This window comes from Simochromis diagramma, unplaced genomic scaffold (genome assembly GCF_900408965.1).
Source record: "Simochromis diagramma unplaced genomic scaffold, fSimDia1.1 OVJJ01000341.1, whole genome shotgun sequence".
NCBI lineage: Eukaryota > Metazoa > Chordata > Actinopteri > Cichliformes > Cichlidae > Simochromis > Simochromis diagramma.
The window spans coordinates 236,724-308,812 of NW_024386788.1; the positions used below are offsets into that span (position 1 = coordinate 236,724).

Consider the following 72,089-nt stretch of genomic DNA (forward strand, 5'->3'; position numbering starts at 1 on the left):
GTTTTATTTAATTGTGTTAGAGAAAATCTCATATGCTCTTCATGCAGCTGAGTACATCATGTGTTGAAAACGGAAGCTGTGCAGGTCTGAGATCAGCAGCTCTCTGAAACACCAAACTGAGGTCCTGTTAATGCTGATATATAGTGACACAGTTACAGGGGTGATTAATGCTTTTAGTTTTTTGTCTTTAACTTTATCAATAAAGCTGCAGCTTTCATTACAGCACATGTGGTACTTTAACCTTTGTACTGTTTTCATCAGTTCATTTTGCAGTTAACATGTTGGATGATCTGTCTGCTGTCACTGGGTGGTGCTGAGGTCTGAATCTGAGGGCAGCTCCTGTAATCACAAAGACAACAGAACCATCAAACTCAAATATAAATTTTATCCCTCAAAATTGAAATAAAGCTGATTCTTCTGTCCTCACACACTCAGGATCTGAAGTTCTTCTCTTACATTTTTTTCAGTATTACAGTACACTACAGTACTTTAATCCATAGTTCCTGATTAATGAGGAGTTGCTGAAGTACAAGCTTTTAAAGAAAATGTTACTGTCTTTACAGATGTGGCAAGAGACTGAAAACATGCTGTCGTTTGCACATATTTAATAATCAGCTCTGCACAGGAGCTGAAGCAGGATGCAGCCTGTTGCTTTTACAGTATAATACTTGTAATAAAAGTACAGTAACAGTAATTAGTGACTGAGCAGCCCGGGGCGTTACTCTTGATTTCTTTAGTCGGTGTAAATTCATTCACCTGCACGGGTTAGCTAAACGAACCCTGGCAGCCGAGTCCTCATTTTAGCTAGCTAGGTCTCAGGACCGAGCTAAGGACGGTAGTTACGGATTAGCTTACAAACACGTTTAACTTACCTAAAAAGTGCAGCGGGTCCTTCTGTCGGGTAGTCCAGTTTACTGAAGAACACCTCAGGCTGTCAGGTTAAAACACTCGGTCGTGTTTTCGTAGCGTAAACGCTGGGCGTCCTCTCAGAGCCTTCGCTCTATCTGCTATTCCCGAGCAGAGATACGCAAGTTTCTCCGTGACTGCAGCTGCCAGTCAAAGCTGTTACGATGACGTTTCACCCCAATTTAACATCACCGCGGTAGGAATTAGAATCAAACTTATGGGAGAGGAGACCCCTTGGACATAAATCAGCGTGATGAGAACTATTGAAAACAAAAGAAAGAATCTTTGGAAAAAAAAATTTCTGAGGAGAATAAATTAATTTTAGTCTGACCCCAGTCCCATCCGCTAACATGGAGGAGGCGGGGTTTATGACCTATACTGCAGCCAGACACCAGGGGGCGATAGAGACGTTTTGGGGTGCTGTCGCGTTGTCCATGTTTTCTACAGTCAATGGTCAAGACACTGTATTCCGGTAGGCATACACTCACAGACCTTAACTGAGCCAAGACTGACGTGAAGTCTCACGCAATGATTCCACATCAGTGGCAGCTCCAAGATTCTCCTAAGTAGCTCCCCCGACGAGCCCTGATCAGGAGCAGGTGTGTGGTTTCGGGTGTGGCCAGTCCCCTAGCAGGGCCACACCCACCAGGCCTGAAGGTGCTTGTAAACGAGCGTTCAGACACACACCGCCATACACACACATATGTACAAGCATAGAGAAGAGGGGTAGCAACACCAAAAATACATATGATGTAACATAAGTCTATAACTGCTCAGGGATCCTGGGTCACTCAGAACACATGTTCACCCATATGTGAACATGTGTTTTTGAAAGCTGGGGAAGCTGTCAAAAAGAAAAGGAACTGGCTCAGTCCAAACACAGTGGAAAAAATGTTTGTCATTGTGAGTACGACCAGTAGCACCTAGGTTCAAATAATGAGACGAGATGGAGACCAACCACTTGTTTATTCATCAACAGTAAAAATATGAAAACATAAATGGTAAAAACAAAACAAAACAATGTAGCCAAGTGAGACTTGGTTTCACTAACTGCCTCAGATGTTAACTGGCTGCCCTTTATAGACTGCGGCTAACTGGCCCTAAAGCCATACCATTACCTCAGGTTACATGGTAATATGGTCAACTACACCACACAAACATATTTTCTAAGAACCCTCATTGACAATAAATCAACACTGTTGACATAAAATAATTAAATATTTCCCACTTGGCCTACCGACTACAGTGCACCATAGCTGGACTGGCCATTGGGCATACTAGGTATTTGCCTGGTGTGCAGATGGGGGTTTTTCATTTTTATGGTCCATTGCTTTTTGTTTTGTTCTGTTTTGTAACAGTGGTGAATTGGCCAGTTGGTCATGATCGACTCTGGGCTGAACCAATTACAGCCGAGGAGGTCGGATTCAGCCTCCCCCATGCTTGGGCAACGGCTCTGAAAGCAATCTTATCACAGACAAAAGAAGAAAATTGTATTGAGATGTAAAGAAACACAATTCGTACCATACTTCAGCTAGAATGAAAAAAAGACCCAAAGCTGGAGTTATTCTTTGTCTTTATGCTGTGCAGCTGTCTCTTCTTCTCATTCCCTCCCTTTCCCTCTCTTGTTGCTACTTCAACAATGAAACTGATCAATGATCAGCTAATCGGTTTTTGTGATGCAAGTCACTCTTGTTTACGCCAGAAAAATGAAACCAGCAGATGTTGCGCTAAACAACAGCAGCAGGTTTAAGCATGATAAGCTGTTGTTACAATTTATTTAATATAACTTTCTATTATTATTTTATTTAATATCAGCTGATGATAGCTGGAGCCACAGCCATAAAAGCTGCTAAAATGTCTAGCTTTTAATAAATAATTATCTGAATCTTACAACCAAAGTAGTCATCTGATGTAAAATGTATAGAAATCATACAATCTTCCTTACATCTGCTTAGTTTGTCCTCTGGAAGGTTTGTGTCCCAATCTGAACTTTCTGAGACATGTTAAGAAGGTAATTTATCCATTTAAATCAGCTGTGATGGATCAAGGACACATCTAAAACCTACGGGGACACCGGCCCTCGTGAACCCCTGATCCAGGTACACGAAGATAAAAGGCAATACAGTCTATCAATCACTGAAAAGTCATGGCAACACTTTTCAGGCAAAACAACATGTGCAAAAACTCGAGAAGGCCAAAGGGAGTAATTACTGTGGTTTCAGGAACGTCTTTGGTGAGAACCTATGCAATTCAATTCAATTCAATTTTATTTATATAGCGCCAAATCACAACAGCAGTCACCGCAAGGTGCTTTATATTGAGCAGTAAATTGTACAATAATAGATACAGAGAAAAACCCAACAATCATATGACCCCCTATGAGCAAGCACTTTGGCGATAGTGGGAAGGAAAAACCCAGTTTTGACAGGAAGAAACCTCCGGCAGAACCAGGCTCAGGGAGGGGCGGCCATCTGCTGCGACCGGTTGGGGTGAGAGAAGGAAGACAGGATAAAGGCATGCTGTGGAAGAGAGACAGAGGTTAATAACAGATATGATTCAATGCAGAGAGGTCTATTAACACATAGTGAGTGAGAAAGGTGACTGGAAAGGAAAAACTCAATGCATCATGGGAATCCCCAGCAGCCTACGTCTATTGCAGCATAACTAAGGGAGGATTCAGGGTCACCTGGTCCAGCCCTAACTATATGCTTGAGCAAAAAGGAAGGTTTTAAGCCTAATCTTGAAAGTAGAGATAGTGTCTGTCTCCCGAATCCAAACTGGAAGCTGGTTCCACAGAAGAGGGGCCTGAAAACTGAAGGCTCTGCCTCCCATTCTACTTTTAAATACTCTAGGAACAACAAGTAGGCCTGCAGAGCGAGAGCGAAGCGCTCTAATAGGGTGATATGGTACAACAACCTCTGGTCTTGCCGGAGTCATCTGCTAGCCTGTCAGCTCAGTGTCTGGTGTCCTACTAACTCAATAGCAGCCGGGCAACTGTTGTTAAACCATGTTTCGATGAAAAACACGCCATTTGAGTCCATAATCTGTCTGTTGTTGGTGAGGGAGCTCTATATCTCATCCATTTTGTTTGTCAGAGAATGGACACTGGCGAGGAAAATGTTGAACAAAGGGAGCAAGGTGGTGTTAGCTTTAGCTTAGCCCACAGCCCTCTACAGCAACCCAACCTTTGTTTACATTCTTGGCGCCACCTGCATGCACATCCGCCCGGCCGGGAATAGTGGGCAGCCTCCGGCGTTCTGGAGATCTCTGGGATGAGTCGAGATTGGCGACAAAACTACTGGAGTAATTTCCAGAAGCTCTTGTCTGCTGTAGGTCAGCAACACACAGCAATTCAGGCTGAACAATCCAGTCAAGAGAAAATGAAAAACCCTGCTACACAGCAGATTCTGGAGAGACAATGAGCCTGTTTTACTGTTGGATGCTTTCATCTGTGAAAACACATATTAAACAGATTCAAGAAAAACTGTCAGACCTTAGCTGATACAACATATTGAAGAAAATCACCTCCATTATAAAGAGGAAGTGTAATCGCTTACTGCTCGTCTGTTTCTGCTGTTTCTTTGTCCCTCACTGTAAACAGCCTCACTGGTTCTCCATGAAGAACAAAGATTTGCTCTCTGTGGCTCCAACACCACTTAAAGACAATCAGAGTTGGACGAAGTTCTCCAGAACAGCTGCACAGGAGGTCATGACCTTTACTCATTAGACCAAGTTCATTTTATTTCACTGACAGACACTGTGGAGGGTTGTCTCTATACACCGACCTGTTTTCTTTGAAACAAGGTCATTTCCTGTTACAGTAATACATTGCAAATGAGGCTGACTGTGGGTTAAATGGTTTACAGATATCTAAGATGCATCTGTAAAAACAGGATGTCAAAGTGAAACAGGAGTAATTTGAATCAGCTTTGTTCATCTGAGGTCAGTTCACCTACAGATTAACTTGTTACATTTCTTTTAATTGTTCACATTTAAAAATGCTTGTGTTGAATAAATCTAAAAAGGAGCCAGTGAGTCATATTTCATCCATCAGTGAGTGTGGCACAATGTTGTGTTTAACATGTTACAGAAAAAAACAGCATTATAAAGAATTTTTAAGTTGTTTTGGTTTTTTTTTTTTGTCATTTTACAAAAAATCTTGTAATATAAGAGTTAAACTCTAATTTCAACCAGTTGTCAGACACCAAACAAAGTTTGTATGCAGCTTTGCAAGCACAATTTGTGCCCCCATGTTGTTTTCAGAAAGAAGAGGCTTTCTCGTGTTAACAGTCAACACTGCTTCAGTCTTTATTTAATTGTGTCATGAACTTAAACATTTTGTGCTGCTGTGCTGCTGCTTTGCCTTTTCTTTTGGGGTTTCCTTTCTTTTTGTCTTTCCTTTCTACTTTCTGCTGCCAGCTTCCTAGAAGTTAACATTCTAGAGCACAGTGGCGCCGTACATGCCAGATATAGTAGGCATTAATGGACTGAATCATCCAATTAGAGGACTTGGATACATGCTCTAGATTGAAGGATTAATTTACAGTGTTGGGAAGGTTACTTTTAAAATGTATTCCACTACAGATTACAGAATACATGTATGGAGTGCCAGGACTGCCATAATGCATTAATTAAATACACCATTAAATAATTAATTAAATGTGGCAATAATTAATTAAAATTGGAATTAATTAATTAAATAAATAGTTATGACACATGTAATTAATTAATTATTGACACATTTAATTAATTATTTATGTATTTCACATTTTAATTAATTATTGACACATTTAATTAATTAATTATTGACACATTTAATTAATTATTTATGTATTTCACATTTTAATTAATTATTGACACATTTAATTAATTATTGACACATTTAATTAATTATTTAATGATATATTTATTTATTTCATTTTGGCAGTCATGGCGCCTGGCTCTCATCATGAAATAATTTTATCTGTCAGCCTCACCCATCAAACTCAGGGGGCGGGGTTAACGCTGATCGAGTCAAAACCATTGCTTTGGCCTGGTGGCCATTGTTTCTAGCACACAAACAACCGGCATGTGGAAGCTAACAGAACTGAACTTTGAAAAACCCTGTTTGTGTGTCACCAAATACCGTTTTAATATTTTTTTAGCCGAGAATGTAGTGGTTTAATCTTCATGTGTCTGGTCGGTTTTCTCAAGATACAGCCTCTTTGCAAAAGTGCTTCGATGATTTCGGAGATGTCTGCCCAGTCTCACGGCAAAGCGTGGGATAGACCCGCTCGCCTCGCAAGCAATCCCACCGACAAAGCGCAGGCCCCGGTACACAGCTGTAGTAACCCCCGCTGACTTCTTTTACTGAGGTTATATTTATCGGTGTTTTATTTCCTGATGTTCTTATGTGTCCTACGTGTTTCAGTATAATTCTGAATTATAACTAACATTAAAAACATGTTTAAGGAGGAGAGAGAGCAAATAAATCTGTTTAACATCTGATCTTTGGGTTTTTGTTCAGTAATCAGCGTGACCTGTGTATAGACGCATAAAAGAGATAACGTTGGTGTTTCTGTCATGTAGTAACTGCTGGCTTTAACTGTACAAAGGTTGTTCGACACTATGAAACACATACAGACTTCATGATGTTCGGCTAATATTTTTATAGTGAATATTAATCATGAGGGTAAACGGCCCTGTACACCACGGAGCGAGGTCAGCATATCCACGATATCAGCTCCATGAGTTAACACAAAGTTTCCCAGCTGACTATCTAACTGCCAACTATTCCAGAGACGTGAAAATATACAGCATAAAGAAAAGTGTAAGAGACTCAGCAGCAGATTAGAATAACAGTTATACATTTAATAAATCACCAAATGAATCCAAGAAACGAGCCAACCTGTTCCGACAATTTGAGTTTGTATTCCCTCAGCTGCAGACTCGCTGCTGTTTAAATGTTTGAAAAGGAAGATTAGATATAAAAAACGTCAAACATAGACTCAGTCTGCCTTCACATTTGATATGAGGCCAGCACGTATAGTGGCTGTGTCCTGTTTTAAGATCATACATGTAAAATTGTTGTCTGACCTCCGTCGATCCAGCCGCTCAGAGTCCGTGGTTACCATGGTTACTGCATAAGCAGCTGTAATGTTAACAGCTGGCACTGAGGAACCTACACCAGCATGGGTATTTATGTTTTTCATTGCAAAAGAACTGTCTGAATGGTTAACTGAAGTTAACTTGGATAAATTATAGTTAAGGAGTTTCACAGATAACGCCTACGTGAGCGACTGTTCACCTGAAATCAGCAGGCTATTACTGAAATACACGTGCTATATCATAAACTATGATATAAATAGGGAGGTCCTATTAACATGTTTAGTTTTAAAGGACACCTTCCTGCCTTTAGTCTCCTTCATGAGCAGTGTTAGTTTTCTTCTAACATCCAGAAGTCTGCACCATGTGTTTCATAGTTTGTAACAAGCCTTTGACAGGTAAACATAACATGACCGAAAAAGAAAAAAAAAAAGAAAAAAAAAAAGAGAGAGAGTGTTGACATAAGAAGAGAAAATGCTCTCAATTATGGAGACAGGCAAATGGTTCATTTATGTTTGATGTGTGTTTATTCCTCCCTAAATATCGTCGGTGAAGTTTGCCATGCACGTCAGATTTTCCTGCGCATTTTTATACCTCTGCCAACAGAGAGAGAAAAAAATCACATTCTAACAGACAGCTGGTGCTTAGAATACAGTTGAATAACTATTAAAAAACAGATGATATTTAGATGATAGTTCAGTCTAACACATGTGCCAGTGAACCATTAAACGTCTGTGAAACTATGCAGTTATGAAACGTAACTTTAACCTCAGCCAAACCGATTTGCTCAGTTGTAAATAAAACAGCGAAGTAAACGTGACCCGACAGACAGAACCTGAGTGAATGAAGTCCAGCGTTTAACCACTGAGAGCTAAAACTCAGCTGAGGTTTCAAAGCTGTGTGCCGGTGATTGGACATCAGCCGCTGATGAAGCTGCTTCGCCTATAAAGTGCTCTGTAAGGAAACAAGCTCCAGCAGCTCTGCGCTCGGGGAAAACACTATATTTACTTATCTTGTGCAGAAAAATGCGCTGACATTGCTTTATATCGAGCACCGGTGCCCAGTTAAACTGTGACTATCACCAGGTAACGTAGGCGTGTTTCTTGAATTAGCAGCAGGTGTTAAACAGCTGACAGATGAGGAGGAGGATGCATGCAGGTAAACTGAGGGTCTGTTGAGCTGATCGCTGGTTTCGTGAGGAAAATGTCAGCTCGTTCTTTATGTTACAGAAGCACAGAGACACAAGACCAGGCGGAAAGAGACGATCGTTCGGTGAAAATGAGAATCTGCGAATGCAACATGTGGAACACGGAGAGTGGAATATGTAAACAAACCGGTTAACGTAACCCCCTGGGTGCACTCTGCATGCTAATTGTTAGCAGAGCTAGTGAAATCTCTGAAAACATCTGAGCACTTTTGCAAACATGTTCTATGTTGACAACCTGACCAGACATACGTCGCGACATTCGCGGCTAAAACACTGTTAAAAGTGTAGCTGGTGACAGAAAAACGGGGTATTTTAAAACTACACCACCACCATTGCTGCCTGTGATTTGATCTGCATTCTGGGATACCTGGCTGCCCCAAGTCTACACAAGCAATCGATTATCTAGGATCGACCTGTTTTGACTTACTTTGCACGGCAACCAATCAAATGTTAGAGAAGCTGCATGGGCAGCGTTAACCCCGCCCCCTGAGTTTGATGGGTGAGGCTGACAGATAAAATTATTTCATGATGAGAGCCAGGCGCCATGACTGCCAAAATGAAATAAATAAATATATCATTAAATAATTAATTAAATGTGTCAATAATTAATTAAATGTGTCAATAATTAATTAAAATGTGAAATACATAAATAATTAATTAAATGTGTCAATAATTAATTAATTAAATGTGTCAATAATTAATTAAAATGTGAAATACATAAATAATTAATTAAATGTGTCAATACTTAATTAATTACATGTGTCATAACTATTTATTTAATTAATTAATTCCAATTTTAATTAATTATTGCCACATTTAATTAATTATTTAATGGTGTATTTAATTAATGCATTATGGCAGTCCTGGCACTCCATATACATGCCCCAAAATGTATTCTGTAACATATTCCGTTACGTTACTCAATGAGAGTAACGTATTCTGAATACTTTGGATTACTTAATATATTATCATGCTGTTTACAACTACGTTAATGTACTAATGCTGTGATATTTATTACTATTACTGAAGGTCCGCGGCTCTGAATCATAGCAAAGGGACCTCTGGCTAATACATCGAGTTCCATGTTGGGCTCGTAGCTGAAAACTAGCTTTACTTTGTTGTCTGGGTCAAGTTTGGTAGCGAGAGACAGAGAGAGGAGTTGAAAGGCTGCTGAAACGGAACTTATTGTTTCGGAGGAAAACACGAACACGGTGTACAGTCGAGTCTTAATAGCTTACTTACAACTGGGCTCGTCAGGCACTCTTCTTGGCTGCAGTGGTTATTATTATATTTACATGCTTCCAGCTCCCGTTTTTCCACGATGACAGCTCGGACTTTTCCACTCCCCTTTTTCTCCCTCCCTCGCTCACAGACCCATAACGTGTATGGCAGTCCATTCTCCCTGCAGCACGGACTACACTGCCTATGATGCTACGTTCTTTAGGGCTATGTCTGTAGCATTCTGCCTATTAGCTTAGCACAACAACAACAACAAAAAGGCGCTCTCTCACCCAGGAAACACGAAGAGAGAGAGCGTCACCCTGTAACCATGGCAACCTTAGTGCTGCCGCCTGGAACAACAGAACGTAGCTGTCAAACAAAACCCAAACAGTCCTGACCCGCGACAATATGAAACAGGAAAGTACCGCCGTGTAATCCATTTATTTCAACAAAGTAACTGTATTCTAAATACCACCTTTTTAAACGGTAACTGTAACGGAATACAGTTACTCATATTTTGTATTTTAAATACGTAACGGCGGTACATGTATTCCGTTACTCCCCAACACTGTTCATTTATTTTAATGTATATTTTGTTTTTGTTTTACACCACTCGGAGGAGGCCCTTTGTCTAGCTGCGGATCACCAGTGTGTTTCTGCAGTTGGTCTAGCCAAGGGGGTGTATATTAGGTTTATTTTTAAATACATTATAATTTTGTTTGGGTTTTTTTCATTCAGATGAAAGTGTGTGTGTTTCTGCTGCTTTTTTCTCCCTCACTGTAAACAGATGTACTGAGAGACTCCTGCACTGATGTTTCATAGGAAAGTCCAAACAGCCTCACTGGTTCTCCATGAAGAACAAAGATTTGCTCTCTGTGGCTCCAACACAACTTAAAATGGTAAGTGTATTTGTATAGGGCTTTACTTAGTCCCTATCGACCCCAAAGCGCTTTACACTACATTCAGTCTGTAACAGTTGCTATCGTAATGCAGTGTATCACCACATGGCGGCGCCTCCTGTCTCACGACTGGTGTCACCCCTTTTTTGTTCTTCTTCGCACTCCTCCTGTAATGGATGCTCCCGTGTGTACGCGGACTAGTGTGCTCTTTAGTAATGTGTGGTAGAGGTAGCACTTTTATTTTTGATATTGTAAATAAATGAGTACTTTTTGGAAAGCCAGAAGCTGTTGCTCATTCGCTATCCACCTGCACACCTCCGCGGCTGGCTTCACCTCCACTGCACGTTACAAGTCATCCACCCATTCACAGACATTCACACACAGGTGATGGCAAGCTACATTGTTGTCACAGTTGCCCTGAGGCGCACTGACAGAGGCGAGGCTGCCAGACACTGGCGCCACCGGGCCCTCTGAGGTTGCCAGTAGGCAAAGGGTGAAGTGTCTTGCCCAAGGACACCACGACCGAGACTGGACGAGCTGGGGCTCGAACCGGCAACCTTCAGATTACAAGACCCAACTCTTGAGACAAAAGACAATCAAAGTTGCTTAAGAACAGCTCTAAAGGAGGTATAAATAAATATGTAGCCCAATAAGTATAAAATCCAGAAAGCTACACAACACGGGGCCGTTCATTTACAAACACAAGTCTAACTTAAGTTTCACACTGGTTTTTTTGTTTCATTTTATTTTTTCCCCTTGCCTTGTTTGGTATCTTTTCAGCTCTACTGAGTTTAGTTATTCACTGAAATACTGCATTAGTATTACTGATCTGAAATCACACAAAGAACTTAAAATCCTAGTAGTATTTTTTAATGTAAAAAAACCCACAGACATGTTGAGTAAATATAAATTGTACATTTTGTAAACATATACAACTATTTATCTAAAAATGCAGCCAATACACCTGCCGTTTTTTTTCATTTTGTACAACCATTTAAAAATATTACTAAAACTAAAATAAGAGAACAATCAGGTGTCGCAATAAGATGCCCCACAAATGATGTGTGCCAGTAAAAAACATGTTTTTCCACCAAAAGACAGAACAGCACAGGGATAAACCTGCAGGCCTGACAACAGGAGGTGTATCACTCCGCTGGTTTTCTACTTAGTGACAGTGTTTACATTGCAAATGTGCCTTTGTGACATAAATTAGTGCCCCCACTGACACACAAAACAAAACAACTACACAACAGAACAGTTCCACAAGACAACACAACACACTAAGTATACACTCCACACTAAACGTCACAAATCTCCCACAGCTCCAACACAACTTAAAGACAATCAAAGGTGGACAAAGTTCTCATGAACAGATGGTTGTCTCTACAGGTTCATTTCCTGTTATTGTAATACGTCTGTCACTTTGCAGTCGTCGACTGTGGGTTGAGTGGTTTTGCTAAGCAGACATGTCTGAGATGCGTCTATAAAATAGGATGTCGAACGAAACAAGAGTCAGGTTAGTTCAGCTGCTTTGTACACAGTTGATTTCACACACAGAGTATTTTAATTTACTATTTTCAGTAGGTTCCTTTTGACTTACAGAGAAAGCAGATGGATTATACCAACCTCACATTGTTTTTTATATTCATCTTTATATCAATCTTCGTTTTCCATTTTGATGATCAGAAGAGTTTTGGACGATTAACAAGATCTCTTGGGAGCAACAGTAAGGGTTTGCTGTCTTTTTCTAACATCATTTTCAGTCTTTTAGGTAAAAAGTTTCAGTTGCCATGGTTACAATTCAGTTAACATCCACCCACAAAAATGAGTGAGACTTAATTTCAAATGTCATTTCCTTTCTAGTGGATGCTAACCCCGTAAATCCTGAACCATGAAATAATTTCTAAAGAAATTCACATTTTATTGATCCAACATATCAAACATCACTTTAATGCAACTTCTCTTTCATATCAAGACTGTCGTTCTGCTACTTCTGGGCATCGTTCAGGCATCGTAGTCTAAGGAGCTTGGAAAGAAAAGCATCTGAACTTCTTTCAATTGCTTGAAGATCTTTCACCTCTCATCCAAGAAACTTCTTCAGTTCTAAGGGTCAAATGGTGGAGAGTCCCAGATTTAAGCCCTGTAGGAATATCCCCACCCAAGAGGGACAAAGGACCCCCTAATGTTCCTCTACACAATCACATGAGCCAAGGTGTGAAAACAGGTGTAGGTCACTGCGCCCCTTTGTTTTGATCATGCAGTATGGCAGCCCCTACATCTCAAAATTGTTTAGTGTGGCATTTCCATACCTTTAGAGGATTGGAGTGATCAGTGTCTGCTCTGCTTGGGCTCTCAACTTGCTTTATTAGGCAGTGAAACCCCTGCTTATCACGTACAGTGGGGCAAAAAAGTATTTAGTCAGCCACCGATTGTGCAAGTTCCCCCACTTAAAATGATGACAGAGGTCAGTAATTTGCACCAGAGGTACACTTCAACTGTGAGAGACAGAATGTGAAAAAAAAATCCATGAATCCACATGGTAGGATTTGTAAAGAATTTATTCGTAAATTAGGGTGGAAAATAAGTATTTGGTCACCTCAAACAAGGAAAATCTCTGGCTCTCACAGACCTGTAACGTCTTCTGTAAGAAGCTTTTCTGTCCCCCACTCGTTACCTGTATGAATGGCACCTGTTTGAACTCATCACCTGTATAAAAGACACCTGTCCACAGCCTCAAACAGTCAGACTCCAAACTCCTCCATGGCCAAGACCAAAGAGCTTTCGAAGGACACCAGGAAAAGTATTGTAGACCTGCACCAGACTGGGAAGAGTGAATCTACAATAGGCAAGCAGCTTGGTGTGAAAAAATCAACTGTGGGAGCAATCATCAGAAAATGGAAGACATACAAGACCACTGATAATCTCCCTCGATCTGGGGCTCCACGCAAGATCTCATCCCGTGGGGTCAAAATGATCATGAGAACGGTGAGCAAAGATCCCAGAACCACACGGGGGGACCTGGTGAATGACCTACAGAGAGCTGGGACCAAAGTAACAAAGGTCACCATCAGTAACACACTACAACGGCAGGGAATCAAATCCCGCAGTGCCAGACGTGTTCCGCTGCTGAAGCCAGTGCATGTCCAGGCCCGTCTGAAGTTTGCCAGAGAGCACATGGATGATACAGCAGAGGATTGGGAGAATGTCATGTGGTCAGATGAAACCAAAGTAGAACTTTTTGGTATAAACTCAACTCGTCGTGTTTGGAGGAAGGAGAATACTGAGTTGCATCCCAAGAACACCATACCTACTGTGAAGCATGGGGGTGGAAACATCATGCTATGGGGCTGTTTTTCTGCCAAGGGGACAGGACGACTGATCCGTGTTAAGGACAGAATGAATGGGGCCATGTATCGTGAGATTTTGAGCCAAAACCTCCTTCCATCAGTGAGAACTTTGAAGATGAAACGAGGCTGGGTCTTCCAACATGACAATGATCCAAAACACACCGCCCGGGCAACAAAGGAGTGGCTCCGTAAGAAGCATTTGAAAGTCCTGGAGTGGCCTAGCCAGTCTCCAGACCTCAACCCCATAGAAAATCTGTGGTGGGAGTTGAAAGTCCGTGTTGCTCGGCGACAGCCCCAAAACATCACTGCTCTCGAGAAGATCTGCATGGAGGAATGGGCCAAAATACCAGCTACTGTGTGTGCAAACCTGGTAAAGACCTATAGTAAACGTTTGACCTCTGTTATTGCCAACAAAGGTTATGTTACAAAGTATTGAGTTGTATTTTTGTTATTGACCAAATACTTATTTTCCACCCTGATTTACGAATAAATTCTTTACAAATCCTACCATGTGAATTCATGGATTTTTTTTCACATTCTGTCTCTCACAGTTGAAGTGTACCTCTGGTGCAAATTACTGACCTCTGTCATCATTTTAGGTGGGGGAACTTGCACAATCGGTGGCTGACTAAATACTTTTTTGCCCCACTGTATACTGTTACACAGAGTGGAGTAGGCCCGTGCTCGATGTTTTGGCTCTACACGTGCCCTCTCCACTCCTCATGTTCCTACTCCCAAACCGCCTAGCCTCGCTCATGAAGGAGCAAGCCATAGCTCCTTCTTAGCCTCATTTTGGGTGGCACGTCGCCACCTCTGGCTGCCACAGTCCCGGCTCTGGTCGGACAACCGGGACTGCCTGATGAGGCTGCTGGTTGACAGTGCAACCCTTTTTGACCTGGAACCTGCAGCAACCTGGAGGGAATTGCTGTGTTCAGGAGATGTCATGTGGCCTGTGTGGGCATTTGGCAAAAGTGGGGAGACATGTCTACTGTAACTGTGGCACTCTGCTCCACTTTCATGTTTGTTTCTGCAGGTGAGATTTAACTGTTAGAAACTGAGTATTACTCTGAGAAATATTATTAATAATTTAACCAAAGGATTTCATATTGATTCAGTTTGTCAAATTTTTCAGAATCAGAATCTTTATTGTCATTGAGCTTTAAGAAAAACGAAAATTGTATGCAAACCCGTTCAGTGTAAGGAAAAAGACACACTATTAAGACAAAAAAAAAAAAGATATATAATATACATATATATATATATATATATATTAGGGGTGCAACGATACACAAAATTCACGGTTCGGTTCGATACTTTGGTGTCACGGTTCGATATTTTTTCGATACAAAAAAAATGTTCATGCCTTTTTAATTTGTCATTTATTAAAATTATAAATATATATTTTAACTCAAAAGTACAGTTTTTAAATTTAACCCTAACCCTTGTAAGTGTTTTTTATTTTGACAGCGAATGTGCACCACTTATGTGCACCCCTGGTTATTTAGCACAGCTTAACTTTCTGTCTCGCTAGCTTGCCCTGCGCTCTTCCTTCTGATGATGCTGTCTGTGTTGAGCGCTCAGTGGATCTGCGCTGGACAGTGCAGCCTAGGCGGAGTAGTTGAACGCAGATTCACTGAGCGCTCAACACAGACAGCATCGTCAGAAGGAAAGTTGATAAAAAAAATTACAAATTTTGTATTGTTCTTTTTTTTTCTCCCCTTTGGTTTTCTTTCTTTCGCTCCCCTCTTTCTTTCATTCTTTCCCCCTGTCCTATCCCACAGTCATGTCTGTCCCGTTTGCAACTGAAAATAAAATAAATTCATAATTATAATAAAGGTCAATCAAATGGACCAATATGATGATCCACTTGGTAAAATAAATCCGCTTGGCATCTTTCTAGGCCTCAAGACAACAATTCTGATGGCTATAGATCCAAACGGGACAAAAAAAAAAAAAAAAAAAAAATTAAATTTTTTTTAAAAAATTGTATTGTTCGATACATATGCGTACCGAACCGAAAGCACTGTATCGAACGGTTCAATATCGATACGAATATCGTTGCACCCCTAATAAATATAAATAATATATATATATATATATATATATATATATATATATATATATATATATATATATATATATATATATATATATATATATATATATATATATACACACACACATATACAATAAATTAAAGAACAAATGAATAAATAGAAATCGTATATAGTATATACACAGAAATGGATATAAGTCAAAGGTTTTTTTTCCCACTTTTGCAATATACAGTACAGTGTGTATAGAGATCCACTGAGTGCAAAAAACAACAATAAATATAAGAAGAGAATTTATATGCCATTAAGACTAAGGTAAAAGGATCAATAACAAATTAAAATTTACATTTTACAATTTACAGGTTGAATGATTGAAAGTGACCAGAAAACGTAGCAGCTTGTAAACATGAGCTGGACATGTGAGTAGGATTGCTCATAGAGCAGCATCTGCATTACAAAGGCAGTGCTATGTGGAGGGTTATACAGTCAATTAGTAAATGGTTTGTTTGGGTGTGTGTGGTGGTTTTGGGTGGGGGGAGACACAATAGTAAGACAACAAAAGAATATATATACACAAGAGTCTGATGGATTGTGGGAAAAGCTTTCTAAGAGCTATAAAAGAGTGAACAGTGAAAAATGTGGTTGTCGCAATTAGAAATATTGTAGTGTCAGGAGTCAGTATGCAGCTACAACGCTTTTAGTTCAGTGTACACAAACAGCTGTAGCTACATAAAGGCAGCATGCAGAGACCCACAGTGTCTTATAATGAGAGGCTGCTTTCTCTCACACATTCTGTTGGTTTTAGAAAAGAGTCCCATAATAATCAGTAGTATAACAGGCCCTAACCTACCAGTGACCACATCCATCACTGCAAACTGCTGAGTTTAACCTGCACTTACCGTCATTTTTATTTATTTTTTTTCCATTTGCTGTCACACACCCACTAACACACATCAACAACCAGGAAGCAGCTTCACCTCTGATCACACACACACACTCAACTCTACTCACTCACCTGGAGGAACAACAACACTGTGGCCTGTATTTGTATAGTTTACCAGTCCCTAAGGACCCCAAAGCGCTTCACACACCGAGTCATACACACATTCACACACTGGTCATGGCAAGCTACATTGGGGCGCACTGACAGAGGCGAGGCTGCCGGACACTGGCGCCACCAGGCCCTCTAACCACCACAGAGTGAAGTGTCTTGCCCAAGGACACAACGACTGTCCAAGCCGGGGCTCGAACCGGCAACCTTCTGATTACAAGGCGAACTCCCAACTCTTGGGCCATGAACGCCCAGTTGTCTTGGATGTAAGTGAATTCAGTAGCTAGGGATCTGGCTGACAGTCTCCGCCCCTGTTGTCTGTTCAGATCCAACTTTGCATTTTTCAGCCTTTTTCTACTTGTACTGAACTTCAACCTATATTGTGCTGATGAGGCTTGTAGAGTTTGAGACTTTAAAGAAAAAGATTACTCCAGTCATTTATGAATAATTCCCCATGATGTTGGATACTTGGTAGAGTCCGCTCAATAGGTGTTTTGGTCAAACAGTTGTACTTTGACCTTTAACCTCTCTGCTCTGTGTTGTTTCCTCTTTCAGTCCAGACAACCATCACAGCTGAGTCTGGACAGGACGTCACTCTGACATGTCGATCTCCGAACAACAACATCAGAACTGCAGAGTGGAACAGAGCTGACCTGGGAGATGAATATGTGTTTTTGTACCGGGATGGGCACGTTCACTCAGATGGTCAGCATCCATCTTTTAAGAACCGGGTGGATCTGCAGGACAGACAGATGAAGGATGGAGACGTGTCTTTGATTCTGAAGGATGTGACGATTAATGATAATGGAACATACGAGTGTCGTGTTGTCCAGGAAGTGGGAGGACCTATGACTCTAATCAACAGCACCGACCTGGTTGTCGTTCCTCCAGGTGAGTGAGTAGAGTTGAGTGTGTGTGTGATCAGAGGTGAAGCTGCTTCCTGGTTGTTGATGTTTGTTTGTAAAGATGTTGTTGATGAGACTTTGTAGAAAGCAGCTGGTCTGAGTGATGTGATCAGAGTGCAGTAGATAATGTCTGACAGCAGTTTGAAGAGGAAATGGATTCTGTTCTGTTCTTCACTCATCACCTACCTGACAGCTGACACCTCACACCTGTTTCTCACCTGCAGGTCCGACAGGAGGAGACACAGAGGATGGATCTGTTGGACTGAAAGTTGGTCTGTTAGTTTCTGCTGTTCTTCTTGTTGCTGCTGTTGTTGGATTTTTGATCTACAGAAAACATAAACCACCACCGAATCGGGAGTCATACTAGCCTCCTGTTGACCTGCAGCCTGTTTCAAATTTGTTTTTTTTCCACATAAACTCTGAGTCTCCTGCTGCTGTTCAGACTCTCAGTGTTGTCAGTGAACATTCAGGTACAGACAGATGATCTGATCATCCAGCAGACAGACATCAAACACATCCAGAGTTGGTTTAGGAACCATTAAGACGAACCTTTAAACACACAACTTTAAACTGGCTGTTATTGTTATTATTTATAATAATTTATTTAAGGTCAATGGTCAACAACTGTAAGACAGAGATAAAGTCAGGACATTTCAATAAGATATTAAATTAAAAGATTCTGAGGTTTTTTTCTTTAATTTCAAATACATCCAGCATTATCTTATCTTATCAATTGCACATCAGGTTGTTTGTTCTCCAGTTGTTTCCGTCTTACTCTGAGCCACAGTGAGGAAGATGTTCGCTGCAGCAAAGATATCAGTCATCACTCCAGTGCAAAGATTGCAGAAAGCTCTGCGTTTTCTGGCTTCCTCCTCAGACAGTTCAGTTAATTTTACCTTAGAGGTGCAGATTTCTCTGTCACGGCATCATGCTGCTTTCTCCACTTCAGCCTTCAGTCTCTCTGCAGCAGACTGAGAGATCAAACTGACATCTGAGTCTGTTCCTGTAAGCAGAAACAACAAAGTCTACAATGATGCATAAAATAAAATAAAGGTGTTTTTCTCTCAGTGTAATGTTTATATGAAAAAGTCTCCACTTCAAACTAACTGAGATCAACATGTTCTGTAAAATTAGATGTAGAGTTGCTGAAATGTCCTGATTCTGTATAATCCGTTCATCTAAATGAGTTTGTCAAGTTCTTAAATACAAAATTCTGACACTTAAATTTCTCCAGCTGTTCCTCATTTGTTTAAATCCCACCAGCCCTCAGTCTTTCTGGCCTGCATGCTGCTTTGTTCACACTGCAGCCATCTTTACACTGAAAGGTCACCAGGTCAGAGGAAGTATGGCTGCTGAGGAGCTGCAGATCCCACTGGTGGATGACAGAGGAAGTGCAGGTTTGAGTTCATGCACAGCCTCTAACAGCCACCAGGGGTGCTGCTGCAGCCTCAGCACCTCTACTTCTCACAGCCCGACTGCAAATGAGTAAAAGAAATTCCAGAATCCAACCGTTTTCCTTCTTTCCTTTAATTCCTTTGACTGATTCTAGTGTTTGCTGACTGTTTGATGACCATAGACATGTCTTGTGCACACCTAAATAAAGGGAACATTTGATGGTTCCTCTTGGTCACACTTTGCTCCTCCTCTCTTCCCTTCTGATGTGTTTCTTCACATTTGTCCTGCTGACATATTATACACCAGGCCATGGTGGATTTGGGCAGCAAGCGGACTCTGCTCCACAAAAACCTGGTTGGGCTGGGCGCAGTTCTCGAGGCAGAGTGGGTGGAGGTCAGATGTGTGCAAGGAGACATTTATAAATATCCCATAGTGCTGCAAATGCAAATTTGTATTAATGAAAGATAGGCTTCATCAACTGAGTTGTGACACGTGCACAGAAGAGTAGCACACACAATTCTTGGTGCCTAAAAGCTGCCGGACAACGATTTTCCTCATGATAACCCCTTGGAAAGGCATACGGGATATGATAAAACTCTGGAGTGAGTAAAGACCTGATTTATTGACCGGGCAATCGAGCGGATGCACACTGTTGGCGTGCGTCCTGCCCGGAGTGTCTTTCTAAAAGCGAAATTTTGCACCCCTGCAAAAAAATGGAGGTTTGAACATGTTGGGATGGACCTCATCGGGCCGTTTCACTGGAATGCACACGTATCTTGAAGCAGTGCCCGTATGCACCATTTCAGCAAAGAGTCTGGTGCAGGCGCTGTTTCAGGTCATCTTCCAAGTTGTCAGCCTGAAACACACTGACTGACCAGGGCCCATCATTCATGTCTCGCACACATTAAAAAAAGTCTGCTTAAGGAAAGAGGTGAGTTGGAGCCAGAGGTGCCGAATTCTACCATTCCCACCTCCCTCCATTACAATAATGATCTGACATGGCGTAGACATTGCATTTGTTTGGCCAGAGTCACGTGACCAGTGACTTCTGAGGCTTCGTTTAGAACGTAACTGATTCAGTGGTTTTTAGGGAAGTGAACCATTTGTGGGATTTCTGGAGTGTTTTGATGGTGAGAGATAGCAAACCACTGATCATTTTACTGAGAGATATGGAGACAGCGAGGAAGAGAGGAGGTTCTGTCATGTGGGAGTATTTTGAGTTGATGTTGGTCAGTGTTTCAGTTCAGTTCTTGTTGTTTACTTTTGTTTTGTGTTTATTTTATCTAAAAACATGAAAAACTTAAAATATTAAAAATCTGCTTTTCACATTAGAAACACTTCCACTTGACAAAACAATAACATAATAAAAACATGTGTATTTTGTGTGTGTATATTCTTTTTAGCTGATAGTCTGTGGGACCCAGAACGACTGTATAACTGCACTTCTACCACCTTGCATTTCTGTGCACTCCAGCCTCTTCTGTCCCGTGTGAGAGGATTTTCTTTAAAGCTGGAGAAATTATCTCCATGAAAAGAAACCGAGTCGGCCATCGCACAGTGAAACAAATCCTCTTCTTAAAAGAAATGAAACAGGCTTACCTTAAATGCATCGTGTTTTTACTTTGCAAGTTCAGAAGCATTTTCCCTTTACAGTTTACAATCAATTCTACCTCCAGGTCAAAAATATGTATAAGAAAATTGGCCTAATATACATTATTTATAAACATACCTGTCCAGTGATTAATTGCATAAATTCCTGGAGGCGGGACCTCAGAGCAGAAGCATGCTCCATGTGTTGTACATTATTATCTGTATGTTTCAATGATTGTATTTACTGAACTCAAGAAGTTAAGAAAGAGCACACCATGGTGAATGTTTAAACAAGGAAAGTTTATTCATCAAAATTATTTATTAAAGAAATGAACAACAATCTTTTTCACACACCCCAAAAATACATGTTCAAAGCAACACAATGGTGGCCCAATATCAAACAGAACTCCACTCTGAAGAGTCATAGTGAAGCAGTTCGTTTTTGTTTTGGTGTTTTTGTTGTAGATTCAAGCTGCTCTTCATATTTTTGGCCACCAGATGTCACCAGAGAGGGCTGTGTTTTTTAAAGCTTCTAGTAATGATCCCTTTTTCAACACAAGCTTCGTGCTTCAGGAAGCTTTATTTGGCCATCACTAGGTCAAAATAACAGAACTCTACTCAAAGCTGACAACAAACAATGCTGATAACTCAAACAAACGGACCTAACTGAGACAAAGGGGAACCTTAAATAGTGGCTGATCAGCCCACAAAAACACAAAAAGGGATAAAGCACACAAAACCTGATTTTACCACTGTGTGGCTGTAACTGCAGCCATCACAGGAGGGCTGCTGGAAACACTTTGGTAATTTAGTAGCTGCTGCTGAATTTTCTGTCCATCGTTTCATTTTCTTAGTTTGGAACAATCATCATAATTTAGCTCTTCAGACGTTTATTTTGTAAAAAAAACATCATAAAAAACACTCGAGTAAAAAAAAAAAGAATACATTGAAACTGAACTGGGAATAATGGTGTGTTCATCTTTGAATTACCATGGTAACTCAAAGATGAACTGCGTACAGCATCACTGGCTGCAGACTCTTTGTCTCTGATTGCTTCTGTTGTCTTCCTTAGCAAAGTTCAGCTGAAGTCATTGTCGGCATTTAGAGGTGCATGCAGATCAGATCAACATTTTAAATGATTTCCCTGAGATTATCCATCCACAGGAAAAAAGACTCAGTGAGTCTCATTTTCTGCACCAGTGAGTGTAGCACAATATTGTGTTTAACATGTTATAGAAAGAAAAAACAGCACTATAAAGAATATTTAAGTTGTTTTAATATTTTGTTATTTTACAAAAAAAAGCTTGTAATAACATTGAATGATTTAGTAGGCTAGACCTCACAATGTGACTGTGTAACCAGATTTGTGTCCCCACAACTAGGGATGGGTATTGACAGTGGCGGCTCCTGAAAAAAATCTCAGGGGGGGCAATTTTTATGATATCGACTAAAATGACCCATTTAATGAGTACATCAAACAACACAATTTTAATTTGTTGCTAGGTGATTAACTCATACAGTGATACCTCATGCCCACTAGATGGCAACACACAACAGAAAGCTTGGCTTGACCTAGTGTGGTCTGTGCATCTTGGCTTTACACAAACCAGAATGATGAAGTTTAATTCTGATATACAAATTTAATTACTTACTTACTTTAATTAGAGGTGCTTTAAGTCGGTTTGTCCAGATTGTGTCCACGTCAAATCACACTTGTCACTTTTGAACAGTATGCACGGGAAACAAAAAAGTGCATTAGCTGTTCCACAGCCTGTCAGCCACGACTTGCGCTGGAACCAACTCCGACAAAAAGTCCTGTTGTATGCTTTTGACTTCTCCTTCGTTGCCTGGGTTAGTTGAATTTCGGGCTTGTCAGGTCCCAACTCTTTAACTTGCAGTTTTTCTGCCATTGTCCTTCTGGCAAAAGGGTAGGTTAGAAGCGATCTAACCGAATTTGGGGGAGGCTGTGCCTCAACCGTTAACAATACCGCTGCCATCGTCTCTCTCTGACCTTATAGCTCACTTAGGCTACTGACTGAGGTAAAATTCTAGAACAGCAAATCTTCGCGCGTTTTCTGCAGGGGCGCAATTTTAAGCGCCCCCAAACCATTTAATTCAGCGACGCTGATAGGTCAAATATTTATTATTTTCCCCTGGCAACCATTTAATGATAGGCTATTTCGCTGCATATCAAGGGCGCTTTGACGAGCGCCCCAGAAGAAGAAAAACACCGTTTGTTGGTTGAACTTTAATGAGTCAGCTGGTGAAAATGTTAAAATACGCCTGGCTGTATATGGGCACACACATAGTAAAACTATCATTGATGAATTTTTTAAAAATATATATTTTTACTCCTCCACATTTGGGGGGGCGGAGCCCGAGCGCCCCCTATGGGCCAGCCGCCACTGGGTATTGATAAGATTTTCACGATTCGATTCGATTTTCGATTCTGTTTAACGATTCGATTCTTCATCGATTCTCTTATCAATTCTTATTAAAAAAGGAGAACACTAAGGTCGATTAGCTTAGAACTTTGTTTTATATCTTCTCTCTTTGAACAAGATAGAAATTAAGAGTAACATGGCCTTACAAACCCAACAGTGAGATCTTAAGAGATCCACAGCTCTTCGATGGGTGCTGCTCGGTGACATTCGTCTATCCTGAAAGGAGACGCTAGCGATAGACTGCAGCGAGAACTGCTGGCATCTGAGCCAGACTCTGTCCGTCTCTCTCATAACGGTCACCTAAATGCACAGTAATGGCAGGTTTTGTAATAAGGCAGATCGCACTTAATATACACTGTTATATACACTATAATATGCACTGTTAGTTGATTATTTACCTGCCGCATTAACGGGAGAGGACGTGCAAACGTTAGCGCTGCTGCTGGGTTGAGATTCACGAGGCCGGAGCGGAATTAGAAACATGACATTCATTTAAGGTCATCGTGTGTTTTGTGAGCAAATGCTTTTGCATGTACGTAGTGTTTCCTCCCTTAAATGAAATATCTGCTTTGCAAGTATTGCAAGTTGCCCTGTTGTGATCCGTTCTCATAAAGTATAACCAAACTTTTGAGCCTTTGAGCCGCTTAGGCGCCAAGTTTCCTGCCAGGGAAATGACACTCCGCAACGTGGTGACGTCATTCGGGGCGACTGGAATCGATAAGGGAATCTTTTTACAAAAAAGGCAAACAATTCCAAAGAATTGAAACAGTGGGAACCGGTAGATTGTGAAGTAAAAAACATTGACTTTGATCATATAAATGCACACAAACACATCTCTACACACATATGCAAATGCATTATATCGCCTGAAAAAAATTAAGCTAACTGCACAGTGTGGCCTTGAGGCAACAAATGAAAATTAACAGTTTTACTGTATAAATAAATTTTAAAAAGTAGAACAAACAATCGAATATACTTCTTAACATATTCGTGCACTTACAAGTATTGTTTATATTCTTTTTTTCACTATAAAGATGTAAAATAGTGATCTTTATCTTACCTACCAATGGAGATTTCTCTCATGTAGTGCAGCTTGCAGTCTTTTTCTAATTGTGTCATGAACTTCAAGATTTTCCCTGATCACTGAGGCCTGTAGAGTCTTGTCCTTTATTCTGTTTTGTGTTTGTACAGGAGGTCACGACCTTTTATTAATCAGACCAAGATGATCTAAATTCACAAACAGAGTGGGGCGTTGTCTCTGCACATCTGTTCAACCTGTTTTATGGAAACAAGTTCACTTCCTGTTGCTTTGTGTATCTACTCTGGTCAAAAGAATCCACGCTTCACGTCCACAATTCCTTTTTATTCTTCTCACAATCACGGCGCACCGTGAAAACTAGAAACAGGTAAGATGCTATCAATATGACATCCATCCCAGCCACTTACTTCTTTTCACAAAGTGCACAAGTATATAACACATAAACATGAGTACCAAATAAAGAAAACAAATAGAAAAACTATAACGATCTCAGACGCTCTTCTACTGTTGTCATGGCAACCCACACACATATTTCAGCGTCAGCTACATTCATCAAGATTTCTTACTCAGACATGTGATGGGCACTGCAGATATAAGACGTGTCTGTATAGACATAACGTCAAAGGGAGATAACAGGAAGTTGGTCTGTGCTTACTTGGGGCACAGTGCAGTTTACCCACAGATTTGAACTTGTTGCTTTCTAAAGAACTGTTTTCATTTTTCAAAAAACGTTTCTTTGTGTGGAATAAAACTTCCAAAACTGTTTTCCCATCCTGATGATCAGAAGAGTGTTTGAGGGTCTCAGAGACCCTTCAGAACAACATTAAGTGTTAATGACCTCTTTTAGCTGTTTAGTGATTACAATCATGTGATTTCCAGGAAGTGCTGCACCTGATGCATGTCCTCTCTCCCTGCGGACTATTTGCTGCTGCCTGTCTCTACACGTTTCCTCTGTGTGTGTGTCTGCTGCTTCTTTGTCCTCACTGTAAACAGATGTACTGAGAGACTCCTGCTCTGATGTTTCATAGGAAAGTCCAAACAGCCTCACTGGTTCTCCATGAAGAACAAAGATTTGCTCTCTGTGGCTCCAACACAACTTAAAGACAATCAAACTGGACAAAGTTCTTCAGAACAGCTGTGCAGGAGGTCATGACCTTTGACTTTATTCATTAGAACAAGTTTATTTCAATTAACTGACAGACAGAGTGAAAGGTTTTCTCTCCAGGTTCATTTCCTGTTACTTTAATTCGTCTGTCACTTTGCAATTGTGGTCGACTGTGGGTTGAATGGTTTTGCTAAGCAGATGTCTGCAAAACAGGAAGTCAAAGCAAAACGATAGACAGGTTAGTTCAGCTGGTTGTACACAGTCGAGTTCACCCACGCAGTATTTTAATTTACTATTTTTTCTAATTGCTTGTGTTGAATAAGCCTTCAGTAGGTTCCTTTTGACCTACAGAGAAAGCAGATGGATTATACCAACCTCACACTTTTTATCTTTATATGGATTTTTGTTGCATCCTGATGATTAGAAGAGTGTTTGAGGGTTTAACAGATTTCCTGAGAACAACAGTAAGTGTTTGCTGTCTTTTTCTAACATCATTTTCAGTGTTTTAGGTAAAAAGTTTCAGTTGTCATGGTTACAGTTTGGTTAACATCCACCCACAAAAATGTTTTAAACAGAAAAACTGTTTCAAAAACGAGTGAGACTTCATTTAAAATGTCATTTCCTTTCTAGCGGACGTTAAACATGTAAATCCTGAACCATGAAATCATTGCTCGATAATTTTATTGGTCGACGTCACTTCAACGTCACTTCAACGTCACTTCCGTACGAGACGTTACACCGTTGAAGTGTGGAGTTTGACCGAGCGGCTGAACGACAGATCTGTTCTAACAGTCAGTGACTTTCAGCTTTATTTTAAACCTTAAATTTAAACTTGTGTCGTCAGATTTAAACTCAGGTTCAGTTATTCGGTGAAAATACCGACAGACTCAGACATTTAGGACAAACTAAGAGTCAGATCAGCAGCAGCAGAGAACACGGACATGTCTGCTGTAACTGCGTCACTCTGCTCCACGTTGCTGATGTTCGATGAGGCTTCATGTTTGTCTCTGCGGGTGAGATTTAACTGTTATAAAACAAACTGAGTGTCACTCTGGTTAAATTTGTTATGTTTGTCAAATAATTGTTTTTATATTGATTTAGTTTGTCTGTGTGTGTGAAGGAGACGCGAGGCTGGGTGGGTCTGTGTGGACGTCCGTGTCTGTGTGACAGAGACAAAGAAATCTAATGTGTGTGTTTTATTTTCTTTCAGATTTTCCACCCTGGTGACCACAGAGGCCTTCGAGGGTTCCAGACGTCCTTCAGAACAACAGTAAGTGTTTTCTTTCTTTTTCTAAAACTCACTTTCACTCTTTTAAGTTAAAAGAAAAGCTAAAAAAATCAGTTTGAAGGTTTCACTTTACAATTCACCTCCATAGAAAAGGAGGAAACTTAGCAGAAAACCTCAAATTCTAAAACTGATGAGTCTTTGTTCTTTAATTGGACAGCACTGGATGGACTGGTGATTTACAGGCTACTGGTTTTGTAAACTGGTGCAGGCTGCTGTTGGTTCTCAGGTTAGTCAGAGTTGTTTCGCGGTGTTGTTTGATAAGCTGCTCGGCAGACCTCCAACCTCGGAGCTGAAGCCTAAATCGCAGCAGGAAGAGGTGCAGCAGGATGTGAGCTCGAAACTTGCTGTGGGAAACAAACTCTGTGCAGAGACAAAACAAACTTCTGCTTCAAAGACAAAAACGGTTCATACATGACGACTGACACGTGAAGCAGGTTCAGATTTTTCCTGCGAGGATGGTTCAAGAACAGAAAGAATAAAACTTTCTTTCGACTTCACCTCTTCTGGTGTGACGCGCTTGTTTCTACTCGACCCCGCAGTGCAGCGTACCAATCGTCACAACGACACAACTTCCTTAAAACAAACGTTCCTGATCCAATTGCTTTCTTTCAGCCTAAATTTTAATCTCAGGACAGACTGAGACATTTAGAACAAACTAAGAGTCAGATCGAGAACCCGGAAATGTCCGCTGTAATTACGTCATTCACTTTGATGTTTGCCGTGTTCGTCTCTGCAGGTGAGATTTAACTTTGACATAAAACAGGAAGCATTGGCTGCATATTAAAAATATTTCCCTGAGAGCAATTTCCATACTATTCATATTATCAGCACGCTTCACTGTATAAGTGTTTATACAAAACACAGCTACTGTCATGCACAGTAATCTCCTCATTTACTGTAGATACTGTTATGAATAATAAGGGTCAAATTTGGAGTTTTAGGTGGAGGAAGCTGAAGTTCAGGTGTAGTTGTGCAGTGTGGGGAAAGAGTGTCCTCTAAAAGAGTCCCATAATAACCAGTGTTGTGAGCTCCAGTAGATTTGTTTTCTTTGTGTTCAGGCTGTGATCAGCTGACCTGCTGCTGCTTCTGATGCTTTTCTGCTCTTTGTGGATTAAAGCAGCTACAATCTACAACATATAAGCAGGAGTGAAATAATCCTAAAGAACAACATCTGCTTGAACTGGTGACTCTAACATCCTTCTAGAAACAAGTCCTGCATTTGGGCACTTATTATGAAGCCTAACCTAAACTGAGAAACCAAATTCAAATTCAAATTTTATTTGTCACGTACACAGTCATACACAGTACGATATGTAGTGAAATGCTTGGACAACTGCTCGTGACCTAAAGAAAACAAAAAAGGAAAAGGCTATGAATAAGATAGGAAATAAATATGAAAAATTAAAAAGGGTAAATTTAACTAGGAAGGAATAAAATATAAATTAAGGTTAAAAATGAAATAACTGTACAACCATCCACCACTGTCAAATCCAAATGAGGATGTTGTCCCAGCTCATCAAATGTTTAAATTAAAAGTGATGTGTTGGTGTGTTTTTGTTTGTTTGGCTGCTGTAGAAGTGAACCGTTGTAATTTGACCTTTAACCTTTCTCCTGTGTTGTTTCCTCTTTCAGACCAGAAAACCATCACAGCTGAGTGTGGACAGGACGTGACTCTGACATGTCGAGCTCCAAACAGCATCAACAACATCATAGTTGTAGAGTGGAGCCGAGCTGACCTGGAGCCACAACATGTTCTTTTGCAACAAAATGGGCAGTTTGATTCAGAGGGTGAGCATCCATCTTTTAAGAACAGAGTGGATCTACGGGACAGACAGATGAAGGATGGAGACGTGTCTTTGATTCTGAAGGATGTGATGATTAATGACACTGGAACATACGACTGTCGTGTTCAGAGACAGAGAGAAAGTTTAAGTCTCATCACCAGTGTCTACCTGCATGTTGATCCTCCAGGTGAGTGAGTAGAGTTCAGTGTGTGTGTGATCAGAGGTGAAGCTGCTTCCTGGTTGCTGTTTACTGATTATAAGTTGGAAGTGATTATGTTGTTATCGCAGCTGGATATGATAGCCAGCTCTGCATCCTGCTTTTATTTTCTCTCCCTGTGCCGTCTGTTCCCAAACTCACCCACACAGCACATGGTGATTTTACAATCTCGGGTAGGATACTGTCCGTCCAAAGTCCAAGTTCCGGTGGTGGGCAATTTCTATTAGTTCCTAATGACTGAAAGTGATCAGTGTGTTGCAGGAAAATGTAAGAAAAAGGTATCAAATATACAAAAAAGGTGCGCAGTAGTCTGGAGTTCTGTGCCGCTGCATACTACCATACGAACTGCCATCTTGTCCCACTAGTTTGCTTACAGAGCAAGTAGGTCCACGGAGGATGCCGGCATCAACACCTTTCACAGAGCACTGAGCCAAATGGAGATCAGGAAGAGTTATGTTAGGATTCAGATCCCCTCTGCCACCTGCTCTTTGATCACAGACTTTCTAAGCACCCTCAGTCAGTCTGACCGACCATCTGTAGGGGATCACACTCCTCAGCCTGTGTCATTTTTATCTTGAAAGGTGCTGTACAAATAAACTTTTATTTACTTATTACTGAGGTGTTTCAGGCAACTGACTAGGATGCCTTGTGGGCGCCTCCTGGGTGAGGTGTTTTGGGCATGTCCCACAGGGAGGACGCCCCAGGGTAGAAATAGGACACGCTGGCGAGATAATATCCACCGGCTGGCGTGGGAATGCATTGGTGCTCTTCTGGAAAGGCTGGAGGAGGTGGCTGGGTCGGGGCTTTCCTGCTTAAGCTGCTGCCCCCGCACCCCAGCCCAGGATAAGTGGAAGAAAATGGATGGATTCTTGGAATCTGTCACCACCTTCAGGTTTCTGGGCACCCATAACTCCACTGATCTCACCTGGACACCAACTCCCAAAACCCAGCAGCAACTGCACTTGCTCTTGGTCCTGAGAAAGAATAAGCTGGACCAGAAGCTGCTGCTGGCCTTCTGCTGCTCCTCAGTGGAGAGTGTGTTCTCCTGCTGCCTGGGTGTTTGCTACACAGGGTCACAACTGAGAACAAGGCTGCACTGAGGGTAATCACCACTGCCCAAAAAGTCATTGTCTGCCCTCTGAAACCCCTGGGGATAATCACTCGATCCTCCTGTCTCAGGAAGACCAGGACCACCACAGGTGACCCTTTGTTCCCCGCCCACCACCTGTTTGACCCGCTGCCCTCTGGTTGACCCCTCAGGTCTATCAAGTCCCAAACCTCCAGACTCACTAACAGCTTCTTCCTCTCGGCCATTTGCACTGTTAACCAACACTGTCCCTCCACATCCCACTCTTGCAGACCCGTATCACCGATCTGAGCCATGGTCTGAGTACCTCCATCATCACTCAGGCAAACACACATGAACTCTATTCAGACAAAGTCTTTTCTTTGCACTACTTTAAAGCACTTTGCTGCAACTATGTTGTTCTCTAATATGTGCCTTTATCTTGTTGTTATAGATATTTCTCCCGTTTGCTATTTATTCCTGCTCTCAGCTATTTATATTTTATTCCAGCACATTTGGTGTGGAGCACGCACAATTTGGTTTTACGTGTTCAACCACTAAAAAGAGCTATTCTGTTCTGTTCTATTCCTGTTTGTTTCTTATGCTTGTTTTTTCTGAACACCTCCCATCTGTTTCTTACCTGCAGGTCAATCAGGATGGAAAGTCGGTCTGTCAGTGTCTGCTGTGCTTCTTGTTGTTGCTGTTGTTGGATTTTTGATCTACAGAAAACATAAACAGCAGCAGAGGCAGCGTCCTGATGAACTGCAGCCTTTTTGAAATGTCTCAGAGTTTTTCTCCTGCTGCTGTTCAGACTCTGTGTTGTCAGTGAACATTGAGGTACAGACAGAGGATCTGATCATCCAGCAGACAGACATCAAACACGCCCAGAGTTGGTTTGATGTTAAATTCCTCTGATTATCATCAAAGCTGTTCAGACTGTGTTAGTGTGTCTCTGTCTGTCAGACACTCTGTGAACTACAGAGACTCAAAAACTGTAAGGCAGAGATAAAGTCAGTACATAACAATAAGATATTCAATGAAATGATTCAGAGTTTGTTATAAAATTGTATTTCAAACACATCTTATCTGTTTGCCATGTCGATTGCACATCAGGTTCAGTTTGTTCTCCAGCTGTTTCCTTCTTACTTTGAGCCACAGTGAGTCTCACAGGATGAAGTAATGATATCAGTCATCACTCAAACATTTCAGAAAGCTGTGCTTTTTCCTTGTCCTCAGACACTTTGGTTTATTTACCTTAGAGGTGCAGATTTCTCTCTCACAACACCGCTCACACATCACTTCAGCCTGTGAAGTGATTTGTCTTATGTGGCAAATGTGTTTGTTCATTGTTTTACAAACAGTATTACTGAATGTTTTTCTTAATTCAGTCTTGATTCATTTGTTTTCTGTCTGTGGAGCTTTATGTACATTTGAAGTTTTCTGACTTGTTGAACCAGGTGTATGGCCTCAAATTGTGGTCATAAATATTTTGTACTTGTAAATCAGGATTTGTATGTGTAAAAAGAATTTGTGTGTGTGTGTGTGTAAAAAAATATTTGTGTGTGGATTTAGTCAAAAAATACGTGTGAAACTCTTCACTCAAGTTTCAAGTTACAAGTACGAATATTGACCCTGTTTTTCTTCCTTTCATCTCATTGGCCAATGTCATGTCAATCACAAATTTAACTATCCAATCAAAGAACAGGTGGGTTTGGCTATTGGAGGGGTGCTTTATGGAGCTTCAGGTCCTAGAAGGGAATAAATGCCCTTGTACATGCCAGCCCAGCGTTTTCCTTCATCACCACGAAGGAAAACAGTCTGTGGTGGTCTCAGTTTGGTGATTTATGTGTCACAGGTTTACATGCTTAATACAGGGACCTCCAGAGCCTTTTCAACAGCGCTGCGGACCTAGGGTGGGGGGGGTGGGGCAGTATTGTGGAAATGACAGTCTTCACTATTGGGATGGTTACAAATCTTTCTTCGTTATGAATTAGCATACATGTTTTTATTGAACATTTGAAGAACCAGCAAAAAAACAAACTCTTGTAGAGGACATAAAGTCAGAGATAGAAAAGACAAGGAGCAGGTGCATCTAGTACAGGTAGAGCTGCTGCAAAAACCCACAGAGCCCAGCAGCCAGCAACAAATTCTGGATCCTTGGCTTTTAGTTAGCATTAGCATTAGCAGCACATCCTGCGTCCGATGTGAAAGGACCTTTATGCTGCGCACTGTGACTCACAGCAATGGTCCCGGGTCAGCCCTGACTTTGTGTTAAACTAATCCTAAAGTAATAATGTATTTCTAACCACTGATATACCACAACTTTATCCTTTCAACAGCTGCTGAAAGTTAGGGGACTAGCTTCTATCGGATATTTATATAGAGATCCTCCAGCTTCAAACTGTATCACCCTTCAAGGACCTGAAGCTCCATAAAGCGCCCCTCCGACAGCCAAACCCGTCTGTTCTCTGATTGGATAGTTAATTTTGTGATTGACATTGGCCAATCAGATGAAAGGAAGAAAAACAGGGTCAAAATTTATACTTGTTACATGAAACTTGAGTGAAGAGTTTCACACGTATTTTTTGGCTAAGTCCACACACAAATCTTTTTTTACACACACAAATTGTTTTTACACATACAAATTGTTTTTACACATACAAATCCTGATTTACAAGTGCAAAATATTTATGACCACAATTTGAGCCCATACAGGTGATGCAGAGCTGATCTGACCTGGAATCAGTGCAAACAAACCACTGAGCAGGTCTGATCCAACCTCCTGCAGACTATGTGAACTACAGTGTTTGTTCATCTACATCTTCATCCAATGTTGTCAGGGAAACAAACAAACGTTTCCTGTTTTAGCATCTTAATCAACCAAAAAGTAATGTGACTTAGTTTTGTTAAAATTTCTGCTTTTGTTGTAAAGCAGTAAATTTGACGTTTCATGGATAACAACAATAATTATACTTTAGCATTAAAAATATAATCTAATCCACACATTAATAAAAGTTGCTGTTATGCTGCTAACCTGGGTCAAATGTATCCCGAGGTTTTAGGGTGTTTCAACCAAACAGTATCAAGTACGTGAGTTATGAGGATCCTTTTGTTACAACAAGCAAAGCTGTTTATTTGTTTTGAAATGTGCCCACACATTTGAAATGATTGGCACTGTTTTGCTTTTGAAAGAATGATGTATGAAACTCCATTTTTGTTTGTGGAATGTTTTGGTTTATATGAGTTTTCTTGTGAATTTCTCGATTATTGAGTGAATGGATTAGTTGCTAAGTGCTAGAAAAGTGTTACAGTTATGCAACACTCTGAAAATAGAGCTACGCAGCGCTCTTTACAGCAAGCTGAATGCATCTCTCTCTCTTTGCCTCTAATCTCTTCCTCTCAGGTCTTGTGGTCCCTGTGCTATCTGTCATCCAAAGCACAGTTAGACTCGTGGACACTGTGTAACTGCTTTCTATGAGAGTGTCACATCTGTTCCCAGGATAACTTTGTAAGAAGCGCATAAATAAAACTCAGCTGTCTTTCACTGTGAATCCTTTTGCTTCCTTGCAAGTAAATAAATGCGTTGAAGCTCATTACTCTGAGTGTCTCACTTTATAAGATAATTCTTCTAACAGTACCTTAATAACTTTGGTCTCACTGTTTAGCCATTTTATTTTATACTTTCACAGAACTGGCTCTTGAGCCTGTGGGCTGCTTGCTGTCTGTAGCATCATCATGACACCTGTCCAGACTGTGTTAGTGTCACTCTGGGAGCTGCTGTGTCTGTTCATCGGCAGGATTTTCATGAAATTAGTTTAAAGGAAGAACAAAACTGTTGTTCATGAAGTTCAGTGTTCTCACTGATTCATGATATCCTAATCAGTGAGTGCGTTTGTTACAGAATAATTACAGATACTGAGCCAACTGACAACAGAAACACTTTGTGATGATGAACGTATAAAATACTATGAATTATAGCTCAGCAGTACTCTATGTGATACTCATTGAGTTACAACAGACAAATGGATCATGAACACTGAGTGTTAGAGTGCAGTGTCATAAAACCAAACACACAAATGTGTTAAATGTAGCTGCAGAGTCAGACGTTTTCTTTCTTGCATCAATGAAGCTTTATTTGAGTCTCCAATCCCCCCTCTTTTGTTTATCCTTGTCGTCGTTGCATACTTTGTATGCAATTACCTAATACTTAAGATTTGCATATACTGGCACTCAATGTTTTAATCATTATTCGGCTGATTAACGTGGCTATAAACGTTTTTGTTTAACCAGCTGATCTTGATGCTATGTGATGTAGAATCAGTCCAAAGCAACTTATGGACAGGCAGGAAGATAAGTAACAAAACATTCAAATAACTTTGAGACTGTCCCCGTGGGATGAGAATTAGAGTGTGAGAGTGCTAACTTATCAGCTAATGGTGATTATCTTTGTGTGTCATCCTCCACCCACAGACTGTACATAGACTCTGTACAAGACAGATAAACTCCATTTCTCAGTTTGTATGTCAGCACCTTTTTTTTACTACACAAAATCTCCTTCTAACTAAAAATGGGAAATATATGCAAGCTGTATTTCATGAGCATCACTTTGATCTGTATTGTATGTCTTAAACTATGTAAAAAAAATTCTGTATGAATACATTTGCTGGTTGACAGCTTTTGCAAGAGCAAGAGACTCTGGAAACCTAAAACTTGGCTGGTCTGTGGATCAGCAAAGTACAGACTGTAATCAAACTGTACTTTTACTGCTGACTGTGTTTATGAAATATATTCATTGTCTCTAGAATAAACAGCTTATAGTAGAAATATTACAGCCTGATCAGAAAGTAGAATGAACTCTGCAGTCAAAGAGTCCAGATCTCATTGTAACTCTGACTATATCTGAAATAAAGTAAACAACCATTTTAGCATGAACAGTACATGCACAGCATGCCAAAAGAAACTGAAAGCATCACTGTTGATCTGCTTGTATCCATGTTAGTGTTTAAAGTCCAACACCTCCCTCTAGTGGCCACATATAAACATGTGTGAGGATGGTGTGAATGTAAAATGTGAATCATAGTGTTCCAGTCAGTCATCAGTGTGTCTCTGCACAGCTGTAATTAAAATGTGTTCAGAGGGCCTCAGTGTCTGAATGGTTCCAGTTCAGCTCCATAACAGCAGCGTCCCTGGTTTGATTCCTGTGTTTCAGCTCATATCTGCCTCTCTCACTGAGGGGACGTCCACTACATGGACATGGATTTGTTCATCAACCAAACTACAGATCACTGAGTGCAGAGGACATCTGATTTATGCAATGAAGTTGAATATGATGCTTTTGGGCATCATAGACATGAATTGTAATCTCACTGGTCAAATTTAGATTATGTCACAACAGTGCACAACTTAAACTTTTTTACATGTCCAAGTCCTTGTACATAAGTTTAAAAGAACAGAATTGTGATTCATTCATTTTTGTTTCTGAAATAAAATTGAAGTGTTACCTTTAGATGTATGTTTACATTATTTTATAACTTCTATTGTTAAAAAAGGAAAAAAGTCAGTTACCCACCTCTGTGTTTGAACCAATAGAAAAGCTAATGCTCAGAGGAAGAGGGCGGGCTTTACTTGGTGTCAGTGACAGAAATGAAAAAAAGCTCAAATGAGTGAGAAGGACGATGAAGGAAACATCTGTGCTGTGTCTGCTCTGTAAGTAGAATCTCTGTGTTTGTTTGAATTCTTGTACTTTGACTGTCTGCTCTCCTGATAACTGATGATGGAGGAGAAGACATGAAAAACAAATCAGGCTGAATTCAAGTTCAAACACCACGAGGACCAACTGCAGGTCTGAACTGACTCTTTATCTTTGCTCAGGAGTCGAGGAAACACTGTAACTTAGCAGCGTCATTAATATCAAGTTAGTGGTGAAAAAAAACTTATATGTGTTAAGTAATGTTAAAGAACACAGAATGAAAAGCATTAGCAGATATGTTTAATAGAGCACACATAGAGGTTTTTTGCGGTTTGTGTGGAGTTGTTCTTTATGTTCAGCTCAAATCAACCTGAGTGTCGTTTCTCTTTAGTTCTGATCTCACTGCTGAGCTGCTCAACAAACCAAGGTCAGTAAAAAAATGAAACAACCTTTTATGAAGCACTGACATTGCAGACCAAAATTGTGCACATCACTATCCCCTTTGCTGTCACTGGGTCATGCTCTTGGTGCATGCATGCCTAATGGCACAACTCATTCAGCCAAACAGGGTGTGAGTGTGGTAATGTTGCTGACATGGGCATCCTGTGGCTGAGAGAACAGAGCCGCCGACTGAAGTCGGAATGACTTTTTCAGTCACTGGAGAATTTGAGTGTGATTAAGCAGGTCAAGAAAGGTCACTAGAAATGGCATCATACAGCACTTGACCTCACCCCCAGTGCTATCCCAGTCTGTTTTATTAAGGACATCAGCGGGTGCTAGTCTCCCTTTACTTTATCATAATGGTGGCAATCCATCAGTACACCATTTAGTGAGGCTGAAAAAGAGATGAATAACATGATGAGCTCTCTGATTACATAGAGAGTATCAGCAAGAGACCTGAGCGAGCTCTAGTAGCCACACCGGAGTACTCCAAAGCAGCTGCTGGCACTGACTGTAATCCAGTATTCGGCACGCATAACATGAAGACCTGTTCTCTCTTAGGACAACAGCTTGTTGTCCAAATTAAATTTAAATATCTGCGTCTCATCACCCCGACGCTTTATGGCTCCAGCGTAAATCCACTGTGGTCCTGCCGGAGTCCGCTTGAGTTGTTATTACAAAGTGACATGGCAGCATCAAGCTCCAAGTGAGACCAGGAATATATAGGTCTGCTCCAGCTTTCCTGAGCTAGGAAAGAAGGTGACTGGACTTCTTTAACTTAGATGAAGACATTTTGCCTCTCATCCAAGAGGCTTCTTAAGTTATAAAAACCAGCAGGTGAAGAGTCTCAGATATTTAAACCCTGTTAGTTGTTTTTTTTTTATTAACATTTTTGATATGAAGAAAAAGACAAAAAACAACAACAACCCACAAATAGACAACAATACAGCAAGGGCAAAAACACAAAAGACAAAAGATTACACTTGAACAACAAAAACACTACTTCAACACTGGTAATAAACAGAAATACAACGCTTAGGTGGTGGACTAAGTTATTCAAGTTGTTTACAATCAATCAAAAATAAATGTGTTTTACCTAAAAAAGTTTGCCACACATCAAAGATCTTATTAAGTTTATCCTCTAATACAGGGGTGTTGAACTCAAGGCCTCGAGGGCTGGTTTCCTGCAGGTTTTAGATCTCACACTGGGTCAACACACCTGAATCAAATGATTAGTTCATTACCAGGCCTCTGGAGAACTTCAAGAGATGTTGAGGAGGTCATTTAGCCATTTGAATCAGCTGTGTTGGATCAAGGACACATTTAAAACCTGCAGGACACCGGCCCTCGAGGCCTGGAGTTCGACACCTGCTCTAATATATAGCTGATCCTCTCCATGTGCAGCAGAGCAGTCAGTTCTCTTAGCCACATTTTAATTGAGGTACAATGTCAGACTTCCAGAGTTATTATATAAGTTTCATAGCAATTACCATTCTGAACAAAACTGTAGTTTGTGCAGCAGAGCTATAGAAGAGAAGAGGAAGAGCCAAACAACGCAGTTACTGGGCCCGGCTCTGATGTGCAGTTGTACATATCAGAGAACAATTTAAAGATATCCAGCCAGTAATTGTACAATTTGGGGCATGTCCAAAATTGATGCATAAGACAGCCTTCTTCAAGTTTACAACGATCACGTATCGGACCAATAGAAGGAAAAATCCTCTGCAATTTCGTTTTTGGATATTGAAGACTGTGAAGCATTTTGAATTGAATTTACTGGTGTTTATAGAGCAAGAGTGGATCCTACACAGATTCCTCTCTCACACCTCATCTCCAATTTACAAACCCAACTCTTCCTCCCATGCCGTCTTCAAACAGTCAGATTTAAAATTCAAATATCCTGAAAAAGCGTTCACAAAGCCAGAAACCAACTTTTTAGAACCCGGGAAACCAAAGAAATGAAAAAATTGGTCCCTCTTCCTGAAAAGATAATTTACGGATGTTGAACATAGTTTCTCATCTGTAAATAATGAAGAAAAAATGTGACGCAGGGAGAGAGCTTGTTCTGCAACTGGGGAAATGACACAAATTTCCTGTTAATATCTCTCTTTATCTGATCTAAACACGAGGGTGGAAATGCATTATTACAATATATTGGAGTATGGATCAAGTTTCTGGTAGAGCGCAGCCTTTTTTTTGATCTGACTAAAGATTTTAGCGAAGTTCGAAGCTATAAAATTATTGACCTCGTATTTGAAGATGAAAAGAGAAGAGCTGGAATGGAACTATTATCAACCCCACCACTCTCTATGACCACCCAAGGGAGGGTATTAGCAGACATGACCTTTTTGTACCATTCCTGCCAATAAGCAAACGTTTTGGCATTTGATTTGATATACCTTTATTAGTCCCACAAGGGGAAATTTCATAAGGCTGCCGACCTATTGCACGCAATGGCGGCGCCATCTTACCCTCCGACCATACATACATTACACAAACATCACATGGGGAAGACAGGTCAGAGAGGTATAACAATGGAAAATGCACCACATGAAGAAAGATAAGGAGAAAAAATAACTCCCCCCAGACTGAGCTCCAACAGGGAGATCAGTTTGAGAACAGAAAAAAACACCTCTGCACATAGCACACGAAAAAACTCTTAATACACCAAAGAAACACATGACAAGCAACAGGTGTGGGTAAAGGGTGCAGCATCAGAAGGGAATAAGCGTCGAAGGCGTTTGGAAAGGGAGGGGGGATGAGTGTGTGCACATCAGTGTATGTGTGTGTGTCCATAGTTCAGCTGAGACAGTGTCCTTCGCCCTGCCAGGCTAAGTAAACAGTCTTGCAGCCAACCCAGGTGGCCTTGCATAGAATGGGAAGGAACAGACTAAACACAGTCGTTATCAGGGTGTTGTTGTTCAGCTCCAGCCTCGAGACCGCAGCTGGCGCCAAAGGGGTATCCGCATAAGTGATGGTATTTTTCACTTTAGTGCGAACAGCTCATATGAATTTCAAAGCAGTTCTACAGTCCAACTCTGGTCTCTCAATCTCCCGTTGGAGAGCCGCGAGCTTCACCATACTTCTGTGATGTTGTCATTTCTTGTGCTCAAGGAGCCAATTTCTGAGAACTCACGGCAGTGTGCCTCCCCGAGATGTCATCCAATTTGCGCCCAGAGATGTTATTCCGGGCTAGCCCTTCTGAGATGTATCCAGTCTGCAGTCAGAGATCTTATTCTGAGTATTCACAGCAGCCGTAGCCTCTCCAAGATCTTATCCGTGCTGACTCAATGAGCCCATTTTGAGAAACTCACGCCTCTTCCCATCGTTTGAATCCCAGCGGGCAGCCTTGTGGGGGTTTGAACAGCCGGTTCCACTTTCTTAATTCTTCGATAAGTCAGGTCCAAGCCAGCTCCGATCAGCAATCATGGTTCCGAATAGGTAGATATCTTCAGCACTCAGGCTCACCCAAGCCCAAACTTCTTGTTGAGAGAGGGGTGTCAATTGCATTTAGGGACCAGTTGATCAAATCCACAATTCCTCTTTTAGGTTTTAGAGAACAGACTGTGAGAGAATGTTCCAGAGAAAAGTGCGACCACCTTCATCAAGAGCAAGAGCAGTGCAAATTTGCAACCCAATAATAAAATAATAATAAATATAAAATAAAAATATAAAAAAAATAACAAAAATAACAAAACTGAAAATGTGGCAGACCAAATCCACCCTCATCTTTAGACTTACATAGATGAGCTTTTGATATTCTATGAGTTTTCAAGCCCCAGACAAATGATAATACCACTGAGATGATCAATTTGAAAAACTGTTTATTCAAAAAGATTTAGGGAGAGAAACCATTTTAATTGCATTGATGCGTCCCACCAAGGAACTAATAACTAATTAGAAGCATAATAACACCCAGGTATTTCACACTGTCTATAATTTTAAAAGTTAAAGTTTTCAAAAAGTCAACATCCAGGTTTGCAGTTAAAGTCACAAATTCACTCTTCTGCCAGTTAATTGTATAACCTGAGATTTCCCCAAATGACCTCACCAGGTCTAAAAGTACAGGAACAGATCGCTCAGGATTCGACAGGAACAAAATAACATCATCACCGACCTAAGACCCCGTTAGTCTTTAACAGGGTCTTAGGTCAGTGCATGTCAAAGTAAAATTCACAGGGATGGGATAACCCAAGGTTTCCCAGGATAAACTTGCCCTAAGCATCACTGCCTTCTTCTGATAGTGCATCCTGGAGTGCTATTATCCTTCTGGGAATATTTTATTTTCATAAATAAAGGCAAACAGATCTGCCTCTACCTGCATCTATGAGTTGGAGGTTCTTCCATTTGGTATCACCAATAGCAAGGCCCAAAGCAAAGTGTTGAATTCAGTGGATGGACTCTGCCACTCAGACACTTTTGGATACAAATACTGCCCAAATGATCCCCTTGTACCTACATGCACTAAATAATATCTATACAGGTCTTTCACATCTCTGGGCTTCATCCTTCCCTTCATCCCTGTGGCCAAGATCTCAGTGGAAGACATGTGGAGGAGACCCAGAACGTGGGATTGTCCAGTGCTGTCAGAAGCAGACCTGCAGATGTGGACTTGAAGGCAGTTAGAACACCTAAAGCAGATATCCCTCCCTGACTGCTATATCAGCTCAGTTGCTTTTATGTGTAGAGAAGACCAATGCGAGACAAGTAGATGCCTCATATCTAACTGCATGATTAAGAGTGGCTCCAAAGAATCAGAAATCCATGCCAAGCCAAAGTTTTGCAGCACTTACTCTCTCCCCTCTATTGAATATTGGGCAACAGAGATCCTATAACAAGCCCAGTGGGCCTCTGAGGAAACATAGTGGAAATCGTAGGTGTATGATGATTCAGGGCAGAAGGACACTGCAACTCGGTAACATTGTTATGATGGTAGACTCTGTCTAGCCATGAGCACTTTGGCCAGTGAGCCATGTCACCACCTTGCACCTTGGTGGCAGGCAAAATTTTTATCAGGACTGATAATTCACCCCAAAACCTCAAATACACACACACATACACATTATGTAATCGTTCTCATGTCTCAAGTATTTAGTTGTTTACTTTTAGTAAATAACTAAATACAAACTAATTTTAATGCAACATTATTTTCACTGTTGTTTCATCATAAGACAAACATAACAGATCATACAACTTTCATTTTAACCCTCACAGCTCGTCTGACTGTGAGTCCCAGCAGCTCTCAGTTCTTTAAAAGAGACTTTGTGTCTCTGAGCTGTGAGGAGGACGACAGCTCTGCTGGATGGACTCCGAGGAGAAACACAAGCAAACAACAGAGGACTCAGTGTGGAAGAGATGGGTGGGGAGAAGGAAATGGTTCTTCATGTAACATCACTGTTTACCTACTGGACAGTGGAGTTTACTGGTGTGAGTCCAATCAGAGTACCATCAGTAACATGGTTAACCTGACAGTCACTGGTAAGCTGAGTGTGTGGAGTTAGTGTTGATGAAGCTGTGTGTAAATGGATGAAATGCTGTAGTTTGTGTCTGTGTTGAGGTGGATCAGTGATCCTGCAGAGTCCTGTCCTCCCTGTGATGGAGGGAGATGACGTCACTCTGCTCTGTAAAACAAAGACCACTCCCTCCAACCTCCCAGCTGCTTTCTATAAAGATGGCTCCCTCATCAGGAAGCAGCCTACAGGTCACATGACCATCCAGCATGTTTCCAGGTCTGATGAAGGCCTCTACAAGTGTGACATCAGCGGTCATGGAGAGTCTCCATCCAGCTGGATCACTGTCACAGGTGACACACTCACCTGTCTGTGTTTCTGCAGCTTTCAACATTCACAATGTGACGACAACTTAATGACTGTGTTTGCTTTATTTTAGGGGAACACACCACCACACCTCCACCTACATCCACACCTCCTCTTGGTTCCACCTCCATCACTCTTCCTCCATCACTCTCTCCTCCTGTTCTCTCTGTGTTGTCATCTGTTGGATCAGCCTGTGTTGCGGTTCTACTGGTGTTACTGGTTCTGCTGGTAAGACGATGTGTTCACAATAAACCTGCAGGTGAGTCTCAGACTAATAGAATAAAGTTCACATTCATTATGATTACACAGAGACAGCACAGCAATGTACTGTAGGTACTTCCTGATCTTACATCCATGGTTTTCTTTTGCTGAATAATGTACACAGTCATTATTTCTGGACATTGTAAAATGTAAAAATGATTTTTCTAAATAATTTCCTTACATTTTTAACAATTAAATTCTGTACAGTACATTAAATACAGTAAATTGTTCTTTTTTTTAAATAATTTCAGAAGGACAAGAAAACACTTTAGAAAATGAAGTCATTGATGACATCATATACAGTGAGATCAAAACATCACACTGTCCGCAGCAGCCAATCAGACAAAGCAGAGGTAATATTGGTCTCCTCTTCTTTTTGTTTGTTTTTGTAGTAGCTTCCGGGGTGGGGACAAGATTACCGTAATTGTCGGGCTATAAGCCGCTACTTTTTGCACAAGCTTTGAACCCTGCGGCTTTTAGTCAGGTGCGGCTAATGTATGTACAACACAGGATTTTCCCCTGATTTTAGCTTGTGCGGCTAATATACAGGTGCGCTCTGTAGTCCGGGAAATACGGTACTTTGGTTTTTGAAGTATATACAAATTTAAATATTCCGTAATTTCAGGAGACTGTGAAGACATGAGATAATGAATAAAGAAACTATTTTTGCCATTTCTTTGTCACAAGTGGGTACCTCCACCTGTTTTCAAAGTGTTATAGGGGATACCATTTCCCAATCAAACCAATTGTCTTCCACTTACCCAGACACTGTGTTAACCACTCCACTAAGGAAACAAAGACATTTTGAGAAAGCTATTACTATGAAACAAATCTAAATAATGTTTTTAAATAGTTCTCAATCAACAGTTATTTTTGGAAACAAATGAGCAACATTATGACCATTTCAGCTTTTTGTAAAGTTATCAGCTAATGTTAGCTAGCTTGGTTTTAAATCCGCTTCCGTGAACTGTATGGGAGCATCACAGAGACACAAACATCCTAGATGCTAACTCACCAATACTGGAGCTCAGTGTTCTTGTACAATTTACCCCAAAGCAGCCATATTACTGTACAGACTTACATTAAAATGCCCCCAAAACCTCCAACAGCACAGCCACAGTCTCAGGGATCCAGTTTTGGGATAATGAGCTGAGGTGAAGGCTAACAGACAGCTAGCAGCTACAGGCAGCTTTCCCTGCCAGTCAAAAGGCCATGCCCCTAATAATGCAAACGTTAAGCCTTAATGTAATTATAGCAGGCAAACCTTGAAATCTTTCTGGGATTTCCTTATCTGGGTGACTCAGGAGGTAGTCCACACACTACAACACGACAACCACCAAAGGGAGATCATTTTGACTCCATCCTGCAACAGTTGCAGCACTGCTACGTTTCTACTCTAGAACAGTAGAAAACCATTTCATAAGTAGAAGTAAGCCTACACATTTTAACATCACATTTGGAGCCTCAAGTGAACATTTGACATTTGTGAACATTTGACATTTATTCAATTCAGTTCTGTTGCATCTTCAAAAATTAAAAATGAAATAACTGAGACTTACAATGGAGTATCGTTGCAAATGGTTTACTGAACCTTCTTTTCAGCGCATGTACAGAACATCAGTATCCATTTTCTACTGCCTCCTACAGGACACACTCTTCTTCCACTTCCTTACAACATTAATGTAACACAGAACCAATACTGCCTCTCCTGGCATTACCATTGTAACGACACACTCATTCTCATTCTGCTTCTTTCAGATGAATAACAGGAACTTAGGATGTAGGTATCTATGAATAATAACTATTATGCATACTCATATATTTATATAACCAACTAATTTCTTGATGCGATACCACAAGTTCAAAGCCTTTATTGTCATTGCATTTGGAAATGCAACAGAATGTGACATAACTGAACGATTAAACTTGTTTTTAAACCTTGTTTCGGAACAAAGTCGCAAACAATTATAATTGTGTGTCCACAAGAGAATTTGTACATGCACCATTTATTGGCATACATCCATTTTCTCCTGCTTCTCTTGGTCCAGACTGCAAAGATAACAAGACCTCTCTCTCTGGAGCCACCTCCTTTAACTCTTGTAAAGGAATTCCAAGCCAAGCCAACAGAAAGACAAAATATCTCACAGAGAAATTATCTCTCCACCATGTTTTGAGTTTATTCCAAGGTCTCAAAGCCTCCAAGGGAACAGCCAACTTAGCAATGAAGATACAGAACATGGTCCAGTCAAACTTGGTGTCCCCAGCTTCTTTGAACAGAAACATCTAGGTTTGATTTCTCTAAAAGGAGGACAGATCAATTTATTTAACTGGAATAACTAAGTAATAATAAGTTACCTCAAGGGCCAGTGTTTACCCACTGGAAACATGTTGCTTAAATATGATGATATTAAGAAGGTCCGTGGTTGGGCAGCTCATGGGATTCATCAGTGTACAAATTAAAACCTCCAATTAGAATCACTTCACCCATTTTAATAATACAAGTCACAAAGTTAGGAAACCCAGTTAAAAGTGACGCTGTTGAGGTGGATGATCAATAAGCTCAAACACAATAAAACAGCTTTAAGAGGAAGAGTGGAAAAAACTGTGGAAAATATATATTCCAGATACTAGAAAGAAGATCTGTGTTCCAGCCTCAAATAGTGCTCCAGGTGATGACAGCTGATTGTTGTCAGGTGTGTGGGCCAAGGGCGGGAGCCCACAGTGAGCTCCGCCCAGGCAGAGAGGGAGGGAGAGAGAGAGAGAGAGAGAGAGAGAGAGAGAGAGAGAGAGAGAGAGAGAGAGAGAGAGAGAGAGAACCAATAGCCTTGTGGCTGGGCAGGCACGGAGACCATGACACATGGCGTGACATGTAAGGAGTTCCAGTTTACATTCACCAGCCACTTTTGTGCAGCTTACTAGTATGTGGTTGGACAAAAGTTTTTATTTATTCTAAATAAAGTTATTTGAATGTGTCACTGTTACAGGTAACAGGTACTAATACTTTATGACAGATATGTCAGATCATTACATGTTCTCTCATCCCATAGACAACTGCTATAATAATAAATCTACAATGTTCCAAAAGAGTGGTGTAATCAGCACTACCTTGACTTGTGACTAGTGATCGTATATCTTAAATGCCAAAATGAATGACACCCCTCCCCCCAAAAATAACAGCTTATTTTGTTTTTTAATTAATGACTGTGTGTTGCCATGAGACCAATTGAACAGACCTCTGATACAATGAATCATTTTCACTTTAAACTTCTGCATGACAATCCACGCTTTAATGATTCCAATTATCTATAGGAAGCCTTCTTTAGTTTGATGAAGAATACTCAGCTTGTTGTTAGAATACGTTTGCTTTGTGCTCTGTGGTGAAATGTGTCACTTTGCACTGAGAGAAAATGGCAGCTTTGTGGTTGCTCACCTTCAGTTTTCACACAAACATCACGCAGATCGTTGTCATCTGTTAGCGTTTCTCTGCAGAGGTGTTAAGAAGTTGGAAAAAAACTGTGAAAAGCTTCTGATGTTTGTAAAGGTTGGGACTTATTTTCTTCATAAACAAGTATAAATAACATTTTGCTATAGCAACTATTTAATACTATTCAATTACTACTACTATTGTATCTGCAGTAACTAGGAAGGCGCCACTTATGGACAAACACACATCAGATCAAAGAGGCCCAGAAGTACGGCTGCTCTTTAACTTTGAACAGTGCTGAAAGTTAGTTGGTAGCTAAGCCAGCCTGACTCAAGCTCAGGATATTAAACTTCTAATCTCAGAAAGAAACCTTCCCAACACTATCTTTATCTGCACACAGGTTCTTATCTATATAGCACCAAATCACAACAGCAGTCACCTCAAGGCGCTTTATATTGAAAGGTAGACCCTACAATTATACATACAGAGAAAAATAAAAAAACAAGCAGTGGGAAGGAAAAACTCCCTTTTAACAGGAAGAAACCTCCGGCAGAACCAGGCTCAGGGAGGGGCGAGGCCATCTGCTGCGACCAGTTGGGGTGAGAGAAGGAAGACAGGATAAAAGACATGCTGTGGAAGAGAGACAGAGGTTAATAACAGATATGACTCAATGCAGAGAGGTCTATTAATATATAGTGAGTGAGAAAGGTGACTGGAAAGGAAAAACTTGATGCATCATACGAATCTCCCAGCAGCCTACACTCATTGTAGCATAACTACAGGGGAATTCAGGGTCACCTGGTCCAGCCCTAACTATATGCTTTAGCAAAAAGGAAAGTTTTAAGCCTAATCTTAAAAATAGAGATGCTGTCTGTGTCTTGAATCCAAACTGGAAGCTGGTTCCACTGAAGAGGGGCCTGAAAACTGAAGGCTCTCCCTCCCATTCTACTTTTAAATACTCTAGGAACAACAAGTAGGCCTGCAGACCGAGAGCAAATGGCTCTAACTGGGTTATGTGGTACTATAAGGTCATTAAGATAAGACGGGACCAGATCATTCTAGACCTTGACTGTGAGGAGCAGGATTTTGAATTACATTTTGCATTTAACCTCAATGGATGTGTCTATGAAGGGCCAAAAGGCTTTTTTCTTGGGGCCAGCACTGGCTTGCCTCCTCCTGTGAGAATGCCCACAATCCCTTTGGATGTCCCAACATATCCACCCTTTTACGAAGGTCTTGGCTGTCTTCACACTCACTGGCCAGTGGCAGTCCATCGACTCCACCTTTCTAATTAGAAGCCACAGTACCACCTGCTCCAGGATCTAACTGTAGCATGTCCATTCCTTCCTCAGCCATTCCCGTTTGCAGCTCCCTGATTGCTACATTCTTCATCTTTTGTTTGTAGGAGAAGGGTCACTTCCCCACTTTCAGACAAGAGCTGCAAAGGTGGTGACAGTAGTTCTTGAGAATAGCCAAAGTGATCCAGCACAGCATTATGGACTTCCAAAAGATACTGACAGTAGGCTGAGCACTGGTATCTGGGCCTCCCGAGACAGCAGAGGAAGTAACCACACCGCCCATTGTGCTTCCAGACATTTACATGCCACTTGCATGGCCTCAAACAAGCCTAGAAATCACTGTAGGTAATCTGCAGTGCTACTGCCTACTCTTGATGCTCTGCCGTGATTTCGGCCAGGGCTTGCACTGGCTGTACAACCTCAGTCCAACATGGTTCTGTGTGTTGGGTGAAGTTGGGCACCACTGTAGTACTATGTTGCTAGCGTGAATTCCAGACACAAAGTCAGAGTTCATGTGTTTTATTTTTATGTTGCCACAGTTTATAGCAATTGTCTTTTCAGACATTAACTTGATTAGTTCAGCAACATTTCAGCGTACTCCAACACACACACACATAAAAAAAAAACAGTTATTAGCAAACAATGAAGATATTTCGTGCGTCACAAGTAGCCGTACGTTTAAGTGTGAATGCACTTGTACACTCAAAACGGCAGGTGTAAGTGGAAATAAATAATTTGGGATTGGCATGGTCCTGGTTTTGTTGCCATGGTTCTGAGTTGAACTTGTGAATTTTTGATAATTAATGAGTCAGTATTTGGATGTTTGTTTATGATTTACATTTATATCTTCATGCATTTCCTTACTATTTTGAGTCTTTAGTCCTTAGTTTTAGTTATTGATCATATTAGTTTATTATTTCTCTCAGTATTTTCTGTTGCTTTCCTTAGGCTCCCTTTTGTTTAAACTGTGTGTGTGTGTGTGTGTGTGTCTTTGTACTCAGACTTTAACCGAGAGCCCAACGTTGTCTACTCTTCAATGAAGTAGTCCACGGGTCCAACCGCTGGTATCTAACTGGTCCCCCCAGCACCACAGACACAGGATATGTACATGCTAAATAGATTTGTATGCAGATTTGTGTGTATTTTGCGTAATGTCTTATCTTTTATCTGCGTTTTTAAAGTGCATTTTGCTGCAAAATCAACAGTATGGTTACAAATGTTTTTAAGTCCTCAGTAAGATCACTGTTATTTATATTTTATTCATGTTTGTTACATCTTGATCTTGTTGCTGAAGTAGCAATTTAGTTCCTCTACAAGATTAATAAATGTTTGTTCTCACTTGTTTTCCATGTGTGTTTCTGTGGGTTTTGCCGCGGTATCAGATGGAAAATCTGACTTGAGTTTGCTTTGGCTAACTGACACACCTCTATTCAGTGCAGAAAAGTGTGAGACTAAAGACAGCAGAAGTGTCACTCGGTAGTTTCAAATGACACTGAAAAGCTTCAGTGTGTTTGATACTGATATCTGACATTTTGCAGCTGTACTTTGAAAATATGTTGGTATAGATGTGACCCGTGGGAGGTACTATTTAATTAGTAAATGAGCCTCAGCAGGGCTGGACTGGGACAAAAAATCGGCCCGGGCATTTTGACTAGAGACCGGCCCACCAAAAATGTGACGTCATTCAGGGGTAAAACCGCAAAGGATTCTGGGAACTTGTGGCAAGAGGTACTAGCGCATGCAGGCTTTCAATTGAACTCAGTTACACAGCGATAAAAAGAAACACAAAAAATGGCAAGAAGCTGTTGTATTATTAACTGCAATAGCCGGTGTTGTGCCAAAAAGTGATTGCTCGTATTTAAATTGCTATAAGTAACTTGTTGGGCTATAATATGTGAAACATATATCAAATGCATCCCTCATGGATGACATAAAGTCATCTCTCCATCTCTCTCTGCTGCTCTCCTGTCTCCTCTGTCACAGACTTCTCCACTTTAGATGATAAATCAGCCTGGTGCAACATGTAAGGATTGGCACAATTTGTTAAGATTTTGAGGAGTTTGAGAAACTAACCTTAAGCATAAAATAAAATTTACTATCAGTAACTTCATAGCACCCGCCCAGCAGTATATAAACTCTGTCATGCTAGCTAGTATGCAGTACCAGTTATTCTAAGCGACTGTAAAAAGTCAGCACAACGAAAACAAACTACAACTAAAATGAGTTTATATCTGACACAGATAGACAGCAGGTCATAACTTCTTACCTGAAGTTCAGTTCCTCTGCCACTATGACCGGCGGCTGCCTCGGGTCTCTCCTCCTCTTGCCTCCCCTTTCCCTTATCCACCTGCTGGCCTCCACCACTTGCTGATGTTGCTAAATCTGTGGAAGCTATGCCATAGCTACCGCCAAACAATTCAGTTATTTTTACACATTTGGCAGCGTCTGCCTGAAGGGCTTGTTTCTTTTTGGCCCTAATTTTTTCTGCACCTCCTTTCCTTTTTTTGTTCTCCATTTTCTTTAGTTCGTCTATAAGATTGCTAAACAAGGGGGAGGGTGCATCCGACCTCCTCAGCTGTAATTGGTCCAGCCCAGAATCGATCATGACCAATTGGCCAATCCAACACCTTTCATTATTTATACCCTTCCAAAAAAAAAATCGATCGGCCCATAAAAACAAAAAATCGCCAGCGGCCCACCGGGCAAATGCCCGGTATGCCCGATGGCCAGTCCAGCTATGAGCCTCAGGAATATAGTCAGTTGGGGGTTGCAGAGAGGTGTGAAGAGCTCTGGTGGATGGGGAGGGAAGGGCTTCTGAATCAAACCTGTTAAACTGTTTTAATTTGGTCTACTTTCCTGGTCAATACAGTGTTATCCACACAGAAGCTGATATAGTCTGTTATGCAGGTTGTTAGGCTGGCTGGATGGGGGAGTGGCGTGTGCCTCGCGGCACTCTCGATGGAGGACACTGAAGACAAGATACTTCAAACAGATCGTGAGAGCAGCTGAGAAGATCATTGGAGCTCCTCTTCCCTCCATCACGGATACTTATAGCACCTGTTTCATCGGCAAAGCCACCAGCATTGTGGAGGACCCCACACACAGTTTCTTCCCCCAAGCCGTCAGATTCCTGAAGACTCAGTGACTGGAAGGACACACACACTCGCACACCTCCATACTCATGACTACCAAGCACTTAACTGCAGTCTCTCACTCTCATACACACACACACAGGGAGAGAGAGAGACTAAGTTACTTTTGCACAATACTCAGCATTTTGCACATATCCATTGCATCTTGTGATTCTATCATCCTGTTCCATCTAGTGTTGCTGTGGACGGGCTGTGAGTACTCAGACTGCTACAGAACGCAACATGGAGGCCTGTTGACTTTTTCTTAAAAGTGGGTGAAATGACACTTTCTTCAGTTGACACAGGATACACACACACACACACACACACACACACACACACACACACACACACACACACACACACACACACACACACACCCTCCTACCCCTCTCAAAACACCTCCAATGCACATCCTTTATATGTTGTAAGGTGTGAAGATTCACGTGCTCTCTGTGCTGAGGTGTTTTGTTTTTCTCTGTTCTCAAACTGTTCTCATGTGACAAATAAAGGCTTATTCGTTCATTATTCATTAATTTATAATCACCCATAAAGGAAAATGAATGTTTTTGTCTGTTTTTGTAATGTTTAGATGAATTAACCTTGGTTCAATCAAACTGAAGTCAACACTGTGTTGGAAAATTGATCAGCTCTTCTTTAGTTTATTAAAGTTATTACAACCTGATCTGGAAATCCAAAACAGTCATAGCTCAGTCATACTCGACCAGCATACCGTGTCACTATCTGTAGTCTGGGGTTCAGGTCTGTTCATGTGTCTCTGCACAGCTCTAATTAAAATGTGTTCAGAGGGCCTCGGTGTCTGAATGGTTCCAGTTCAGCTCCATAACAGCAGCGTCCCTGGTTTGATTCCTGTGTTTCAGCTCATATCTGCCTCTCTCACTGAGGGGGACGTCCACTACATGGACATGGATTTGTTTATCAACCAAACTACAGATCACTGAGAGCAGAAAGGACTTCATTCTCTTTCCTTTTTGAAATTCTTCATTTTCATTTATGTGAAATAATGAATGATAGAGAGCATCGCTGATATTAAATATAATCAGACTGTGTGAAAACATTTCTTGTGTATATATGTTTTTCTTTATAGACAACAGTGGATTTTCTGTATACACTTATGTTTTCCTGGTCTTTGTTTGCATAGAAGCTTTAAACCACTATCTTTTAATTTCAGGGTTTTTTACACAAAGGAAAATGTTTGTGTTCTGCTTCAGTGTTTGAACCAATAGAAAGCTGGTGCTCAGAGGAAGAGGGCGGGCTTTACTTGGTGTCAGTGACAGAAATGAAAAAAAGCTCAAATGAGTGAGAAGGACGATGAAGGAAACATCTGTGCTGTGTCTGCTCTGTAAGTAGAATCTCTGTGTTTGTTTGAATTCTTGTACTTTGACTGTCTGCTCTCCTGATAACTGATGATGGAGGAGAAGACATGAAAAACAAATCAGGCTGAATTCAAGTTAAGGAAATAAGGATAAGCTGCATTTGTCGGTTGCAGCTGCCTGCAGCTGAGATGACAGACCTAGTCAACCATACATACAATATACAAACAGTGGGGAGACAGGCCTGGCTAAGTAGCAAAAAAGGATAGACAATGAAATATGTAACACATAGGGGCAATTCAGGAGAAAAAATAAGGATTTCTGCTCATAATGACTCCCCTGTTGGCAGAAAACAAAAAAAAAACACTCCATAGCACATAAAGAAGCACAGATATCATCACGCTATAACACCATGAAACACAGACAAGCAGCATCTGCCAATGAGCACAGTGGGTCATGGACGCTGCTACCTCATCGCGCCTCCGGCTGAGCTGCTGTCCCTATCAGGTGGGAGGAGGCATTGGATCCGTAGAAGGGAGGGCAATTGTGAGGGCATATCAGTATTACTGTGCGTTTGTTTCTTGAGTTCAGCCTGAGAAAGTGTCCTTTCGCCTATTAATCAAAGACCAAAAGTCCACAGCCTACGCAGGCGGCCTTGAGGAGTAGGGCAGAGAGTCAGTTCAGTCTCGTTATCCTATCGCTTGGAAGAATGTTGTTGTCAACCTTCAAGCAGCTGGTGCCGTCTGGGGTGGGGGTGTATCCGCATGAGAGATGTTGGTTATGTGAAATAGGGTGAACAAACTGCATTAATTCTTCAGTCGTTTTAATGTCCATCACTGGTCTTCAGGTGTATCTCTCTTTTGGAGAGCATGTATCAGAATTTCAGGAGCAGGACCACGCTTCCAAACACGCTCCTTCCAGCTGTCATCTATATAGGCTCCCCTAGTTCTGCAAGCTGATCGTTCTCGTTTACGTGCCCCACCCTCCCTCCCTTCGTCTCCATTCTTCAACTGCTTCACTTCTATTTAGTAAATGTGGATCTGCCAGGCCCGGGAGCCATCGCCAGTCCCCTTTTGAGCCCTTCCCCAAACCGCAGCTCATTTCATGTCAAAGCATCACTTTTTCCTACTAAAACGCTGTCAAACAGAAATGCGGATGTGGGCCCAGCTAGTGAATTAAGAGCTGTGAGCTCTTCCAAGATATTTCCCATATTTTCGTTCAGTAAGAACAGTCTGAGCTCTCACCACTCTTCCCACACTTTCGATCATAGTTGCAAGCCAGGTGGGTTTTCAACAGTAGTTACAGCTTTCTTCGATTTCTTATAAGGCAGGGCCAAGCCAGCTCCAAACAGGAAGAACCCCGTTATCATGGTGCCGAATAGGTAGATGTCTTCAGTATCCTTGATAGACAGTCCGGCCAAGAACACAACACGTCACTTCTGACACCCGTTCATCATGTATCCAGCAGGGAACATCCCTCCAGGATACTCAGGCGCTCCTGCACCTAGGCTTCTTGTCAATAATAGAGTGTCAATTGCATGTTGACCAGTTGATCAAATCCATAGTTCTTTAGATTTTAGAGAACAATAGCGAGACTGAGAGGCTCTATCAGCGTTGAAAACACCATGAAGACCAACTGCAGGTCTGAACTGACTCTTTATCTTTACTCAGGAGTCGAGGAAACACAGCAGGCAGTGAAAAGATCAAATCATTCACTCGATATATGAACACAGCTGTTTGTGTGTTTGTCAGCTGTTTGTGTGGAGTTGTTCTTTATGTTCACCTCAAATCAACCTGAGTGTCATTTCTCTTTAGTTCTGATCTCACTGCTGAGCTGCACAACAAACCAAGGTCAGTAACCTTCTTCTGTCACAGTTTAAACCTGAGAAATGCTCACTGATATGACCTGATTGGGTTCATGTTTCACAATGTAGCGCACATATAAAGTGATGAAATGAGGATTCTGCAAAACATTGATTTTACCATTTTATCACATATAAAATTATAAGTTTTTCATTTTAACCCTCACAGCTCGTCTGACTGTGAGTCCCAGCAGCTCTCAGTTCTTTAAAAGAGACTTTGTGTCTCTGAGCTGTGAGGAGGACGACAGCTCTGCTGGATGGACTCTGAGGAGAAACACAAGCAAACGACAGAGGACTCAGTGTGGAGATGGGTGGGGAGAAGTAAATGGTTCTTCATGTAACATCACTGTTTACCAATCATACAGTGGAGTTTACTGGTGTGAGTCCAGAGAGGGTCCCATCAGTAACATGGTTAACCTGACAGTCACTGGTAAGCTGAGTGTGTGGAGTTAGTGTTGATGAAGCTGTGTGTAAATGGATGAAATGCTGTAGTTTGTCTCTGTGTTGAGGTGGATCAGTGATCCTGCAGAGTCCTGTCCTCCCTGTGATGGAGGGAGATGACGTCACTCTGCTCTGTAAAACAAAGACCACTCCCTCCAACCTCCCAGCTGCTTTCTATAAAGATGGCTCCCTCATCAGGAAGCAGCCTACAGGTCACATGACCATCCAGCATGTTTCCAGGTCTGATGAAGGCCTCTACAAGTGTGACATCAGCGGTCATGGAGAGTCTCCATCCAGCTGGATCACTGTCACAGGTGACACACTCACCTGTCTGTGTTTCTGCAGCTTTCAACATTCACAATGTGACGACAACTTAATGACTGTGTTTGCTTTATTTTAGGGGAACACACCACCACACCTCCACCTACATCCACACCTCCACCTACACCCACACCTCCACCTACATCCACACCTCCACCTACATCCACACCTCCACCTACATCCACTTCTCCTCCTGCCTCCATCGCTAGCCCTGGTTCCCCTCTCATACCTGTGTTGTCATGTGTTGGATCAGTCTGTGCTGTGGTTCTACTGGTGTTACTGGTTCTGCTGGTGAAACAATGTGTTCACAGAAAACCTGAAGGTGAGAATCAAACTTCCTGCACTTTTATGTGTGCGGTTGTTACTTGATGCATGCTTGCATGTTACTTGACTCATTTTTAGAACTAAGCCCAATCTATTCTTTCCAAACACGGTAGTGTTGCCAATCCCATTGGGGTCATACAAAGAGATAAAAAGCATCAGAGGATGTCTCTGTGTGGGTCATACAGAGATAACTCAGGAAAAGCAGAGTTAAGGAATGTATAAATGTCCTCTTACTTATGAGCAAACACGTGTCTCCACTACAAAGGGGTTACCACCACCTAAACAGTGGATATAGGGTATGTGAGCAATATGTCTCTGCACTGTGCTGCATGGAGCTCAGTTTATCAATTACTTACCTCTCTGAAAATGTGACATTGCTGCCATGGAGTTTTCTGTTTGTGCAGTAACAAATTTCTTAAATGTAATCTCTGTTTAGATATTTAATTGAACAATTTTTTTTATGTTGAATGATTTCATCAGATCAAGAAGAAACCGAAGATGACATCATCACTCATGTCAAGTACAACATCAAAACATCCAGTCATCAACAACAACCAATCAGACGAAGCAGAGGTAATGTTGTGTTTTCTTCATGGTGAGGTTCAGACAGTTTTAGCTCCTTGTTATCGTAGTAAAGATGGGGGGCATTTTACTTGTTGTTTTGTTGGATTACTGCGTTGGACAATATGGTTGTCTGTGGTGGCTGATTCACCTTTGGAGCCTCATGTGGACATTAGAGTAATTGCATTTTTTGTCAGTTTTTTCATCTCTGGAAGTTTGTTTGGTTTGTTTGATAGTTTGATTAAAGTTTATAGCACAGAACCTCACCCATATGTGGACAAGTTTTACCAGTTTGGCTGCTAAATGGTTAAATTTGCTTCTAAGGACTTTGGTGTCGACTGAAGCAGTCGACAAACACACGGAGCAGCAACAGCGGCCAAGCCGAACACAGGCGCCATGTTGCGTGTCAACCTCCGTGACATCTCATTGATTCTGAGTAAAGAGGCAGACTGAACAGACAACCTCCAAATGCCAGGAAATGTTGCACAGAGAGAAAAAAAAGCTGCAGAGAATCAGCGGAAAGCAGTTTTGCCCAGACGTCTTGCTTATTAGCATGTTCAGAGCTACTGAATCCCTCTGTGTGTGGGTCATACAGAGAGAGGCAGAACGCAGGCAAAACAGCACTAAGAGATGTAGAAATTACCTCTTCTCAATGTCCAAACACAGGTCTCCACTACAAAGGGGTTACAATCTTCAACCAAACATGTACAGTACATGCTGGCTAAGTCTGAGCACCATGCTCGATGAAAATCTCAGTTTACCGAGTAACTCTGTGATGTCCAAATTGCGGGGATGGAGCACAGTGTCTGTGCTTTCTTAAATGTAATCTCTGTTTAGATATCTAATTGAACAGTTTTTTTTAATGTTGGATCATTTCAGCAGATCAAGAGGAAACTGGAGAAGATGACATCCTGACTCATGTCAAGTACAACATCAAAGCATCCAGTCATCAAAAACAACCAGACAGACGAAGCACAGGTAATGTTGTGTTTTCTTCATGGGGGTTGGGAGGTCAAAGATGAGGGTCAGACAGTTTCAGCTCATTGTTATCATAGTAAAGATGATGGTCCGTGTACTTGTTGTTTTACTGCTCTGGACAACGTGGTTGTCTGTGGGAACCAATTCGCTTTTGGAGCCTCAAGTGGACATTAGAGTAATTGCACTTTTTTTCAGTTCATTTTTTGGCTCTGGCAGTGTCACGGTTCTGGGTCAAATTGACCCAACATTTCGAGTTCTCATGTTTTGGTTTGATTTTGTATTTTTAGTTATTTTCTTGATCTATTGTCAGGAGATGATGATGATGATGATTAGTATTATTTAGTATGTTCCAGCTTATTCTGGTTTAGGTTTAGTTCTGCCCGTTTAAAGTCCGTGTTTCTTAGTCTCCGTCTTTGTGTATTGTTTCCTGTTTTATTTTGCCTTTGCTCAGTGTCACATCGTACTCTCACGTTAACTGTGTTCTGTCTGCCTGCTTAGTTCGGTTTTGGATTCTCAGTTTAGTGAAGTTCCTGTTCTGTTGCTATCAGCAATAAAGTCTTGTTGAGTTTACGTTTGCCTCCGAGTCCTGGATTTTGGGTCCTTTCTCCCTGCCTGCCTGCACACAGCCAATTTCTGTTTGATTTGTTTGATATTTTGATTAAGCTTTAATGCACAGAGCTTAGCCCATATTTAAGACAGGTATTACCAGTTTGGCTGCTGAGTGGTTAAATTTGCTTCTGTGGACTTTGGTGAAGGTTTACAGTGGGAACATTTATGCAACCTGGTGATGGTATTTAAAAAACATAACATCGAGATCAGGTGTGCTCATGGTGGTGTGGCCACAAGTATATGTGACCAAGTGGTCAACAAGGGTTATATCAAAATAATACAATGACAATGCCACCAAGGGGTATTTCACCCCCAGTTAATATAAAATCTTCTTAAAAACTAGAAAAGATACAGGTTTAAGGACTCAACACCGAGGCAGATTGGCTCCAATATCAATATATCATTTATTTGTATTTATCACAATTAAACAACAGATAAAAAAGATGAAATCTGACTGTGGCACAGCCTATTCTTTAACAGTGTCCTGGATTACATAAAACCATACATTGAACTGGACTTACCAGTAGCTGAAAACCACACAAAAATGAAGTTTACACCCCAGGTGCTGTACAGCAAAGCAAGTGTGGAAAATAACCATCACCAAAGGTCCCACGGCTACTGGTGTGTCCTCAGTGCATTTTAATAAAAAAACACAACACAACAGTCATAAAGTTAAAAGTCAAAGAAAAACTCTAAAATGAACCAAGCTTGTTGCGCAGAGTCAGGAGACAGTGTACATTTGAATATTTAACCTGTCCACACTACACCGGTAGCACAGTGCTTGTTGCAGGCCTGATTCGAAGTTCGGGTGCGGTGAGGCTTAAAACTGTTGGCCGCTTCACTCAAGCTGAGCAATAAACAAAATATGTGCACTTTAGTTCCAGTTAGTACTCACGAGTCCAATGAGTTTGTTAGTGGGGCAATCAGAAACGGGCAGTTAGCAGTTAGTTCACCAGTAGTGAAGACAGTCAGGGGCGAGAAAACAGCAGGGTCCATCCGGGCAGAAACCTCTCTCTCCCTCTCCTTTGTCCGCTCTCTGGTATGTTGTATGCTCTGTCTATTGAACCGATGTTACATAATGTTAGGTGTTCTATTGCTGGTATGAGTTTAGCAGGTTTTAACATGCCTTTTAACCTATCTGCATGCTGATGATGTTATTGTTTTTGTTAGAGCGAAGCTCTTGCAATAGGGGATTGGCGCACTGGACTCCCGCAACTTCCAGGTGGTTTGAAGTGGAAAAGGGGTGGTTCTAAAGTATTTGGGTGTGTACTTGGGGGATGAGGATATGGTAAACAAGAACTGGGAAGGGGTGTTGGGGACAGTTGAGGGGAAGTTAGGGAAGTGGAGATGGTTATTAACCCAGATGTCATATAGAGGGAGGGTTTAGATTATAAACTACCATGGCTGGGGCGACCATGGCTCAGGGGGTTGGGAAGCGTATCTGTAACCGGAACGTCGCCGGTTCGATCCCCAGGTTCTCTGTCCTGGTTGTTGTGTCCTTGGACAAGGCACTTTACCCTACTGCCTACTGGTGTTGGCCAGAGGGGCCGATGGTGCGATATGGCATCCTCGCTTCTATTAGTCTGCCCCAGGGCAGCTGTGGCTACAACTGTAGCTGCCTCCACCAGTGTGAGAGTGAATGAGTAGTGGCATTGTAAAGCGCTTTGGGTGCCTTGAAAAGTGCTATATAAATCCAATCCGTTATTATTAAACAACTTAGTTGCTTCTGTATTGTGGCATTGATTAGCTTGTCTGGAGCCACAATAAGCCCTGGCTTATTGTCTAAACTTCAATCTCTGTTGACCAATTATTTTGGGGGATAACCGACACTGGATACCCCAGGCTGTGCTTTTTTTGCCCAAAGAGGAAGGTGGACACGGACTGGTTCACCTGGAGAGCAGAACTGCTGCTTTCAGATTGCAGTTTATTCAGAAGTACTTGATTGGAAGGGAACAAGATGTTTTCTGGAAACCAGTAACTAGTGTTATTTTAAGACGAATAGGAGAGTTGGGCTTGGATGCTTCAATGTTTTTATTAAATTGTAATTTGATATGTTCTTTTGACATGCCACTGTTTTATAAGGGAGTTTTCAAAGCTTGGACCATTTTCACATGGAAAAGACTGGAAACTACTTCTTCATTGTTTTGGCTTCTAGAGGAACCGTTGTTGTTTGGAGCCCGGCTGGATGCACATGATGGAACAGGACTTGCTTTTGCAAAAAGACTGCTTGAGTCAAAGGTTGTCAAACTAAGACAAATTGTGGAGGACCAGACCTTCAGAACACAGAAGCAGCAGCGTCTTTGGTTGGTGTGACATCTAATCGGATTATCAGGTGTATTTTGGACTCGTGGCTTAGACGGTTAACTGCATTTGAAAAGGAAATGCTGTTGGACTATTCCAGTGGATTGGAGATTCCTGATGAAAGGGATCCTTTTCCAGGATTGGGATTGAATATTGATTTTACAGGCATGGCAGGACCAATGCTTGTGAACCAAAAAGACTCCGATTTTCACATGTTGAGTGGAAAACTGTTATATAAATTGTCTGTGCAATGGTTAAATAAAAGGAAATTGAGTGGAAGAACAGATACTGTATGGAGAGTATTGAGGATAGTAAAAAACCTCTATGGTGCGTCTTTTATAAACCCCTTTTGAATAAGAGGTCAGGTGATCTACAATGGAGGATTTTGCACGGGGCCATTGCTGCTAATAGTTTTGTGTCCAAGGTTAAAAAAGGTGCAAGTGAATCGTGTCCATTTTGTCAGGAAACAGAAACCATTTTTCACATGTTTCTTGAATGTAAACACCTTGAACCACTGTTTGTTATGTTGGAGTCTGTCTTTGAAAATTGTGGAGTGGGTTGGTCTCCACTGGCATTTCTCTTTGGTGCTGGAATGTGGTATGTTCTGTTATAGATGGCCATTTGTACTTCAGATCTATGTTCATGTGACAGTTTTGTTTTTTGTTTTCTTTTCCCTTTGTGACAAAACTTGTGATGTCTTGATCTTTATTTATTGGTAAAAAGTGTGTTGTTAAAAATAAAAGTCTGTCTGTCTGTCTCTGTCTCTCCTGTGCCATTAGGTAACGCAAAAAAAAATCTACTTATGTAAAAACTGGCCCTGACCTAATTTTTTAAAATAATGGATTGCATTTATATAGCACTTTTTGACACCCTCAAAGCACTTTACAATTCCACTATTCATTCACTCTCACATTCACACACTGGTGGAGGCAAGCTACGGTTGTAGCCACAGCTGTCCTGGGTCAGACTGACAGAAGCGAGGCTGCCATATCGCGCCATCGGCCCATCTGGCCATCACCAGTAGGCAGCGGGTGAAGTGTCTTGCCCAAGGACACAACGACCGAGACTGTCCAAGCCAGGGCTCGAACCGGCAATCTTCCAGTTACAAGACAAACTGCCAACTCTTGAGCCACGATCGGCCACATAACTTTGCTAAAGCGACCCCAATCCTCAGTACACAGAAAACATGATGGTGTCACTTCAACAGTAGCTCTTTTTACGCTAATGTGCTCATTGTACAGGAAAATCTGGGCTTATCAGATCACATGACCTTTGTCCATATAGGTCCACGGTCCAATATTCAATTCCCTTAACAAACTAAAGCTTTCTTTTTTGATCAGCGTCTCCAACAAATGGTTTTCACAGCTGTTTAGTCTCAACCATTGAGTTCTCTTTGCACTGTGCATGTGGAAAAGATTTCTCATTCTTTAAAAGAGAGATGGACAGGAGAATGTAAGGTTGGTTACACGCTCACCTATCATAGGTACACTGATTCAACTGCTCATTAACACAGATATCAAATGACCAAATCACTCATTTGATTAGCTTATTTACTTTCCACGTCGTAGGCCCAACAGCCTACCTGACTATTGTTGTTGACCAAGCCCATCCCTTTATGACCAGAGTGGACCCGTCTTCTAATGGTTCCTGTGCACCACTGCTCACTGAAGCCAGAGCACAGTTTCTGTGTCTGCAGACTCACCACTGATCAGTACGACTGCGCAGAAATGTTTTGTCAGGCTTTTTTTTTTTAAATGACAAAGTCATTAAGTTGGTAGCAATGAGGTGATGTCATGGGCGTACATGGTATTCACTTAAATGTCTTTTCTTTTTTTAGTTGTTTTTGTCATGTGGTTGTGGGTTTCACCTAGTGTCTGATGGAAAAGATGATTTGTTTGAATTTGACTGTGGCTAACCGATACACACCTCTGCTCCGCAACCACAGACTAAAATCAGCAGGGACATCATTCAGTGGGGCAAACTACAAAGAAAAGCTGCAGTGCATAATTTATTTGCGTTTGAGACTGAAGAGATTTTATTTCTTTTTATTAGTCCCTCAGAAACCAATCAATAATATCAATGCCATCATTCCAGCTTTTGATCAGCAGCATCATTTCTTTACATTGCATGCTAAACATAACTTAAAATGCTGCTGCTACTAACAAATTGTCTTTACATGTTTGCAATGTGCCACAAATGACATAGGCAAAAGTAGGAAGTACAAGTGATATATTTTCTTGTAAGCTAGGCCTTTATTTTATTGTTTGATGAACTATAAATGAACATGTGACTTATCCCAGAAATCTTTCAGGAACACATCACCTAAACCAGCACAGAGTTCCTCCTGTTAAACCTCCCAGTGACACTAGAAACTGCTCCCATCTACTGGTATAACCTGGTGTTACAGCAGAGCAGCTTTAATAACGGCAACAATTTAACCTCTTAATGTCGACTAGGTCATCACTTAGAGGCAAGTTTAGGGCTTAGTTCATTTTCTCGGCATGCTAAATGTCCCATTTCAAATCAGCAATAAAAAATCAATTTCAACCTGATTTTTTTATGTTAAATAGACAAAATCCCTCATACAGGATCTATTTTGTATTTCATCTGATCTCAGAACCGTCCAAGTAAGCATGAAATAGTTGCGAGGGAAAAGAACAAGATGAATTCCATCGGTCCCACTACAGAACCCTCTGAAACTCCAAAACTACACATAAAGAAAATAAACGTGTTTTTCCCCAGTATAATTTTTGGTGAATGCACTTTCAGCTAAAACAAACTAAAATGTACACTGTGCTGTAAAATGAAATGTAGAATTGTTGTCATTTCCATAACCTGCCTACTTCCAGATCCAAATGAGCTTTTGTGTTTTATGAACATGTGAAGATTCCTCTTTCTTTTGTTGCTTTTTATTGTTCCACTTACACACATTTCCACTTCCACCGCCGACAGGGAGGAGGTGGATCATCTGGCTGACTGGTGGGACACCAACAACCTGCATCTCAACACAGAGAAGATCAAGGAGCGACAGGAGGAATGCTTACCCACATCCACCCATCTATATCAAAGGTACGGCTGTGGATCGTGTGAGCAGCTTCAAGTTCCTGGGTGTCCACATCTCCAAGGATCTCACCTGGATGACCAACTGCTCCAAGCTGGTCAAGAAGGTCCACCAGCGCCTCTTCTTTTCTGAGGACTCTGAGAAAGAACCACCTGTCCTCAGACATCCTCGAAAACTTCTACCAGTGATCTGTCGAGAGCATCCTGACTAGGGATGGGTATCCTTTAAGTTTTATCCAATATCGGTGCCAAACCGGTACTTTTGAAACGGTGCTGGTGCTTAAATGGTGCTCGAACTGGTGCTTAAAGAATGGAAAAACACAAACGTTGTCCAAAAACCTCTCATGTTTGGCCGTTTTCCACTTTTTCTTTGGTCATTTTAGCCTTTTTGGCCAGGCTGAAGGGAGTATCTGCCATCAAACAAGAAGACAGCCACATGTAACTATGACGGTATTTGCTAGTTTACCTTACACGCATTAAGTTAACAATGTGGTTAGCCTACTCAACGGAAATTACACATGAACGACATTAAACTATTCGCCCAGAGAAGAACAGCTGATTCAACCACCGAACCCTGCCCTGTTTCCTTTTTTTAAAAATTATTTTTGTCTTTGCTTCTTGATAAAAAAAAAGGAGACATATACTTGCCTAAATATGCTATTCTACATGCTTTAAATATTACATTTAAAATTACAATTCATAGTTTTATATGTGAATTAAATAAAAGGCAAAGGTGCTGCTACAAAGTATTAGTTTGATAAGGGTGTGCATATTTGTGCAACCAGGTTATTTTAAGTTTTTTTATTTTATTTTCCCCCTTTTTAAAGGTTTCTGCATGTTTTTCAGGTGCATTGTACATTAGAGGTCACATAAAGGTGGAAGAAGTTTTGGAACTATTTGACTTGCTGTAATTTTTTTTACATGACAAAAACCTGGCATTTGAACATGGGTTTGTAGCTTTTTTTATAGCCACTGTACATGCGTTTTATCCTCAGATTAAAATTATTATTATGTGCTTGATGTGCCTCACGTTTGGCCCTGGCTCTTCCCCTCTGACTGCACTAGGACATATTGCCACCTGATAAAATAACACATTGATTTGTGCCATATAAAAGTGAGGCATGTCAATTCAGATTCTTTGTCAAATATACACTAATGAAACAATTTACATCAGCAGCCTAACAACTGTCATGATAATAAATACTAGTTAATCTATAGCACCAAATCATCAGTCAGTCACCTGTGACCTCGCCTCTTCACCTCTGTCTGAGCTACAACATGGCAGAGCTGCCTCTGTCACCTGATGAATAACAGTGAGACATTCCACATACATGCAGTCACACATGTGCTTCAAATACAGTCATGAACCATCAAGTCATCATCCAGTTCCACCTGTGATCTTGTGTCACCATTACTCTCTGAGCTCTCTGTTGGTTCTTCTGTCACCTGACAAATAGGACATACATGACAATAAGAATAAAATGTGGAGCTGCTTCAGTGTTTCTGTCAGTTTGTGCAGATCTTGACTCATCAGTAATGTTTGTAGGCTGAGTGCATTTTTAAAACAATTTGTGCAAACTGCACTACAAGGTGGAACATTTGCAACATCATGACTACCTCATGACATTTTGTCTCAAAAATTAACGCTATGAATACATCAGTACCATTAGGATGAAATTATTGTGTCACCAACATTTTAACGTTAGACATATAATTTTAACAGCCTCTGTAAACTAATATCCTGGCTGCTCAAAGCTGCCGTTTTCTCTGACAGTTTCAATCAAAATGAGAAATTTCTGCTCTGAGACTGAGAGAACTAATAGTGCTGCCTGCTGTGCAGCTAGTTTCCAAAACACGTTATTCGTGGTTACATACAGTTTTAGACTGATGTGGGCCAAAGCCTAGCATAGCCTGTAACGTTATTGTGACGGACACATTTTATGAGTTAATCTGGCTTTAAGTGACTTACAGGTTTCTTTGAAAAATACTTTCTTATATCCAGGTTCTTCCTCTTTGCTGCCACCCTCCTCTCCTCCTCGCAGCGGAGGCTTGGCTGCTAAAACTAAACAGAGCTCGCTGAAAGGCACAGCCAATCACATTGGCCATATTTGTCACATGACGTAGGACTCCAGTAGAGGACGTAATTTAACTCTTCCTGCACCGCTGGGTGAATGAGACGCTGACAGATGTTTTTTTCTTTCTATCCAGTTAGTTTTCTTTACTCGAAGAGATCAAATTATTGGTGGGGACAATTCAATAATCGCTGGATATTGGTGGGGACATGTCCCTTCCGTCCATGCCAAATCTACGCCCTTGCAAGTTACACTCAGCACGTGATTATTAGGACACTAGTTTGCTGTTTCCTTTTTCGCCACTACATGTCGCTAAAACAAAGCTTTTAATGAATTAACTCATTTTCATTAAAGCTTAGAAAGCGGTTCAACACTGGTTCACTAGTGCTAACCAAAGTACAAAATAATGCATGTCAAAAGGACAAATTAGTGATGGATCAAACAATAATAAATAAACAATAACTAATAGTGTGTTTTTCAGACACTATGAGTGAAACCTCACATTGACGCGTGTATCGCTTTAAGAGAAATCATGTGACCGGCGCAGCTGCTGTGTCTTGCGGTGGAGAGGCGCCAAATTCTGAAGCCTAACTTTTTGACTCATTTGCATTCATGCTGAGGGGAGGACACAAGGCACTACAACAGAACCGCCGAAAAAAAGGACATTTTCTCCAGTCTGAGATTGTTTTGATATCATATTATGGTAAATTAATATTTTTTTGTAGGTAAATGTGTATTTTCCCCTACATTACAAGCAGTTAAGCACACACCACTTTCATGAGCACTTTACTTTATAAGCAAAACCTTTACCTTTTATGTAACATTTTTCACCTATACTAAAGTGAAACAAAGTACCCTTTGGTGAACCTGGGACCCTTTCGTGGCCTTCGCGTTTTTAAATTCCACGTATTTCCACTGTGTTCAATGGAATATAGCCAAATTTTCAAAAATGTATTTTTTTTCCTTTTATTTTAAAATTTCAGTCTGAGTTTCTTAAATGAGCTTAAATGGCTGAGCTACAGACATACATCCTCTATTGAACCTCGTGGCCGATCTCTGCCCCATTGAAAACCATTATAAACGCTATTTTTCATGCACGATTATTTTAACTACGGTTAATGCAATTCTCTACGCGACGGTGGTCTTAAAATTGTATTTTTTTCATTTGTCCACCAGGTGGCGCAATTTTTTTCATATTTCAAGCAATGAACGAACTTCAGCCAAAATTACAGATTTTGAGCGTGTCGTTCTGCAACAAAAAGTGAAAAAAATTACTTTACATAGTGTTTACTATGCACCTTTTTATTTGTTTACTTATGTTTTTCTCCAAAATCATCTAGTTTTATTGTCTACGACAGCAGATCACTTCTAAACGTTGGTGATAAGCAGTGTTTGAAGGTTACTTTTAAAATGTATTCCATTACAGAATACAGAATACATGCCCCAAAATGTATTCTGTAACGTATTCCGTTACGTTACTCAATGAGAGTAACGTATTCTGAATACTTTGGATTACTTAATATATTATCATGCTTTTTACAACAACGTGAATGTACTATTGCTGTGATTTATTACTATTACTGAAGGTACGCGACTCCGAACTGTAGTAAAGGGACCTCTGACTAATACGGCGGGGTTCCCTGTCGTCTTGTAGCCGAAAAATAGCTTTACTTTGTTGTGTGGGTCAACTTTTCTTGCGAGAGACAGAGAGAGGCGTTGAAAGACTGCTCCAACGGAACTTATTGTTTTCGGAGGAAAACACGAACACAGTGTACAGTCGAGTCTTAATAGCTTACTTACAACTGGGCTCGTCAGGCTCTCTTCTTGGCTGCAGTGGTTATTATTATATTTACATGCTTCCAGCTCCCGTTTTTCCACGACGACAACTCGTACCTTTCCACTCCCCTTTTTTCTCCCTCCTCGCGCTCACAGACACATAACGTGTATGGCAGTCCATTCTCCCTGCAACACGGACTACACTGCCCATGAGGCTACATTCTTTAGAGCTATGCTTGTAGCATTCTGCCTGTTAGCTTAGCACAACAACAAAACAACAACGAAAAGGCGCTCTCTTACCCAGGAAACACACAGCCGCAGAGAGAGAGAGAGCGTCGCCCTGTAACCATGGCAACCGTAACGCTGCCACCTGGAACAACAGAACGTAGCTGTCAAACAAAACCCAAACAGTCCTGACCCGCGACAATATGAAACAGGAAGTACCGCAGTGTAATCCATTTATTTCAACAAAGTAACTGTATTCTGAATACCACCTTTTTAAATGGTAACTGTAACAGAATACAGTTACTCATATTTTGTATTTTAAATACGTAACGGCGGTACATGTATTCCGTTACTCCCCAACACTGGTGATAAGGTTGCGCATGTAATCTTGGACACTTTAAAACCTGACCCAGCCTGACCGGCTGCCCATCCATTGTTGTCCCCACGGCACAGGTGCGCAGTGCGGGCCAGGCCGCTACTCGACGCGGGCCGCAAAACAGAGAATGGCCATCCGGGGGAAAGGGTAAGGAACTTTTTTGATACATTTCACTGCGTGTTGTACTTGTGTAACTATGCATGTGACAAAAAAAATCTTGAATCTTACTACTCACATGTGCTATGTCGTGCCAAATTAGGACGGCACACGGCACAGGTTTACGCTTGTTTGTGATGCGCGAAGAAGTGTCTTTGTTTCGCGAGAAGCAAAAAGAGTTAAAATTTGTATCGTTACATTCAGTTTGAGGGCTACGACAAAAAAATTATATATTTGTTTTCACATGGTATCGGACATGTCGTGCTGGGGACATTGACACCAATACCCAAACCCCATCTACTGGCAGCGGGCAATGATGCTGCTGGTGGCGGCTGCTGGAGGTGTTCGCAACGCCCCCCGGACACACAACTTTCTCCGATTCCCAGTAACATAAATGTTCATGTTCATCCTTCTAAAATAAATGTTTTTCTGGTTCAAAGTGATCTTGTATTGTTATTTAGACATTTTTTATATATTTTAGAACAAAACAAGGTAATAAGGATTTGGTGTAAGCAAAAATGATAAACCTGATATCGCACTATATGACATTTAGTGTGCTTCTGCAAAAAAATTGTATTTGATCAAAATGAATGTTGGTGCCAATGTTTGGACCATCTAAAGGCCTAATTATAATAACAACCAAATATTACTTCAAATGTATTTTATGAGAAATATTTACGTTTTTAGTTTTATTCTGTTAAAAAAAAAACAGTGCGCTCATGTACCCAAACTGTATTTAAAGGGTTTAAAACAATGAAAATATAATTAAAACTTGATATGGATATTTTAAGAAGAAGTAGTTTTAAAAGACTGACTACCGTATTTCCCGGACTACAAAGCGCACCTGAATATTAGCCGCACAAGCTAAAATCAGGCGAAAATCCTGTTTTGTACATACATTAGCCGCACCTGACCAAAAGCCGCAGCTGTTTCAATGTTGACTTATCATATGTAAGAGAATATGCACAAAGGGAATTGTCAGGAAAGAGATGGCTGTTTGGAGACACACCCCTTTTATTAATATTTTGAAAAACAAGTTATGGGTACATATTTGCATAACTTTTTAGGTATATGTACAAGTAGCAGTAATTACAAGTACGAAACATGTACTGTGCTTCATAAATGAGTAACAAATGTAGTACATAACAATAACCTACAGCACACCAGAAAAATAGATTCGGACTACCTTTTAGGCTCAGGTGCAGTGACACGGCTTTAACAAGAAGAAAAATCAGTCATTCACCACCATCTTCCTGCGCACTAAAACCACCAAAGTCCTCTTCTCCAGTGTCGGAAATGAACAGGCTCAGGATGGCGTCGTCATCCACGCTCCTTTCTTTCGTTGTCACTTTCAAAACCAAAGAAATCCTCGTTGTCAGTGTCAGAGTCGAACACCCTCAGAAGGGCCGTGGCGGTGTCCTCCTCTCCATCATGCAGCAGTCCAGCCCTTCGAAATCCGTTGGTGATCGTGGATGTTTTCACACTTTTCCACGCTGTCAGATTCCACCGGTGGAGTTGAGCATAACTTGCTTTTCGCAAGTTTATCGCCGCTCATCATCCACGCCTCCCGCTGAACGTGTAGCACTACTTTGAAGTTTGTTTTTCGTGCTACTTCGTACGGCACTACGTTGCCTGGCGGATGGACATGTGACCAACAGAGGTGGGACCAAGTCATTGTTTTGCAAGTCTCAAGTAAGTCTCAAGTCTTTATCCTCAAGTCTCAAGTCAAGTCTCAAGTAATGTCAGGCAAGTCAGAGTCGAGTCTCAAGTCACTGGTGTAAAAGTCCGAGTCAAGTCACAAGTCTGAAACTTTGAATTTCAAGTCCTTTCGAGTCTTTAAAAAAAAAAAATGAAAAAAAGCATGTTGCAGTTATGCTAAATGTAAATATTAGACCATGTAATTTTTAAATCTGTGTTTTTCTCAACACATGACAAAATAGTGAACTTAGAAAATATACACAAATTGTGAAATTGCACCTCTTTAAAATGCAGCTCAATTAAACCTAGCTCCAAGAATAATTTTCACCAACAGTTCTGAGATAAGCTGCATGTTATTCTTGGATGCGGTTGTAGGACCGGCTTTAAAATCGCATGACAAAAATATCATACATAAATAAATGATATATATTTTTAAAAATATCATTTAAAAAAAAAACTGCATCACCAACGTAGCCTGGAAAACATTTGCTAGTTAGATGAAGTCAGCCATCTCATCGTAGCATATTTATATGCATATTTATAATTATACGGTTCTTGGAGTGAGTGCATACACTCATGAAGTTTAGTAACTTCCGGTCACTGCAACAAGCCCAGGTACAGTTTACCGACGGATGGGTACAGGACCTTAAAATGCACCGTGTAGAAAGTAAAGACCATCGTACGTATCATAAGTTTACCAGTCTCACAAATCGTCGTCATAAATACACATTCGTTAACCGTTTATTAATAGGACCTTTGAGCTCAACGGTAATTAATTAGCAGTGGAAATAATTTCTGGTACCCATCACAGAAATGTAGCAGTGACAATAATATTGTATGCTGTAATCGTACTGGACAATTAGTGATACAAAACAACTGTTTTATCCTGTGAATAAAAGTATATGTTTTTGTCAATGTACCATAATAACAGAAGCGAAACACAATATTGTGTCAGGACAATTCACTATTTATGCACAATAAATAAAGGAGCATAGCGCGACAATTTCTGTTCAGCGCCAGACTTGCTTGTAACCTATATCACCAGTTATGTTATGAAAATGACGCATTAACTACAACAGCAGACTGACCTGTGTGGAAATGCTTGGAGCAGACTAACCTGTGAGCTGGAGTGTTCTGGGACGTTATATTTGATCTTTGAATGGCTGCAATCCAGTCGCCTCTTTGTTACTTCGGAAACATGGCTCGAACAATTTCTCTTCAACGACGTAATCCGATAACAACCGATCTCTTTACCCGTCGGCTTCCCGTGGCTGTCATGCGACCGACTATTGCAGTTAATAATACAACAGCTTCTTGACATTTTTGTGTTTCTTTTTATCGCTGTATAACTGATTTCAATTGAAAGCCTGCGTGCGCTAGTACCGCTTGCCACGAGTTCCCAGAATCCTTTGCGGTTCTACCCGTGAATGACGTCAAATTTTCAATCTCTATATAATATGCATGTTAAATTTTATATTTGGGGTAAAATATCAAGTCTTTTCAAGTAAACCGGTTCAAGTCCAATTCAAGTCCCAAGTCATTGGTGTAAAAGTCCAAGTCAAGTCACAAGTCTTAGAACATTTTTTCAAGTCAAGTCTAAAGTCATAAAATTAATGTCAAGTCATGTGACTCAAGTCCACACCTCTGGTGACCAACATACTACTCTTGAACCCCGATACTGTGTGTCTGATCACATGCCCTTCCGCCAGGCAACGTAGTGCCGTACAACAGTGGAACAAACAAAACAAATCGTCTTACGATATGATAAAAATCATGGACAATCCATAGAAAAGCCGCACCTGACTAAAAGCCGCAGGGTTCAAAGCTTGTGCAAAAAGTAGCGGCTTATAGCCCGACAATTACGGTAATTTAAAGTGGGAAAAACATATTGATGTATAACATTTTAGAGCACTTTTTGGTACGGGATGATTTCTGCTCCCGAGGACGACGAAAGGATGGGATTTTGAGGTATTAAAGTCTACATTTGAGATACTGTATTAGTGATTAGTTAAATTATGATTAGTCAGTCATAATATTTTGTTATAATCAAATGACCTGAACTACAGGTCAGTTCTAACTTTATCATAAGCTGGTTATGTTCAGTCTTTATCCAGGTTATCTGCAGTGATTTTTTTAATCCAACAGATGTCGCTCTTGAGTGTCACACCAACAGTGTGTACACAGAAAAGTGAATGTCCCACACATTCCAAGACATCATCTACTCATCACTGTCTCAACTAGGTTAGTGTCACATGAAGGTTAACTATAATCTTCATGGGACACAGCCATGAGGGAAAGCACAACAAAGAGCAAGAGAAGACTGAGACAACATGTATACACAGGAAAACATGTGGGAGCACAGCTGGGCCAATCACAGACGATGAGACACAGGAAGTAGAACTAGACCCAAGAGAAAAGGAATAACAGAACAAAATAAAACAGAAAAAAAACTAAAAAGCACAAAAGATAAGGATATGATAAGATAAGATAAAACTTTATTAATCCCTCGGGTGGGTTCCTCTGGGAAATTCGGTTTCCAAAAGCACAGCACCGACAGAAGTTACAGAACGTGAGCAGAATATTATATATATATACACATATATATAAATACAGAGACAAATATAAATAAAATATATGAAGGGGATAAATAGAATAAATAGGAATAAAAATAAAAATACAAGTGAAATTGCACATTTCAAGTATTGAGGTCTATTGCACCGTTGACTATTAACAAAGGTATTGCACAGTGAAGTGAAGAGGCACTACAGCTTAGTTGTTCCCCCCTCCTTTGTCCTCCTGTTTCCCCTCCCTCTCGACAAATTAAAATGCACTGCTTCATTATGACTGCCCACTCTGCAGAGTGGAATTCACAACTCTCATTTTGGGCCACCGTTGTGTTGCTTTGAACGTGTATTTTTTTGAGAGAAAATTATGTCTATTTTTTATAAATAAATTTGATCAGTGAACTTTGTTTAAACATGCACCATGGTGTGGCCATGACTTCTTGGTGTTGGTAAATACAGTACATGGAAAAATACATGTTATATTCATATAATAATGTACAACACATGGAGTATGCTTGCCATGAGATCCTGCCTCCAGGTACTTATGCAATTAATTGCTGGACGGGTATGTTTATAAATAATAATATTATTAATATTAATAATAATATTTTCTTACACATATTTCTGACCTGGGAGTAGATTGTAAACTGGAGAAGGAAAAACACAATGCATTTAAGGTTTAGTTTTTATTTAAGAAGACAATTTGCTCCTCTGTGCGATGGCCAAGTCAGTTCTTAAAGAAAAGTTCTTTTCTTGGAGAGAATTTCTCCTGCTTTAGAGAAAATCCTCACATTGAACACAAGAGGCTGGAAGAAACTGAAACTAACACAGAAACTGATAGAGATGCAGGTATACAGTCTTCCTGGGTTCCACAGACCATCAGCTAAAAAGAATAAACAAATTAAATTGCCGTATATGTTGTAGAATAACATTTTAAAATTATTTTAAAAATAAAATCAGTCTTATATTATATTAGACTTCAAATTTTTCTAAAGTTATTTAATATTTATATTATGAAAAGCAGATATGTTTTGTTGAGACATTTGAAGTTTTTCATGTTTTCAAATAAAATAGAAACAAAACAAAGGCAGACAAGAACAGAAAGATGGCAAACCCACCCGAAATCAACTCAAAATACTCCCACATTACAGAACGTCCTCTCTTTCTCGTAGGCTCCACATCTTTCAATAGAATGATCCGTAGTTTGCTGTCTGTCACCATTAAACTCTCCACAAATGCCATGAAAGATTCACTTCATTATAAACCACTGAATCAGGTAATCAGTTATGTTAAATGAAGCTTTGGATGTCACTGTTCATGTAACTCTGGCCAAACAAATCAAGCCTCAACAAAGTAGCTCTCTCCCAAAACCTAGACTGCATCCTTCGGAGGTAGACCGCAAAAAGTCAAATACGTATTCCTCGGACCATAAAGTGCACGGGATTATAAGGTACATTAAGCGAAACAAAGCATTCAGATAAATCAAACTTTATTCAACTCATACTTCTTGCTTTCTCCACTTCTGTACCATTGATTCACTAATGTTGTATTCGATCTCTATTCCCATGTTGTTGTAGTATATTAATGACTAAGATAAGATAACCTTTGTTAGTCCCATGCGTGGGAAATATGTTTTGTTACAGCAGTGGACAGTGCAAAGTTGCATAGAAAAATCAGAGAAAACCACTGGAATAAGATAACACTGGAATGTACACAATAGAATAGAATAAAATAAAATATTATATACAATCGACTAAAATAGAATAAATA

At 40.8% G+C, this 72,089-nt stretch overlaps 1 protein-coding gene and 2 long non-coding RNA genes across 8 annotated transcripts; all 3 read left to right on the forward strand.

Annotated features, from left to right (window-relative positions):
* Nucleotides 1-25,379: 25,379 nt before the first annotated feature.
* On the forward strand, nt 25,380-31,146 carry LOC120728274 (programmed cell death 1 ligand 1-like). 6 transcript variants are annotated; one of them, XR_005694670.1, is made up of 5 exons: nt 25,394-25,711; nt 25,878-26,260; nt 26,458-26,517; nt 28,168-28,506; nt 30,249-31,146. XR_005694670.1 is itself a non-coding variant. In XM_040023073.1 (3 exons), the coding sequence occupies exons 1-3, from the start codon at nt 27,217-27,219 to the stop codon at nt 30,377-30,379; spliced, it is 525 nt and encodes a 174-aa protein (XP_039879007.1). In that variant the 5' UTR covers nt 26,563-27,216; the 3' UTR covers nt 30,380-31,146. The 6 variants fall into 6 exon arrangements, 1 of the variants encoding a protein (XP_039879007.1); XR_005694672.1 differs by lacking the exon at nt 25,878-26,260 and having other exon boundaries at nt 25,380-25,711; XR_005694671.1 differs by lacking the exon at nt 25,394-25,711 and having other exon boundaries at nt 25,738-26,038.
* A 10,342-nt stretch (nt 31,147-41,488) lies between these two features.
* On the forward strand, nt 41,489-47,869 carry LOC120728282. The gene is made up of 4 exons (XR_005694683.1): nt 41,489-41,535; nt 41,622-41,807; nt 42,061-42,162; nt 47,533-47,869. It is a non-coding gene; the product is annotated as an uncharacterized LOC120728282 (long non-coding RNA).
* A 5,849-nt stretch (nt 47,870-53,718) lies between these two features.
* LOC120728280 lies at nt 53,719-57,572 on the forward strand. Its single transcript, XR_005694681.1, has 3 exons — nt 53,719-53,941; nt 54,424-54,516; nt 55,384-57,572. It is a non-coding gene; the product is annotated as an uncharacterized LOC120728280 (long non-coding RNA).
* The last annotated feature ends 14,517 nt before the right edge of the window (nt 57,573-72,089 follow it).

What these genes read in the sequence shown, in the direction of transcription:
- LOC120728274 (XM_040023073.1), top strand. Translation starts at nt 27,217, where the DNA reads ATGTCCGCTGTAATTACGTCATTCACTTTGATGTTTGCCGTGTTCGTC. An exon ending in TGCCGTGTTCGTCTCTGCAG is followed by an intron (nt 27,272 to 28,167) that starts GTGAGATTTAAC and finishes TTCCTCTTTCAG; the next exon opens with ACCAGAAAACCATCACAGCT. An exon ending in CCTGCATGTTGATCCTCCAG is followed by an intron (nt 28,507 to 30,248) that starts GTGAGTGAGTAG and finishes TCTTACCTGCAG; the next exon opens with GTCAATCAGGATGGAAAGTC.